Raw genomic sequence first — 72,089 nt, 5'->3', positions numbered from 1 at the left:
CCAGGGTGGGGGAGCTGTCGTGCCCTCGGTGGTCAGTCAGTCCAATGCCTTGCTAAACAAGGGGCTGCGTGAGGTTAGACTAGCTTGCCTAACACATCCTGTGCTGCCTAGTGTCACCTCACGGGAGCCCTGATCCTCTGTTGTGCTGTCCTGAGCATTGTCACCTTTAAATCTCTTCTGTTCTTGGGCTGTCTGGAGGCTCTAACTGATCACCAACATGTGCTAGAGCAGCCCCATGGTCTAGTCCCATTTGGTTCCCCTTCTTAAAACAGTTTAGGGCCAGATCCTGCCACGCTTATTCATATCAAGTAGCACCTTCCTCCCGGAGCAGCTGCACTGATTTAAATGCACAGTGCATGGAGTAAGATGCTATTCTCCTTGAGCAAAGGTGGCACGATCTGGCCCTTAATAAAGGGAAAAGGCAGAAAGGAAGGAGCATTGCCCTTGTTAAACCCCCGCCACCATTTGTGCCCTGCTGTGTGTGGAACAAACCTGCTAATTTATTGTGTCCATGCCTTTTGCCCAAATGCACAGTTATTCCCTACTGCATCTGCAACCAGTGCATTGCATGTTCTAGTCTGGAATATCTCAAGCAGTGGGCTTTCCATCATTGCGCTGCATTGCTAATACATTCAGAACAGGTGAGGCTAAAGACAGCTGTTGGAGTATGTTATAATCTGGTGATATTGTTTAGAAATCAATCTGTTGAAGACATAGTTTATTATTCGCAGACAAAATGTTTTTGGTTAGGAGAAAATTAAGATTGTAAAGACAGAGCAACTGCTCCGGGGCAGAGGGCGGGGGGCATGGAGGACAGGGGAGGGAAACCCTTATTAGAGTATGTAGTTATTTAAAATAAATGTTTGGAAAGTTTGGAGATTTTAAGCACAAAAATAAACTCAAATGTATGAATGTCTGGAAATTTCTGAGAACCTTAGCCCTGCACCGTACCCCATTGCAGTGAGCACTGTCCAGTGACATAGCATCATGTCTATAAGAACGATCGCAATATCTGCTCATGTTCTTGTATTTCCCTTGTATCTGCTGTGTACGATCATAGCTCATGAAGTTTGTGTTGAATACTGGGGGACTCTGTGATCATTATTTGGCCAGAGGACAGGGTCAAGGTGCAAATCTGACTGTTTGTGGATATTTATGTCTGTGACTCCCATGGATAAGACTATGTGGCTGGTCTTTGTATTCTATATATAGAGATGATGGGCAGAGTGGATTTAATGTTGTACTGGCTGTCCTGTCCTGACTTCTGATTTGACCATGCAGCTGCTTGTCATGGAACGAAAGGTAGTGATGGTTGCCTGAAAACTGTATAGAGAAGGGCAGATATGAGCAGACCACAATAGTCTCACTGTAGTGGAAATGTAGAACAGGGTGGGGTCAGGCCTTTGCACTGTATTGAAATGTGAGAGATTGGAACAGTTGGTATTTCTGTCTGGGGTAGCTGGCTGATAAAGGGTGGGTGAAACAGATGAGGGTTTGGGGCTTGTTATGTGTCTCCTCTGTAATATGAGTGTAGTTCAGAGATTTGTGTATTTAGTATGGAATATTAGAGTTGGGGTATGTGGCATGGGAAATGTAGCACATTATATTGTATATCGGACAAGGGTGTTCCAAGGATACGGGCAGAGTTTGGGCAGGAATTCGTGGAAGGGGCAGAGTTAGTCCCTGCCCCCCACCCAATGCTCCGCTCCTGGCCCCACTCTATGGAGGGTTCTCTGGGAGGAGGGTGCTGGGCATAGGGGTTTGTGGGGGGGGGTTAGCTGGGGGGCACTGTGGTTCTCAACCTGTGGCCCAGGTAACATGTTGTGGGCCACATATGCGGTCCACAATGATAAATAGGTTGAGAACCATAGCTGTAATACCTGGTACCTTCTGATCTTGAAGGTATTTATATACTGTAATCAAGTCACATCTCAATCTTCTTTTTGATAAATTTAACTGATCAAGCTGTTTAAATCTCTCACACTAAGGGAATTTCACCAGCCATCAAATTATTTTTGTTCCTTTTCTTTACCCTCTCCATTTTTTTCAACACCCTTTTAAAAATGTGGCTACTAGAACTGTACATAGTATTCCAGTATCAGTCCTCCTAGTGCTGTATACAGAGGTAAAAATCTCCCTGCACCTCATTACTCTCCTGTTTATACATCCACGGATCACATTAGCCATGTTCCCACAGCGTTGCACTGGGAGCTCGTGCTGAGATGCTTGTCCACTGTGATTCTTAAATCTTTTGCAGAATCACTGCTTTGGAAGATACAGGCCCCTATTCTATAGACATGGCCTGCATTCCTTTTCCCTAGATGTACAACTTTGCCTCTGGCTGTATTAAAACACATTTTGTTTGAATGGGCCCGGCTTACCAAGCGATCCAGATCACTCTGTGTCACTGCCCAGTCCTCCTCATTATTTACCACTCAGTCAATCTTTGTGTCATCTGTGTATTTTCCAGCAGTGACTTGATGTTAACTCCCAGATCTTTGATGAAAATGTTGAATAGCACCAGACCTAGTACTGATCCTATGGACCTCCAAGAGAAACACTCCCATTCAGTGGTGATTCTCCATTGACAACAACTTCTGGAGATGTGTCAGTTAGCCAGTTCGTATTCCACCTAACGAGTGCTCTGTTGATATTGAATAGTGCTAATGTTTTAATCAGAATGTCATGTAGACATTCCAAAGGTCACATAGGAAGTGTATGGGGGAGTCGGGAATTTAACCCAAGTCTTGAGTCCCACTCCTTCCTCTCCAGTTGCACATACTATAATTTTGCAGCAGTGGTGTTTAATGATCTCTTTAGGTGTTCCTATGGCTGTTGGATATTCTGTAGGCATCCCTGTGGTATTTATGATCCCAGGGCCGCCCGGGGGGCGGGGGTGAGGGGGGGCAAGTGGGGCAATTTGCCCCAGGCCCCGGGGCCCACAGGGGCCCCCACATGAATATAGTATTCTATAGTTATTGCAACTTTTTTTTATGGAAGGGGCCCCCGAAATTGCTTTGCCCCAGGCCCCCTGAATCCTCTGGGCAGCCCTGTATGACCCCCATGAAGTGCTTACCCCCTGCAGGATTACCTGTGGCATTTGTTCTTCTACAACAGTCTCTGCAGTAGCTATAATTCTCTTCGGAGTCTTTGCTGTATTTCTAATGCCCAGGGGAATGCTGGGGGAGGTTAGAACCCCTATAGTAGTTAGAACAAGAGCCTTTGTGGGGGCTCTTAAATCTTGAAACCTTCGGCATGTCGTAAGCCCTGCATACTGGCCCAAGTCCAGGGCATAACTGAAGAGGTCTGCAGCCCGTGGCTGTGCTTTTGTAAATGAAAAGCCCTTGGTTGTATGTGTGCCTAAGATAGTAACATAATTATATCTACCCAGCTGCTCTCTTCCCCCATTGTGAGCATGTGCTACCAGTGCCATTCACTGGGCTCTTGAACTAATATCACTGTTTTTTTGAATATCAAACTTGAATGCTGCAGACAGAGAGGCTGGGGCTGTGAAGGCGTCTCATGTTAGCACCTAGGGCTTATGTCCCGTCTCTGTTCTACAGAGCAGTCAGGAAAAATACAAGAGGATCCAGCCCCACAGGTCCCTCCTGTACAAGGCAGTGAACTGCAGTGGGGAATTTTCCAGGCTTTTGATTGGGTGGCTGCTGATGCTGCGGAGAGATCCTTGGAGCATCTCCTCGTACCTGATGAGCAGAGCAGGCTGTGGGTTATGAGGGCTGTGCTCATGGGGAAGAGAGAGAGAACACTGCTAAAATGCCTACTCTGAATTCGTGGCCATGCAAGGGAAGCTAAATGGAGACAATCACACTTTGCCCTGAGGGTTAATGGCCTGCTGCTGAAATACTAATTGCTGTGAATTGTGTCCATCAATTATTGCAAAGAGTTGTTGTCTCTCTGTAGATGCAAGAGGTGGAAGGAGTCTGGATTCGTTCAGTGAGGCACAGCACAGAAAAGCCCGCTGCTGACAGCTATGGGGGCTGGATGGCTCATGGCTCAGAAAGCTGGTAATGAATGGGAGACACAGAGGCAGCCTAGGATGGGATTAAGCAAGTTGTTCCCTCCCATTGGGCATCTGTTTGGTGTCTTTGGTATGCTTGGTCCAATTCTTAGTGGACTGATGTCCACATCACAGAAACCAACCTCACAGTTGGTACTGTTTGGCTCCCTGGCTGGCAATCTTTAGACTGACTAGGCAAAAGGAGACTGAAGTACCCTGTCGCCCTACAGGTGGATATTGTAGGTCAGGTTTGAGGCACAGTTGAGGGCAATCAGAGGAAGCTCATGCTGATCTGTGGCTAAATCAGGCACTTCTGTCCCTAGGACTGTGAATCTGACATTTCCCCAGCATCAGGCATCAACTATGAAAAGTTCAACAGCAGCTAGAACTGATTGATTGGATTATTCACTGGGAAAATGTGTTGCAAATTAACCCCTTTATTGGCAAATGGATCTTGATTTTTGAGAAAAGTATCAATTATTTGGTGAATAGTTTTTGTGCAAACACATTTCAGCCTGTGTTCAATTTGACTATTTCCTTTTTATGGTGTGTGAGTGACCACCCAAGTCACATGATAGATTTTCTGCTCCATGATTGGATGACTGAGATTTTTTAAAGCAGGGAAACAGCATGATGTGTAGCAAATAATAGATAATGCTGCCACATATGAATTTTCAGATGAATCAACTGTGCTAAGTTTGTGAAACTTCTGGGACTTGTGAACATTTTCCTGTCTGCCCAATAGCCTTTTAAATATTTTCAAACAATGAATAACCTGACCCCACAAGTAACAGCAAACTGAACTCAGCTCTCGCCTTCACAAACACATTCATAATTCACTTTTGTATTCTTCTGCTTAGTGCCTACACAGAGAGCACTTTTCAGCCTTCATGGCATGATGCAGCCATGAGCTAATCCCTACAGCACCCCTGCAGAGTATGGCTGGTCTACACACAATTTTTGTACTGATTTAACTACATTAAAACAATTGAAACGATGTCAAAATAAGCTGTAACGATGTAAGTACCTTCAGACTGGGATAACTGTGCCTACACTAGGGGGTTGTACCCATTTAATTATATCCATTTCTAAACTAGTATAGTTAAATCAGCACAAAAACTGTCTGTTGACCAGCCCTGAATGTTATCGCTATTTTTATAGATGCGGAATCTTGAGCAGAGAGTTTGAGTGTTTTGCCCAGGGTTACAGGAAGTCCATTTCAGAGCCACCTTTAGAACTCGGAAATTCCTGCATGTCAGTCCTATGCTCAGATGATTAGATGACACCCCTCTGCCTACAAATTACAGCTGAGTGGGAAATGGTTTTCCCATCCTGAGAAAATATTTGAGATTACAACATTTTTTCCTGCCCAAAATTGGGACTAAAGGATGAAATCTTGAAAAATGTTGCAAACCGACAAACTGTTTTTTAAAAAAAATCAGTTCATGTCCATCAAAGCATTTTGGTTTGATCACTTTGAAATGTTTCCTTTGTCTTGGACCACTTAATTTTTTTGAGTATAATTTAGCTCCAATTTTGAAATGAAAATTTGTTTTGAACCAGGAAATTGGCATTTTTTGTTTAGATGTCCAAACAGGATGTTTCAACAATTACAAAACTTTTTTTCCACATTTTTTCAGGTTGAGAAATTTGTCAAAACCAACACTTGCCTGTGAATGGTTTTGGTTTCATGGAATCAACCTTTTTTTCCCGACAGGAAAATGTGTTTGCTGAAAATTTCCCAACCAGCTCTACTAAAAATTAAATGAACAAACCAGAGAAAACTCCATTTATAAAGAATATTTAATTATTCTTAGTATTTGTATTGCAGTACCATTCAGTGCCCCCCCTCCAAATCAGGATTGGGGTTCCATTAAGCTGAACACTGCACAATCATGTAGGAAAAGTTAGTCCCTATCTGCAAAATTTATAATCTAGATTATACTCTAGTACTGAATAGGAACAGCCTCAAATGTCATCATAACACTGAAATAATCTTTGGTATTTAGGGTGATTGCTGTAGAGAAATGTAGCGTTGTTGCCCTTGGGGATGGTAAAATGGTTGTTGTGAGCTGTGGGGCAGCTGGAATTGTCCCACAATACCACCAGACCTTGCCTGCTGTAGCAGCGCTCCCTTGGGTTGTCTATAAATGAAGTCACTGTATTCCAATGAAACCACCTGCCCAGATAACAGAAGAACAGTAGGAACATCCATTGAGCTGGGCAAAAACTTTCCTTCACTACTACTACTTTTTTTTTTTTTAAGGCAACTACTTTTATGACAATATTATGATACTAACAATAAAAAGAGAGACTTAACATTCTTGCTGGCATTGGGAATCTATTGTTCAGTCTGTTTATCTCCCTTTTGTTCTGCAAAATGATTAATCGTCTCCTTGGACAAGGTTGTCCTCTAAATTATACTAAATTGCTGGTAATTTCTGTAATATTTCTCACTTCGCACAGTAATGATTTATTGTTTACAGATTCTCTCGACAGGATTGCCTTTTGGGAACATTCTGTTCGGCTGCTTTGGAGTCCTGCAGGGATAAAAAACAGAGCAGCCCAACTCTCTGAAATGCTCCAGCGGGATCAAGAACCTTAATGGGGATCTAACTTCACCACCACAACCTTGCTTTTACCTCTCCCTTCCCGGGAGAGTTAAGCCACTGCTCCTGTTTTTGATTCTTCTGGAGTAACTGTTCTGCAGCTTTGGAACATGGGGGAAGGATGGGATAGAGCCAGGCTGTGTGAAAATGTTTTATCTGCCCTTTGTGAATGGCCCTGTTCCCTTGTTATTTAGCTTGCACAATGGGAATCTAGCTAGTACATGGGTCAGTGCATTGTTCTGAACCTTTCGTACTTGCCTCTGTAATTGCTCTGTAATTCCAGGTCATAGCTGCCACTGTTTGAAGCTATAAATGTGGATGTTTGGGAGGTAAAACAGACACAAATGCAAGGATTTAACAGCACTAATACAGCATAGGAAAAATAGAGGTTTTGATTCCATAGATATGAATTGAAGAAAGAGAATTGTCCGGAGATGCACAGAGAAGGGGGTCAGGAAATGGTATTTTGGTAAAATATAAAGACTGTCCCACCATATTAGCAATGGTTCCATAGTGTGTATGTCAGGTCCTAGCCAGGCCTGGAAATGAAAGTGCCAAAATGTCATTGGGAAAGTTGTTCTTGTGGTATTTGCAGCTGAGATGAAAGTAGGGAGGAGTTGGTATCTCCGGGAAAAGGCTGACCTCTTTCCCCTGCATCCCTGCCCCCTTTTGCATTCTCCAAATGTGTGGCTAGTTTAGATCAAATTCTGGGTAAGCAATCACACTTTTGCTGCTTTACCTAATCATCCCAATCTGTGAGGTTTGCATGGTACAACTTAGCATATTGTGCAGTTGATTTCTGTGAGCATAGGTGCCTCTTTCCCCTTGTTTCCATGGTCACTCATTTCTAATGTCAGTGAAGTGTCCCTTGGATAAGGGAACAGCTGGCAGGTGATCTGCTGTGCTACAGTGAGGAGGGATCTAGGATTTGTCCTATCTCAATTGTTGGGTATCCAGCTTGAGAGACTTTAGAGAGGCCTGTCTCAAGTCAGGCACCCAACAACTGATGCACCCCAAAGCACAAGTCACTTTGGAAAACATAAGTCTCTGTTTTTCTCATTTCCAGGGGCATTTTTATTACCTAAAGGCACAATCTGTGGAGTGGAAATAACATCATCTTGTCTTCTCATGGCATTACAGCACCTGTGGGAATGTAAAATGATCCAATCTTCTGCTATTTTGGCCCATGAAAAACATAGGGATAAATACAAACACAGCATGTCCATCTGTATTTGGATTTACCTGAATCCCAGGGTTTGGGTTATTGAGATGTTGGCAGACCCTGAATGCACAGTCTTAGCTATTTTTCCTCTCCATGAGTTCAAATCTGGGCTTTTGGTGACAAGTGAAATTGATTTAATCTGTCTAAAGGTTTGTTCTTGTGACCAAACCATGACATGATTGTCAGTCTCTTCTCTAGAGAAGTCCATCCCTGGATTATCAGTGGTTGCTGTGTATTTTGGGATTGAAGTATCTGGGCAGAACTTCTGTTTTATTCTACTTTAAATTGTTCCATTTTCATCAAAAGTGTTCAGGTTTTCATAAAAAAAACTGAAAAACCAATTATTTTCAGCAACCAGAAGACATATCTTTTTTTGTTTGTTTGTTTGTTTGTTTTCAGCACCTGGTTGCCAACAAACAATGTTTTTCGTGTGCTTTTTTGACAAAAACCAAAAATTTTAGATGTTTAATTTTTCTTGAAAATTTTCCAATAGTTTGTTGTTGAACATTTTCAAAGGAAAAAAAATCATTTCCTGACCAGCTCGAGTCATGACTAGGACCATATAGCTTGTGTGGAGGCATTTGCCAGCCCTGATCCCAGGCAGAAGCTCTGGTTTTCCTTGCTTGTTTGTGATGCATTTAGAATCATAGAATATCAGGGTTGGAAGGGACCTCAGGAGGTCATCTAGTCCAACCCCCTGCTCAAAGCAGGACCAATCCCCACCTAAATCATCCCAGCCAGGGTTTTGTCAAGCCTGACCTTAAAAACCTCTAAGGATGGAGATTCCACCATGTCCCTAGGTAACCCATTCCAGTGCTTCACCACCGTCCTAGTGAAAAAGTTTTTCCTAATATCCAACCTAGACCTCCCGCACTGCAACTTGAGACCATTACTCCTTGTGCTGCACTTCTGGAGGGTCATAGGCCTTATGGCTCTGTCACTTCAAAGCATATCCCTCTTAATGGGATAGCTGTCCATGACCTTTCACACAGGACTTTCCCATCCTTCCTCCTGCTTCTCTCCCCCACCCCCAGTTCCCTTAATGGACAAAGGCTTACTTTACCAGAAGATTCCTTTTATCAAAAGAAGCCATATACAGTTCCAGAGACGAGCACATCGCAGCTTGCGTATCAGGTTTCCCAGAATCTGGATATACAAGTAGAGGTGAATTCTGGATTTGATCTAGGTGATCGCTCCTAATGGAGAAACCTGTCCTTGCCTTGAATAACAAACTGTAGCTGTATATGTACAGATGCCATGGGGATCCAAACCTGGAACCTTCAGCATCAAAAAACAACAACCCTTATCTCATGAGAAAGAGGGGGACCGTCTTTATCAGTCAGTACCAGTAGCAGGCTGTTTTCCTGGCTGGGAGCCAGCTGCTTGAGGGAAATATGATTACATCCAACAAGCCAGCATGTGGCACTTGCAAACAGGAAGACATTCCCTCCTTTGCTGCATTTCCTGATAGATTTCTGAGAACATTCTGTCCGAAAGTGGGCCAAAATACCACCTTCTTAAAGCCTCGGACAGTTTTCTCTGTCTGCAAAGAACCTTGAAATAGGGTTGTAGCTTGTGCTTTTTTATTACTCTTTTTTTTCAACTCCTGGGCTGTAGCTTTAGATCATTATTGGAAACATTTTTTCAGGGTTGAGTGTCTTCCTGGTTAAAGGAAGGGAAGCCATTTACCCAGGGTCGGCTCTGGCTTTTTGGCCGCCCCAAGCAAAAAAAAATAAAAATAAAAAAATACGGGGCCGCCAGAATGGCAAAGCAAAAAAAACAAACAAACCTGCGGCGCGGCTGGAGCGCGGGTGCAGGGGGACCGGCTAGGGGGGGGGAGAGGGAGGGAGCAGGCGGGAGAGAGAGAGAAGGGGGGTGGCCAGGGCTACAGCGGGGTTGCTACCACGTGGCCCCTCCTGCCGGGAGGGTTCCGCTCCGGTCGGCGGGCAGGGAAGGACGAGGACTGCCCTGCCGGGCTTGCTGCAGGGCGCTCCAGTCCTCCGCGCCACTGCCCCCTACAGGGCAGCCGGAGCGGAAGAAAAAAAAAAAAAAAGCGGCCGTGCCGCCCTAGGATTGGGCGGAATGCCGCCTCGAACAATCTGCCGCCGCAAGCACCAGCTTGCTCGGCTGGTGCCTGGAGCCAGCCCTGCATTTACCCCAAAGTGCTAGTTCTACTTGAAATTATTAAATGAAAACTAAAATCCAAGAGTTTCATGGTTGATCCCATTCCCAGTGAGGCTGAATACCCCCCCCTTGGTGTTATATGGCCAGCATGTTCTTTCTATCACCAGTTGTTTCTCCTCACTGTTGTTTGAAAAATCCTATATGCTGTAGGACTATAAACCATGCATGTTAGTGCTCTTAAGATTCACATCTGACTCCTTTTGTTCTCTGCCAAGGGGCAGATGTCTCGGCTAATGTTTTATGGATGCAGGAATCTGACTGTTTGGAAAGGATCTGACCATGCATGGTCTCTATTTCAGCTGCTAGGGTGATGATTCATCTTATTCTACAGCCAACTGTGTTACAAACCCCATGTGTTGGCATGTACCCCATTGCCTCTTGCTTTGTTGTCCAAAGTGTGAATGAGGCATACAGACTCAACTGTCCTCTTGCTTCTCCGAGGGCTGAGGCCCATGTGTACAGTGGCATTAGAGGACTTTGTTCTGTTGCTGCAGCCCCCCTTCTGTGGCTAGATAGAGAACTTTGGTCTTCAGAGCTGTCCATATGGCGAAACTCACTGTGTGGTGTCCTTTTCTCGTTCTCTGTTGTTGTACATCTGATCTCACCTCTGTCCTTACCTCTTTTCATTTCTCACCCACATTTAGTTGACCTTTCTGTCTTTGTGGCCACATCCTTCTCCTCTCCAAAACAAAAACATTCAAAATGTCACGCAAAATGAAATTAAAAAAATTGGGATGGGGGTGTGTGTGTCAATTAATACATTTCATTTAAATAAATTCAAAACATTTCATTCTGATTGTGCCCTTTTAAAAGGGTTTTCCTATAGAAAACAATGAATTTCATTTCGAACAGTTGTTTTGAAACAAAATATCAAAACATTATGTTCTGAAATGTCAACAGACAGGTGTTAGCATTATCAAAATGCTCCATTGATGAAATTTTGTTTAAAAAACCTCAAATCGACACACCTTTTGAAAGTTTTGATTTAGCTGTAAATGGCATATTTCACTGAGAAAAGTTTAAATGTCTGACTAGCTCTAATCATTATTATTATTCCCATATAATGGATGGGGAAACTGAGGCACGAAAAAGGAACTTGCTCAGAGCCACACAGGAATCCCGTGTCAAAGCTGGCACCCAGCTCTCCTGACTCACTGTCCAGTGCCTTGTCTACAATCTAGTCCATGATGTTTTTGACAAAAAGAGAAACCACGTGAGAAGGGAGCCCCTGCTTTTGAAGAGGCAGGATAGGAGGGAGTTGCTGTTCTTTCCCTGGAAAGCATTTAGCAGCCCTGGTCCCAGGCAGAAGCTGTGGTTTTCCTTGCTTGTTTGTCAGAGAGGCATTTCAGCAATTCTGGAGTGTCACGGCCGTTCTGGCTCTGTCACTTCAAAGCTAATCCCTCTTAATGGAATTTCACTCCATGCCCTTTCACACGGGACTTTCCCATCCTTCCTCCTGCTTCTCTCTGCCACCCCCCAACTCCCTTCCTCTTTGCATTAATTCTTTATGGACAAAGGATTATTTTACCAGAAGACTCCTCTGATCAAAGGAAACCTTATCCCGTTCCAGAGACGACAAGCGCATCCCAGTGAAATCACAGAAATTAGGTCAAGTCTGTGCTTTTCTAAGTCTCTGGGACCTGGTTGCTGAACAGTGATCAGCTGATAACTTTTGCTTGCTGCCCTGTTTATTATGCAGATGATAGTCCTGGTCACTTGGCCCCCCTCTATACATACATACATACATACATACATACATACATACAAACACCCCCCCCACACACACACACCCTCCTCCCTCCCTCCCTGGGGAAGAAGCTCAGCAGCCAGCGATTTCTCTCACATATGCTGGAAGTATTCCCTGCGAGTAGCAGGGCAGAGCCAATCATTTGCAACAGGCTCTTTCACGGAGGGCAGCTGTGCTTTCTACCCTTGATCAGCTCTTCTTTGCTGCCTTGAAGTGAAAAGTAAAATTCAACCCATGATTCCTTCATGAAGGGAACCCAGCCAAACCAGCTGTCCCTTTTCTTATTCACCATCCTCTACTGCCAGCATGTTTCACATTCAAGTTATCCTCACGGGTCAGCCTGTCCGAGACAGCTCTGTGGGTGGAAGAAGTATGAGCCTACAGTTGAAACCCTGAGGAATCTTTAGGTAGCTAGCTGTGTGGGTGTCATTCATAGAAATGTACAGCTGGAAGGAACCTGTAGAGGTCATCTACTCCACCCCACGCCCCCTCCCTCATGCTGAAGAAGGACCAAGTATACCTAGACCATCCCAATCGGTGTTTGTCCAACTTGTTCTTTAAAACCTCCAGTGATGGGGATTCCATAACCTCTCTTGGAAGCCTGTTCCAGAGCTTATCTATTCTTACAGTTAGAAAGTTTTTCCTAATATCTAACCTACATCTCCCTCACTGCAGTCTAAGCCCATTACTTCTTGTCCTACCTTCAGTGGACATGGAGAACAATTGATCCCTGTCCTCTTTATAACCGCCCCTAGCATATTTGAAGACTGTTATCAGGTCCCCGCTCAGTCTTCTTTATTCAAGACTAAATGCACCCAGTTTTTTTAACTTTTCCTCACAGGTCAGGTTTTTCAAACCTTTTACATTTGTGTTGCTCTCTAGTTTGTCCACATCTTTCTGAAAGTGTGTTGACCCAAACTGGACATGGCACTCCATCTGAAGCCTCACCAGTGCTAAGTACAGTGGGACAATTACCTCCCTTGTGTCATATACAACACTCCTGTTAATACAAGAATATTAGCCTTTTTTTCCCCTTTCTTGCAACTGCATCACATTGGTGGCTCACATTTAATTTATGATCCACTATAACCCCCAGATCCTTCTCTACAATACCGTTGCCTAGCCAGTCAGTCCTCATTTTGTAGTTGTGCATTTGATTTTTCCTTCCAAAGTGCAGTACTTTGCAGTTTACTGAGTTTCATCGTGTCAATTTCAGACCAATTCTCCAATTTATCAAGGTCAGTTTGATAAAAATAGAGCAGTCTGGAACTTCCTGCTCACCCAGGGTGCAATTCACCCCATGCAGCAGGACAGCACAAAGATCTATGCAACATTTTAAATCCCACTAATGCCCTATTTTGAGGACTTAAATGAGGCATTGGGTTGGGCTAGTTCTCTGCACAGGGGTGAATGCCACCCACAGGGAGAGAATCCCAATCAAACACCAAGTATAGGTGCAAGAAACGCTTTTTTGTATGCATTTCTATTTAATTTCCCTTCTCCCTTTCAGGCAGCTGGACAACTGGATCTGGAAATTCAGGTAAAACGGACTCCCTCCTCCCTAGCTGTAGCTCTTGCAGTACTTCCCAGTCCTGACTTGCCAAACATCCCACTTTTCCAATCCTCTGTCCCCACACCTACAACGCTTCCAGTGCAACTCAATTCTGGCTTGCATCACATCACTGACCTTCTGGTCCTGGGCCTTTCCTGAGAAAGAGCCTGCGAGCCTGTTCCAAGATCACATGACAGCTGGCTGCATAGTCTAGGCAACATTCACCGGCTCTAGATGGAGGACTCAGTTGTAGCCACCAAATTCATTTCATGTGTATGTAGCAGGCAGCAAGATTTGAACCTGGCTCTTTGGGGAGGAAGGGTGGTGTGGTGTTAACTCCCCCCTAGCACTGTCTGGAGTGACAATTGGCTTCTCAGATCAAGCCAATGTTAAGAAATATCAATGGAGAATTCAGTCTCCTGGGAATGGATGAACAACTCCTGGCCTTCCTCACGTGGCAATGAAATGCTTTGCTTGGGGAGGGCATGGCCAGTGCTGAAACCCTGAAGGGGAGATGGAATAGCTTTTAAGGTAGCAGTGACCAAGCTCTCTCTCTGGAACATGCATTCTTGCCATGGCCCCAAAGCATCATTAATCTCAGGCAGATGACCTTTCTTCCAGCTCATTAACATCAAATGCTAAAGAGAAGGAGGGCAGAGCCATTATGTAGCAATTTATATGTAAATGCATCAGGGACCAAATAAAAGTGAGTCCATTGGCATTCATTAAGAAAACAGCATTACTGGGGCAAGTTCGGAAAGGTCTGTGTTTTCAGAATTTAGCAGAACAAAACAAAACACATTTGCTAACCGCCCGGTCAGCCTCTGTTCCCAGACTCTGACCTTGCGGGTTTAAAATCCCAAACACGCTTGCAAATGTGTACACATAGGCATGCTAGGAGCTTAACTGATTTAATGCATTGGTCTTCCAGCTCCATCGACCTAGCTTCAAACTGGAATGAGGAAGGTCCAAGGGGCTATGGCTAGGAGTGGTAGGATCAAAGTTAGCTAAAGGAAAACCAGACTGAAACATCCCACCTGGGAGTGTGAAATAGGCTCCAATAGATGTCCCCTTGATGCCGAGTTATTCAACTGGACAAAGTACTAAAGAGCATATGGGGCCAGGCTCTGCTCTCAGTTATGCAGGAGTAACTCCAGTGGCTTGATGAGGGCTGCGTTAGCCCAAAACCTCCTGCTCACCTCTTTTGTCTAGGATTCTTTCATATGATTCTAGACCTGCCCTTAGTAGCCCAGAGCGTGCAGCCCCTGATGGACAGGGAAAGAACAACCCCCTCCCTTCCACTGGGTCTCTTGGCTGGCCCGCATCACATGTTGTGGGGGTGAAGATACTTGTCATTCTTCTCTCTCACCCTTGTTACTTAGAATGGGAACATAATACTTAAACTGAGCCTATCTGTGCTCCCACTTTAGGGCTGATTCTGCCAGCAATACATGGGAATTAGGGAGAGCTTCAGGCTCTGTTCCCAATTTTAATCCACAGCATTCAAGAAGGTATAACACTAGGCAACATGCATTTGTTCATCCCTAATCAAATCAGTAGAGTATTTTACAGCAATGGCCCCAAGTACTACAGCTGCCAAGAATGTTACTGCAGGGAATACTTTAGAATATTTTTATATACACAAGTGAGGAGCCTACACATATCTCTTTGTAGCCCTGGAAAAGTTTGCCTCTGGTGCAAGTCTGGCTTGGATCAAATGGAAATGAGTTGGTAGATCTCAGATTCCAACCCAAAACCTAGAGCTCCTTTGTCTGCACCACAAGACTGGCGCCATTTGGTTTCATTGGCAGTATCTGCTCAGAAGAGACTGAAGACTGGAATCGCAGAGGCAAACTGGCAGAGCTGTCTGTTCAGTATTCATGGCTCTGTCAGGCCTCCATAATCACAACCAAAGGCCTCAGAAACCACTATCCCTATCCCCATAGCCCCCCCAGTAAGTTGCTCATCCTTCACTGCTGACCAAGCGTGACTTTCCTCTGAAAGCTGCCGGCTAAAGCACGCTTCCTGTACTAGCTCCACAAACAATAGCAGTGCTCAGGCTGGTTTTCATGTCCAGAGATGTACAGTGCCAGCAATGGAAGAGGAGCGAGGCTTTGGCTTTCCACTTTCTAATTGATGAGCAGAATGTTTGTGCAGCTGTGTTAATGAAGCTTACAGAAGATTTGCTGCAGAGGGTTTACTACTCCAATGTACTGTTTACAATGCAGTAATTAGGTTAGGGTATATTCCAGTTGGCTTCTTGCAACATCTCGGTGCTCAGCATTGTGGGTAACAGTATGCAAATTACAATAGCTGCAGTGAGATCTTTTTTCTCTTTAAAAACAAACAAAAAAATCCTACTAAGGTTCTCTACTTTTCTCTGTTGTTTGGCGTTAATTCAACAAGGCATGGTTCACTTGGGCCTCTCATACAAAACATCACGATCTATGAACAAAAATGTCCTGGATTTTTCTTGTTTTCCTTATTTGTCTTTCAACAGCTGCATCAGAGAAAAGTATTTAGAGAAGGGGAGATAATGAAAAACAGTAGTGAAGTCATACCCCCAACATCAAATATACAAGAAGATTTGTCCTGTAAGAGATGCACAATATCAAAGTGTCAAGCAAAAAGAGCACATGAACACTGTATAATGTGGTGGAAAGACATAGCAGAAGCATAATAAGTGCCATCAGCCCAGGCTTATCCTCAAAGCACTCTCCCTTCTCTGGTTTCCAAACATGCGTTTTATAGCCCTTCTGCTGGGCACCTGTACAAAGAGAGGGCTAAGCTAGAGTACACGCCTTGATCACTGTGGACCAGGGAGTGCCCTGGCGCCCTGTTAGTCAATAAAACACACCAAAATGGAGGTATTGGCTTTCTTGTTATCTGTTTCCAGCATGATGGGCATGACAAGCCACACACTGTTGCTCTGGGATCCTCAGTGGCGCAGCAGCAGGATCAGCCTTGGTAGAGCTTTCAGCTGCATCTGTTGGCAGGGTGACCATCAAGAGGCGTCTTACAACACACGCTAGAACAGGCGTGGGTTTAAAAAGCACTGTATAGTAGAAGCTCTAATTTAGGAAAGCACAGACTGGTTTTCAGCGAATTGGTTTAGTTCTGGCACATTTGCTTTGAAAAGAGACATAGCTTTGTCTGCAACCCAATAAGGTTCTGTGCTAACATCTGTTTAATTTCTTACTGGAAACGGATGACACAGGGGTATAACTATCAGTCCGAAATGTAGGCCTTTCTACTGCCCCTGCATACAGGGTACTCCCTGTTACGCTACGTTAGACCTGCATAAGAGGCCTGGTTCTCCTCCATTTGAGGTCATCTGTAGAGCTGGCTGGGAATTTTTTGACAAAAAGTTTGATGCCTCAAAACGGAAACTTTGTGTGGGGAAGGGTCCGGTGTGATTCGAAAAAAAGTTTCAGAATTGTCAAAATGTCCGATTCTGACATTTTCCAAGGTGCAATTCATTCAAGTGAACTTACTATTTCAAAATTGAAGCTAATTTGTAATACATTTTTTTTAAACAAGGTCAAAATCTAAACACACAGTTTCAAAATTATACATTTTTTAAATTAATTATCAAATTAATAACCCACTCTTGAATCCGCAAAACTCTCCTGTCTGTGGGTGTGTCTACACTGCAAAGAAAACCCCTGGCACTGGGTCTCAGAGCCCGGGTCAACTGACTTGGGTGCTTGGGGCTTGGGCTGCGGAGCTAAAAATAGCAGTGTAGATGTTCCCGCTCATGCTGGAGGCAGGCTCTGTGACCCTCCCCCATCACTGGGTTTCAGAGCCCTGCCTCCAGCCCGAGCAGAAATGTCTCCATTGCTATTTTTAGCCCTGCAGACTGAGTGTAGACACTGTGTCTGTGCCCTATATCTTACATGTGTGGAGGTCACTAACCACACAGATAAATGTGAACAAAAGCTTGTGCCCCTGAATGTTCACAAACAGCAAATCAAAACAAGGCCAAACTGAACAGCCTTTGGGAGTGAATATTTGCAACCACTAGGCTGCTTTGTGCAAAGGGATCGGAAAGCTCCTTTAAAGGGGCAGCTAGGGATTCCCTTTGTAAGGAAATCCCTTGGCTGCATGAAGCTGGTGTAGTGCTGTACCATGTAGAGGGTGTGTCAGGGCACCAGAAAGAGACAGGGCATGTCAGCAGCAGGGCTGAATTGGACCAGTCCCCAGCTAGTGAACCACACCCTAAGGGCTGCTGCAGCTACTTGCTCTAAGTTTTGGTTGGGGCCAAAGTGTCCTTGGTGGTGGCCCCAGGATCAGAGTGTTGGAAGTTAGCTTAGAGCAGGGGTAGGCAACCTATGGCACACGTGCCAAAGGTGTCACACAAGCTGATTTTCAGTGGCACTCACACTGCCCAGGTCCTGGCCACCAGTTCGGGGGGCTCTGTATTTTAATTTAATTTTAAATGAAGCTTCTTAAACATTTAAAAAACCTTATTTACTTTACATACAACAATAGTTTAGTTATATATTATAGAAAGAGACCTTCTAAAAACGTTCAAATGTATTACTGGCACGCGAAATCTTAAATCAGAGTGAATAAATGAAGACTCAGCACACCATTTCTGAAAGGTTGCTGACCCCTGGGTTAGAGTAACCTTTCCCCCCATCATGTTAGTGGTGCTCACTGTTTTTGCACCATTGAACCAACTCTCCTCTCTTCCATTCCCCACCGATAACGACACAATGGTTCATTATTGCTGTGGCATGTAGCTGCAGACTGGGTAACCTTATGGTGAAGTGGGGCCACAAAAGAGCCTTGCAACAAGGTGACTCAAGAGGGAGTGTCTGAGTTGGTGGAGGTGCTAATACTGTATTGATTTCCCTGCGTTTTTACAATTATAAAAGTCTTTTCAATAAGCAGCATGAGCAAATCCTCAAATCCCCAAAGGCTTAGCTGGCTTCTTGCTTCCTCTTTGAAAAACAAAACAAAAAACTTAAACTCACAAGCAAACCATAAATAATCAGAAGAGCAAGTTAGGATTGCTTTGATATTGGAATATGACTGGGTTATTGCTTTTGTTTTTTTATCCTACACCATATTAACTTTCATAATTGCCACAGAAGAACTATTGTAATTACACCAGTACCCTTGTGCATGAGCAAGTTTGTGTGAGCACTTGTGTTTCTCTGGGCCTGTGTGTTTGCAAATGTGTGTGAGAATCTGGGTTTGAAAGTGTATCTGTGAGCGTGTGATAGTGTTCAGATTGCATCTGTGTTTTTGTGCATTTCTCTGTGTGTCTAGCATTAGGGGCAGTATCTGGGAATGTATTTATTGTATGTTTATCTAAACTTCTGTGTGCCTTTATATCTGTAAGTATCTGTGTGTGTGTGTGTGTGTAGATCGGTGTGTATCTCTGTGTGTGTCAGTGTCTAGAGCTGTATGTTTCTCTGTGAATCTGCATTTGTGTTTTTTCGTATTTCTCTGGGACTATAAATCTATGTTTGTGCATATTGTGTTTGTGCAACATCTGTGTAAGGATGCATCTGTCTCTGAGTGTTTGTATTTGTAGCTGCTGCTTCTTGTGCATCAAGGATGTCTAAGAAGTTTAACATAGGAGGAAAATGGCACATTTTGTCAGAGGGTAGAGTTTACAGTGAAAGCCAATTTAGAAGGATAGCGCTGCATTTCTGCTGTTCAACGTTGCTTATTGGAGCACAGAGCTAAAAAGATTGTGGCATTCAAAGGAAATAATTTATAAACAGCAGATGTTTCATAAACTGTGATAAAAAAACGACGCAGTGTATACATGCGCCTTGACTTGCAAAAAGGTATCTAGACGGAGCAGCTGCTGGAAAAGCCAGGGGAGCTCAGCTGCAGAGTGGCAGTAAAATGCGCACACAATGGCGAGCGCTTAATAAGAAATTTCAAAAGCGATGCAAAGCGGGGATCCAAGGGAAATTAATCTCTTGCATTTTCAAAAGCAATAGGAAAATGATGTGAGGTGGGGGATGGGGTGGGGAGGAAAATGGAAAAAATAATAAATAAAGATGCAGCAAAGTTGGGCTGAGATTTGAAATAATTATATTGCACACTCTGAGCTGACCTGGGGTATTTTGCAACTGGCAAGCTGAAGTCTGACCTGGTCCCTCTTTTCCCCGGGCCTGGGTTCTGTGATAGTGGTGCTGCCCCTGGGGAGATGGGGAGGCAGCTGGGGCTGTCACTCTTTCCCAGAGTGCCTCTTTGATACAGCTGTAAAAATTTCATTTTAGACATCAAAGTGCCTTTTAATTCCAGCCTTCAGTTTGATTGATTTCATTTCATCTGCATCCACCAAATAACGATGCCAGGATTCCAGCAAGTGTCCTTCCAGCACTCTAATTACGCGCTTTCCTTTTTGTAACTGGCCCGCCTCCCTTCTTCCCAGCCCTTTGCTTCTGGAGCAGCCACTTTCTAGTTCCTGTTGCTACCTCGGAAGCTGCATGGCACCAAAGCAGATGCACAGGAGAGAGGACATCGTCCCGCCTTTTCTATCTGTGTGAAGTTTCAGATGGGGCTTCATTTCAGATCAGGATGTGGCGTGCTGTGTGACCCACTGGAGATAGTGTGTTACAGGCCCCATTGGCAGTGGTGGATTAACTATTGGGCCAATGGGGCTCATTCCCAGGAGCCCCGGCCAATTGGGGGAGCCACGTAAAAATGGGCAGCCCTGCGCCCTGACTCGCTCCACCCGCCCACCTGACGCTCCTGCCAGGGAGCGGAGTCGGGGAGCAAGGGCTTGTCCTGCTCCGCCTGCCTGGCGCTCCTGCCAGGGAGTCGGGGCGTGGCGTGGGAGTGGGGCGGGGCAAGCCCCAGCACCCTGATCCCATTTCCCCGGCAGGAGCACCGAGGAGGGGTGCTCGGTGGGGTGGGGTGGGCTGGGGAGGGGCCCCCACTTGCTCTGGTCCAGGCCCCACAAAATTGTAATCTGCCTCTGCCCATTGGTGTCGATCTGCGGAGGATGTGAGTTAGTACAGCCTCTAGCTACAGAAGCTTGGCTCTTGCAGCTCAAGCTGTAGTAGTTTAGGATTCTAGTTCTAGAGGTTCTTGGTTCAGTTCCTGGTGTGTGATCCACAAGGGGGGCTGTCACGCTTGCATCGTGTCATGTGATGCCCTCTGGTTGACATCTACCTGTGGCTTTTAATCTTCATGACAAAGTGTCATTCCCAGAGCCACACCTGATGTATCCTCCATATATTTTCTCCAGTCCATCTCATGGCTGTTATTCCTTTTCCACCCCCTGTGTACACCTAGCACTGGCCACTGTCTCTTCCCACGATCTCACCACCATTGGCACATCAACCTTCTTGTCTCTAAACTGGCCAGCTTCATGGGGACTGGGAACACCCTTCCTGCATCTTTGCACCTCAGCAACTTTATCTATTTTCAAACCTCATCAGAAGGCATGTCCTTTTGCCCTGGCCTCGGTGGCCCTCTGTTGTTATTTTTACCAGCCTCAGTATGGGGTTTACAAACCCCACACCAAAGCTGAGGCAGGGGAAAGGCTGGAGCAATACTGGGCCAGGAAAACTCCACCCCTCAGGCACTGCACTGAGCGTGCTCCGGGGGAAAGCAGCGGTATAAAGTGAGCTCCAGCAGGCAGGGGGGGGCACTGCCCTGACACTGTAGGAGAAGGAACGCTTACCAAGGCGATCTGGCAGTGAGTCTTTCTGCCCTTCTTCGAGACATCACACAAGAGGTAGCGAGAACTGCATGCAGGTGCACCAGAGTCACCTGCATCAGCCTGAAACTTTGGCGTTTGATGCAAAGGACTATAACTAAAAGCAGCCACGTCCCAAACGGAGGCATTGCGTGTGGTAGGAAGTAGCCCAGGGGAAGGTGAGCAGGAGGAGGGCTGAACAGAGGCAATCCCATGCTATCACGCTTTCAGGGTCCCAGGCAGGGAACCCTGAGGAGTGGGAGGGCCTGGGTCCTCCTATCCACCCCAGAGCCTCCTCTGCCTAGCCCTGGGATGGGCAGGACTACTGACAAAGAGGCTGGCCTATCTGAACACCATTCAGGGGTTCAGAATACATTGAACTAAAAGAGAGACTGGAGCAGCAGCCTCTGACCAGTAGGGCTGACAGAACAGCCACCCCACTACAGGCATTTTGGGACAGTCCACCTGCAAGACACAATCATATACTAATATTTCCATGTGCATACATTGGAACCCCACTGCAGAGAGCCATAATCAGTGACACCCAGAAATACTTCTTGTGACACCCAGAACTACTTTCCCAACAGGAGACATAACCAGCTCAAGGCACTCTTGGAAATCTGTCATCCCCATCCCTTCCCTCATAAAGGTGAGACTAGAAGTTTCTTTCTTAAACCCTCCCTGCTTTTTGATGGTCTGACCATCCGTGAACTCTCCACTTTGCACTGATCCTTACAGAAGAGTCTTTGCAAGTGCCACATACCAGATATGGACAGGTTACAGAGCTTCCACCCGAGGGAGACACATGAAGATGTGTTCCCTTCAAGATATCCTTAATCCACTGTCAGCTATGGCTGGTCTCAGTTCAGCTCAGGTATGTTACACACTGTGTCACCTAATATAGTTTAACATTCCATTACATCTTCCCCTTTAAGTTTGACATTCCTACCATTTACACAGTCACACTATCTGTAAGTTCAGTACAGATCAGTCTGTTAAGTGTTTCTGAATCGTACTGGTTTTCTAATTACACAACCTGAACAAGTACCAACATAGTCACTTGGCTGTCCATTAGTTGCAATGACTGGCTGTGGTCGATTTGGTATTTCTGAGTCATTTTCTTCTTGTTCTGTATCCACCATCTGTAGAGCTTGCTTTGTTGATTTTTCTGTCTGAGGAACAAACTGTAGATGTCGACAGTTTCTCTTAAACTCTCCACTCTTGGTCTTGATCACACATGATCTGAGCATGTAATTTTTTTTCTTTATGACAGCTGGAGTGCTCCATCCTTTTTCTCCACCCAGTTTGAAACAAACATGCTCACCAGGTTCTAGAACAGGCAACTCTGAGTGATGTCTGTTGCAAAAGTGTTCCTAAGGTCTTTTTGTCTTTTTATCTGATTTGGCTACTCTCCTCATGTCTGGCTGTTTTGGAAATTGGAAAACAAATCAGAACAGTAGTTCTGAGTTGTCTTCCCATCAGGAGTTGTGCTAGACTACCTACAGTAGCTGCTATTGGTGCTGATCTGTAGCTCAGAAGAGAAAGGAATGGATCTTTCTGCTGTGGGATTTTCTTGGCTGCCTGTACAGCTCTCTGAGCCTCTCCATTCACTTGTTGGCAATGTGGGCTGTTAGTAATATGATCAAAATCATATTTAGTTTAGAATGACTGACTGACTTAAATTCTGTTGAAATGAATTGTGGTCCTTTGTCCATCACTGGTTGTTCCAGAATATGAGCAAAAGTGCACTTCAGTTTCTGGATAACACTGCAACCTGTTATGTCCTTCAAGTACATTATTTCTATATGCCTGGAAAATAAAAAGTTCACTACGACCAAGTAATGATGGCCTCTTAATTTGCATAAGTCTGCAGCTAGTCTCTTCCAAGATCTGTCTGGTAAAGGTGTTATTATTGAAGGTTGTTTGGATTGTGTTGGTTTGCTAGTTCTGCAATATTCACATGCAGATACTTTATTTTTTACATCCCTGCTGATGCCCTGCCATCACACTGACTGATTGGTCTGTTCATGGCATTTAGTTAGTCCTTGATGTCCTTCATGGGTGAGGTTTAGGATTTCTCCTTTCATTTCATTTGGAATTATGATGGAATTGCCTTTAATCATAAATTCATTTGACTCAGTTGTCCACATACCACAAAGTAGTTGCTTGTCACTTGCTTAGTGTCCATTAGATAGTTGGGCCAGCTGGCCCTAATGTAATTTAGAATTTCTTGCAGTTGTGTGTTTGTCAAGGTTGCTTGTGTAACTGGTGTAGTCCCTTTTCTGACACTGGTCCACATGTCCACAGCATCCACATGCACTTTTATATTATCTTTGAGCTCCCAGGTAGTTGGGCTCCATGACAGTGTGTCTGCTGTCACCAGATTTGTCCTAGGAACATATTGAGCAATTGCGTTAAATCACTTTAACCTTATCAATAGACGCTGGCATCTCAGCACTGCTTGATGCAGGTCTGTTTGGTTGATGAGGATTACAAGTGATTTATGGTCTATCAGTATAAAAGAATCTAATCCACACAGATATCTGTAAAAGTTCTCACATGCCGGTATGCTTTCCGGGCACTCCTTTTCAATATGTGCATATCGTTTTTTTCTGCTTCTGAGTGTGTGAGAGCAAAATGCAACTGGCTTTTGCTCAGTTCCATGTTGCAACAATACACCACCTAGGCCTTAGCTGCTTGCATCCACATTGACCACTGTGGGTTTATTCACATCCTAGTACTTGAGAAATGGAGCTGTTGAGATCATTTATTTTACCTTTTAGAAGGCAATTTCTTGATTTGGCACCCCTAGCCACAGTGTGTTGGACTCTAATAGTTCATCTACTTTTGTCACTATAGAAATGTCTTGCGGGTATTGACCAAAGTAATTTACTATCCCCTGCATGCATTTCAGTTCTGGTATAATTGCTGGTGAATTCAATTCTCCATTTGCTTTTACTTTCTCAGGGCTAGGACTGATTCCATCTTTGTTTATTGTATGTCCTAAAAACTCGATTTGGGATAGGTGGAAAAAGCAATTTTCCTTGTTTATCTTCAGCCCAGATTGACAGATTAGGCTTGTAACCTTGAGGGTTTTGTTGTGTTCTTCCATTGAAGAAGTTTATATCAAAATGTTGTCTATGAAAACTACAACTCCATTTGTGTTTGTGAACAGTTCTGCCATCTTTCTTTGGAAAACTTCAAGTGCACTGATAATTCCAAAAGGTGAAAGCAAAATCTCCCACAGGGTGTGATAATGTAGTCAGTTTAGCACTATCTCTGGCTAAAAGAATTTGCCAGAATATGCTTGAGGCATCCATCTTGGAGAATTCTGTAGCTCTTTTCACAGTGGGGAGGAAGTCCTTCAGTGTTGGGAGGATATGTCTTTCTTTCACAACTACTTCATTAAGTCTTTTAAGAACCACAAAGATTCATATATATATATATATATATAGTAATTGGTACCACCGGGGAACACAATGCTGTTGGCTCAGAGATTTCCTCCATTATGACAATCCACTCCATTGTCTTTTAACTCAGTTTCCAATTTATGAAGCAGTGGGATAGGAATCCTGAAAGGTGTATGTACACTACAGGGTTTGGCTTTGTCTCTTAATGTTATTTGTAATGGATCTCTATGAAGTTCATCCACCTTTCCCACTAGGCCCATCATGACTGCCATGCTCAGCTGAGAAGGCTGTTTGGTCTTTGATCACTCACACTCTGAATGCAAACCTTTTGTCTTAAGTTGTTTCTGTGTTGAACTGGCCCAGGGAGTTCAGAATACCTCCAGGAATAGTCAGGGCTGTGTCAGGTGATTTCAGCTCTGCAAGGCGTAAGTCCCTTCTAATATGACTGTCATGTCTGCTCCTGAGTCAATTTTAAAGTCAATAGTCTTTCCATGAATATTCAGTTTCACTCTCAAGGCAGGCTCTGTCTTCACACATAATAGATTCCAGAAACAATGACTCTTGGTTATCTGTAATATTAGTCAGCTCCCTGATTGCTGTTGTAAGGCAAACAGCTGCAAAACATCCATATTTTGTGCATTTATTACATCTTGTACCTTTGGTTGGACATGCGTATCTTGGGCTGTGAATTTTCCCACATTTTGAGCATTTAGTCTGAAAGGCTTTGTAGTTAGCCTGGGAGTTCTCTCCTTGCCTCTGGGGTTTTATGATAATGACTTTCAGCACTCTTGCTGTGTCTTTTTTACTGCTTCTCAACTAATTTCTGGTTTGTCAGGTTTGGCAAATTTTGTTTTGCTGCTTCACAAGTTCAGACTGCTTTGTTATTTTGAGTAGCTGCATGTGGGACTAAGTCTGTGTTTAATTGTGATGAAAGACTATGGTTTGTAAGGTCAATAACCAATGTATCTCAAATATTTTCATGTTTTACAAGCCCCAAAATCATAGCTTTCTGACAATGAATATAAAGCTCTGATAAAAGATTCAACAGAGTCCCCTGGCTGTTGAATTCTCTGGTGAAAACATGCCCTTTCATAAACCACATTTCTCTGAGATATAAAATGTGCATCAAACATAGCCACAATCCTTTTGTAGTCATCTTTGTGACTGACTTCAGTGAAGGTAAAAGATTTAAAGATGTGCTCTGCCAGCCTCCCCATAGAATATATTAAAAAGGATACCTGTATATCTCCAGTTTCCTTGTGGAGTTTGGTTGCAATGCGAAATCTTGCATAATACTGCTTCTAGTCTGTCCATTCTGAAAGTCTGTCAAAGCACTGCGGCATTGAAGAGTGGCATGTTGATGAGAGCGATCCTGCATCCTACCTTTTTTCCTTTTTCTTTTTCTTCTGCTTGCAACCTTTGTTGCTGCTTTTCTCTGGTTTCTGTTCTCTTCTGACACCCGTTAGCGTGCCTTCACTTCTGACACCATGTTGTGTACCAGAGGTGAACTGGTTACAGAGCTTCCACCCCAGAAAGATAAATGAAGATGTCCCCTTTAAGATCTTTTTAATACACAGCCAGCTATGGCTGTTCTCAGCTCAGATAAGATATGTTACACATGGCATCATTTAGTGGCTAAACATTATAATACAGTTTAACGGTCCATTAACTGAGTATGCTCACTGGGTACTTGGCCCTTTAAATCTGGGACAGGCCACCTATTGCAGCCTTAAGTGAGTCATTTTGTCTAATGCTCCCTTCCTCCTATCTTGTAGCTGTTTAGCTCCTTTAATGTTGTTTTCTGCTAGCTTTCTCTCTCTCTCTGTTCGCCTGGAGGAATGTCACAGTTGGTATTCACGCACATTTTGCCACAGTTTCAGAATTAGATGGATGCAATTGTGTCAGTTAAAGTTTCATGGAGGGAGCCCAATTTTCAAGCTTATGGTTTACATCTCCTTTTAAGTGTTCAAATCACCACTTACGGGCCCAAATGCATGCTTTAGGCATCATAGCTGTGATTTCAAAGGAGCCTAGCGAGCTAGGCACCTGGGTGCTTAACTTTCCTAGGACATCTTGATACATGGAGTTATTCAGGAAGAGCTCTTCCAGAACATGTCCATGTGTGGACACTCTTATTCCAGAATAAAGGTGCCTGGTTCCTGTGCAGCTTAACCCACTTTCACAGTGTGTTAAGCTCCTGGAATAAGGGTATGTCTACACTACGAAATTAGATCAAATTAATAGAAGCCAGTTTTATAGAAATCGGTTGTATACAGCCGATTGTGTGTGTCCCCACATAAAATGCTCTAAGCGCATTAGTTCGGCGGACCGCGTCCACAGTACCGAGGCTAGCGTCGACTTCCGGCGCATTGCACTATGGGTAGCTATCCCACAGTTCCCGCAGTCTCCGCCGCCCATTGGAATTATGGGTTGAGATCCCAATGCCCGGATGATGCAAAACAGTGCCGCGGGGGGTTCTGGGTACATGTCGTCAGGTCCCTCCCCCTACGTCACAGCAACGGCAGACAATAGATTCGCGCCTTTTTACCTGGGTTACCTGTGCAGACAACATACCACGGCAAGCATGGAGCCCGCTCAGCTCAGCTCACCGTCACCATATGTCATCTAGGTGCCGGCAGACGTGGAACTGCATTGCTACACAGCAGCAGCAGCTAACTGCCTTTTGGCGGTAGACGGTGCAGCATGACTGGTAGCCTTCATTGGCGATCTGGGTGCGGGCAGCTGTGGGGCTGGCAGCCGTAGGGCTGCATTGCACCAGCCCCTTGCCTTTTGGTAGAAGATGGTTTATTACGACTGGTATCCGTCGTCGTCGTACTGCAGTGGCTGTCGATCATGGGCACCCGGGCAGACAATGATGGTTATCAGTCGTAGTATGCCATTTTCTGCCACGCGCCCTGTTGGATCATTGCATGTTAGCAGAGTCGTAGTATGCTATTTTCTGCCAAGTGCCCAGTATTGTCTGCTAAGCACCCAGAAGAGGCCGATGGCGATCTGGGTGCTGGCAGACATGGGGCTGGCAGACGTGGGGCTAGATTGCTACACAGCAGCAACCCCTTGCCTTTTGGGCAGTAGATAGCATATTACGATTGGTATCCATCATTGTCATACTGCAGTGGGTATCAGATGGTGCAATAGACCTGAAGGCTTACTGCCAAGCGCCCAGTATTTGCTGCCAAGCACCCAGAAAATGCCAAGGGCTATCAGTCATGCTGCACCGTCGTCTTAAGATGTAAAAAATAGATTTATTCTGTATTCATTTGCTTCCCCCCTCCCTCCCTCCTGTTAAACCCTGGCTTTTGAGTTCAATCTTTGGGGGGGGGGGCATTTTGTGTGACAGTTGTTTGTGTTTCTCCCTGATGCAAAGCCACCTTTCTTGATTTTAATTCCCTGTACCTGTACGCCATGTCGTCACTCGCCCCTCCCTCCCTCCCTCCCCTGGTCCGTCAGATACTACTTTCGCGCCTTTTTTCAGACCAGACGCCATAGCTAGCACTGGGATCATGGAGCCCGCTCAGATCACCGCGGCAATTATGAGCACTATGAACACCACGCGCATTGTCCTGGAGTATATGCAGAGCCAGGACATGCCAAAGCAAAACCAGGACCAGGCGAGGAGGAGGAGGAGGCAATTGCAGCGCGTCGACGAGAGTGATGAGGAAATGGACATGGACATAGACCTCTCACAAGGCACAGGCCCCAGCAATGTGGAAATCATGGTGTTCCTGGGGCAGGTTGATGCCGTGGAACGCCGATTCTGGGCCCGGGAAACAAGCACAGACTGGTGGGACCGCATCGTGCTGCAGGTGTGGGACGATTCCCAGTGGCTGCGAAACTTTCGCATGCGTAAGGGCACTTTCATGGAACTTTGTGACTTGCTTTCCCCTGCCCTGAAGCGCCAGAATACCAGGATGAGAGCAGCCCTCACAGTTGAGAAGCGAGTGGCGATAGCCCTGTGGAAGCTTGCAACGCCAGACAGCTACCGGTCAGTCGGGAATCAATTTGGAGTGGGCAAATCTACTGTGGGGGCTGCTGTGATCCAAGTTGCCAGGGCAATGAGAGACCTGGTGATATCAAGGGTAGTGACTCTGGGAAACGTGCAAGCCATAGTGGATGGCTTTGCTGCAATGGGATTCCCAAACTGTGGTGGGGCGATAGACGGAACCCATATCCCTATCTTGGCACCGGAGCACCAAGCCACCGACTACATAAACCGCAAGGGGTACTTTTCAATGCTGCTGCAAGCCCTGGTGGATCACAAGGGACGTTTCACCGACATCAACGTGGGCTGGCCGGGAAGGGTACATGATGCTCGCGTCTTCAGGCAGTCTCTTCTGTTTCGAAAGCTGGAGGAAGGGACTTTCTTCCCAGACCAGAAAATAACCATTGAGGATGTTGAAATGCCTATCGTGATCCTTGGGGACCCAGCCTACCCCTTAATGCCATGGCTCATGAAGCCATACACAGGCAGCCTGGACAGGAGTCAGGACCTGTTCAACTACAGGCTGAGCAAGTGCCGAATGGTGGTGGAATGTGCATTTGGGCGTTTAAAAGCACGCTGGCGCAGCTTACTGACTCGCTCAGACCTTAGCGAAAAGAATATCCCCATTGTTATTGCTGCTTGCTGTGCGCTCCACAATCTCTGTGAGAGTAAGGGGGAGACATTTATGGCTGGGTGGGAGGTAGAGGCAAATCGCCTGGCCGCTGATTACCCACAGCCAGACACCAGGGCGGTTAGAGGAGCACAGCATGGCGCGGTGCGCATCAGAGAAGCTTTGAAAACCAGTTTTGTGACTGGCCAGGCTACGGTTTGAAACTTCTGTTTGTTTCTCCTTGATGAAATCTCCGCCCCCCCACCCGGTTAACTCTACTTCCCTGTAAACCAACAACCCCACCCTCCCCTACTACCCTCCCCCCTTCAAGCACCACTTGCAGAGGCAATAAAGTCATTGTTACTTCACATTCATGCATTCTTTATTACTTCATCACACAACTAGGGGGATAATTGGAAAGGTAGTCCGGGATGGGTGGGGGAGGAGGAAAGGAAAAGGACACACTCCAATTGAAAACTTTAAAACTTATTGCTATGGAAATCATCTAGGGTGGAGTGAGTGGGTGGCCGAAGGCCCCCCCACCGTGTTCTTGGGCGTCTGGGTGAGGAGGCAATGGGACTTGGGGAGGATGGCTGTTGGTTACACAGGGGCTGTAGCGGCGGTCTCTGCTCCTGCTGGCTTTCCTGCAGCTCAACCATACGCTGTAGCATCGGGGAGGAGGGCTGTTGGTTACACAGGGGCTGTAGCGGCGGTCTGTGCTCCTGCTGCCTTTCCTGCAGCTCAACCATACGCTGTAGCATATCAGTTTGATGCTCCAGCAGACGGAGCATGGACTCTTGCTTTCTGTGTGCAAGCTGACGCCACCTCTCATCTTCAGCCCGCAACTTCCTCTGTTCCTCCCGCGATTCAGCCCGCCACCTCTCCTCCTCAGCCCGCGATTCAGCCCGCCACCTCTCCTCTCGCTCATATTGGGCTTTTCGATAATCAGTCATTGACTGCCTCCACGCATTCTGCTGTGCTCTGTCAGCGTGGGAGGCAGTCTGTAGTTCTGTAAACATTTCGTCACGTGTCCTTCGCTTACGTTTTTGAATATTCACTAGCCTCTGCGAAGGAGAGACATGTGCAGCTGGTGGATGAGAAGGGAGAAGTGGTTAAAAAAGATACATTTTAGAGAACAATGGGCACACTCTTTTATGTTACATTTTGCTGTTCACATTACACAGCAGATGTGCTTTCGTTACAAGGTCGCATTTTTCCTCTTATATGGAGGGCCTGCCTGTTTGGTGTGAGAGATCACTCACGCAGTGCCAGGTCACAGATTTCAGCTTGCAGGCAGCCATGGTAAGACACAGTCTTTTGGCTTTTTTAACCTTCTTAACATCTGGGGATGGTTTCAAAGAGTACTGCTATCATTAACCATACCAAGGACCCGTTGGGTTGGCCATTTAAAATGGGTTTGCGATGTAAAAGGAGGGGCTGCGGTTTCAGGGTTAACATGCAGCACAAACCCAACTAATTCCCCTTCCACCCCCCCAATTCTCGGATGATCACTTCACCCCTCCCCCCACCGCGTGGCTAACAGCGGGGAATATTTCTGTTCAGCAGACCAGGAAGGGGCACCTCTGAATGTCCCCTTAATAAAATTGCCCCATTTCAACCAGGTGACCGTGAATGATATCACTCTCCTGAGGATAACAAAGAGCGATAAGGAATGGATGTTGTCTGCATGCCAGCAAACACTGGGACCATACGCTGCCATGCTTTGTTATGCAATGATTCCAGACTACGTGCTACTGGCCTGGCGTGGTAAAGTGTCCTACCATGGCGGACGGGATAAGGCAGCCCTCCCCAGAAACCTTTTGCAAAGGCTTTGGGAGTACATGAAGGAGAGCTTTCTGGAGATGTCCCTGGAGGATTTGCGCTCCATCCCCATACACGTTAACAGACTTTTCCAGTAGCTGTACTGGCCGTGATTGCCAGGGCAAATTAATCATTAATCATTAAACACGCTTGCTTTTAAACCATGTGTAATATTTACAAAGGTACACTCACCAGAGGTCCCCTGTGTGCCCTCAGGGTCTTGGGTGAGTTCGGGGGTTACTGGTTCCAGGTCCAGGGTGATAAACATATCCTGGCTGTTGGGGAAACTGGTTTCTCCGCTTCCTTGCTGCTGTGAGCTATTTACATTATCTTCATGCTCATCTTCCTCATCCCCAGAACCCGCTTCCCTGTGTCTTTCTCCAGTGAGGGACTCATAGCACACGGTTGGGGTAGTGGTGGCTGCACCCCCTAGAATGGCATGCAGCTCCGCGTAGAAGCAGCATGTTTGCGGCTCAGCCCCGGACCTTCCGTTTGCGTCTCTGACTTTGTGGTAGGCTTGCCTTAGCTCCTTAATTTTCACGCGGCACTGCTGTGCGTCCCTGTTATGGCCTCTGTCCTTCATGGCCCTGGAGACCTTTTCTAATATTTTGCCATTTCGTTTACTGCTTCGGAGTTCGGCCAGCACTGATTCATCTCCCCATATGGCGAGCAGATCCCGAACCTCCCGTTCTGTCCATGCTGGAGCTCTTTTGCGATCCTGGGACTCCATCACGGCTACCTGTGCTGATGAGCGACCTGTGCTCTCCACGCTGAGCAAACAGGAAATGAAATTCAAACGTTCGCGGGGCTTTTCCTGTCTACCTGGCCAGTGCATCTGAGTTGAGAGTGCTGTCCAGAGCGGTCACAATGAAGCACTGTGGGATAGCTCCCGGAGGCCAATAACGTCGAATTCCGTCCACACACACCCAATTCCGACCCCCTAAGGCCGATTTTATCGCTAATCCCCTCGTCGGAGGTGGTGTTAAGAAACCGGTTTAAAGGGCCCTTTAAGTCGAAAGAAAGGGCTTCGTCGTGTGAACGTGTCCAGGCTTAATTCGATTTAACGCGGCTAAAGTCGACCTAAACTCGTAGTGTAGACCAGGCCTAAGTGTCTGCACATGGAGTTATTCAAGAATAACTGATCCTGAATAGCTCTATGTGTAGAGGAGCCCTAGTGAGTGGCAAAGACTTACGCTGGGACTTTAACTTTTTCTGATTTTTCTCCCTTCCATCTCTTTCTCTCTCTGTAGCCTACACCCAGTTACCAGACTGATGAGTGCATTACAAAGGCTTAAATTAAGCTGAGAATCATACTGTTAGATTGCTCATTCTCCCCACCCTATTGGTATAGATAGACTCTTCCTGATGTGTGCATTTAGGATTATGATTCTGTTCCATATGCGTCATGGAGGAAGAGCAGATTGTAAATTTGCATGCGTTTTATTTTTGCTTTGTGCTCACATTCTTCAGCCCTCATTTCTAGTGCTGTTTTCCCACAAGGACAGAGACATCCTAAAAACCTGCTGCTGCCTCATCCCGGGAGCTGGATTGAGACATGAGGGAGCTCAGTCATGAGTCTGCGTTTTTAACCCAAAGGGGCGATCTGTTGTAAGGTTCTAATTCGAAAGGTATTTTGTAGAGCTCATTCTAACAGGATTACGACTTATTTGTTTTACAGTTTGTACTGGGAGCCTTACTGGGCGAGGTGCTGTAGATACACACATTTCTAAAGCACTTAGCGTGATGGGACCCCAGTCTCAGCTGGGGCCTCTAGTTGCTCCTGCAGTAAGCTATTTGAATAATAATAAAAAAGACAACTCCTGCCTTACAGAGCTAGTAATAGTTGAAGGCTGAGATTTTCAAAGTTGCTTTGGGGATTTGGACAAGCAATTCCCATTAATTTAGATGGGAATCCAAGCTCTTAAGTGCTGTGAGAGCCTCAAATAAAAAGCATTGCATAGACAGTTTCCCCTGTTCTCCTACCATAATTAGGAGCTGTAGAACGACTACTTCCATGAGCAGTCCACCCAAACCCAAAGATCCTGGGCTCAAGCCCTTGCTCCCAATCACCAACAAAACGAGGAGTAAACATGCTGACTTATTATATACCATTCACATACACGCCAAGGTAATGCATCATTCTGTGTTACCGGCTTAGCTGCCTTTATCGCTTCAGATGGCTAGTCTTTATACTGAGCAGAAGAGGTGGCTTAAGTATCTTTGCATGTTAGTGGAGACCCGGGGCATGGATTTGGTTGCCCTCTGAATAGAAATGAATTGCAGAGTAATTCTCTGTCTCTTTTGCACTAGAATAGATTTCTGCTTCTTTGCGGAGCAGATGGGAGGGGTCAGTGCGTTAATGCTCTCACTCTGTTTCATTTCCACGGAGCCAGACGGGGGGCAGAGAGGGAATGTGCTGCACCTGCAGGTACAGCAAGAGGGCTGCAATCTGTCTAGAGGTGGAGGATGTGTCTCAGGCCGCAGGGTGAGAGTCTCCTTCCCTTCCAGCCAGAGGGAGGCGAGAATGATATTACCCCTAAGAATGACACACTGTGACATGGCTTTGTTGCTTGTTCTTTTAGATCTGGGTGTTATACTGTCAACTGCAAAAACAAAACAAAACAAAAAGCGGGCGGGTTTGCCCTTTTGTAAGGGTTTTGTGTAACAGATAGAAGCTGCAGCTTGGCAGAAAGTGGGTGATGCAAGAAGCTGCAGCTGGCTCATGCCCGGAGGAGCAAAGGGCAAGAGAAGAACACAAAGAAAGAAAACAAGTTTGTCCAAGGGGCTGTTATACTGGTTGGAGAAACTCAGTACGCTCTGGTTGCACCTTCTTCCCAGCATGCCCCTGGCACGCCCCCAAAGCTGGGAGGGTTGGCAGGGTCTGATGCCAAGCCACACTGGAATTCACAGCTCCTGTGTTTTAGCCGTGCAGAAGGGCTAGGATGTGGCAGCCCTAAGTCTGTATCAACAGGCAGCCTGGAAGGGGCTGCAGGCTGCACAACACCCTTGCCATCCTTTCATTTACAGGCCTCCTAGCCCAGCTTGTGCTGGGGCATTTGGCCCGAGTCAGAGGCTGTAGTGAACGCTGTTGCTACTGTTAAGGCTGTTTTGCTGAATGCCAAGAGGTGCTTTTTGGTGGGCTGGGAGTATGGGGGAAGGGTCTGATTGTTTTATTTCTAATATGGAGCCTGAAATAGAACAGCTGCTTATTATGGATGAGTTTCCCAGGGCCAGGAGACTGAAGGAGAGAATAAAACTGGAGGAGTGGAGCTTGTTAAAAGTGAAAATGATTATTGGAAAGAAAACAAACCTACCAATGCAAAGGTGGGTGGAAGATGGGGGCTTTTATACCCATATTTGACTGGGCTAGTGTGGATTTTTTTTCTGTGTGACTTCTGTTCCCCCCACTCCCCTTTAATCTTTTCCAAACAAATCATCTGAAAATGTCAGGTTAATAAAAGGTGTCTGGGCCCAGAGGCTCTGTGCTGCTTTGTCACCTCTCTCCCTTCTGGGTCCCACTCCCCAACCCTGCATGCAGAATCGCTGCTTGAGCTGTTAAAAAGAAAATACGAGAGAGGCTCTTCTCAAGGTCCTTGGAGCACCTGATTTGCCAGCCATCCTCACTTTTGTTGGCTGCCACTGCCAGAGGCTGTAGAGGCCAGGGCCTGATTCTTACTTTGCATCTCACCACCTGTAGTTATTTAGGCTGAGGCCTTGGCTACACTTGTGAGTTACAGCGCTGTAAAGCCGCCCACAGCGCTGTAACTCACTGACCGGCTACACTGGCAAGGCACGTACAGCCCTGTATCTCCCTGGGTACACCGCTGCAGGTACTCCACCTCCCCGAGAAGCATAAGAGATACAGCGGAGTCGCTACGACTCTCCCCTGTGAGTGTGTACCAGGAATCAACCTGCAGCGCTGTACTGATCACCTTGTCAAGTGGCCAATCCTCTCCATTGTTGTGACCGGCTGCAGGAATGCGGAAGTGCCGGTTTCAAAGCTCGTACCACAGAGAAAAAGCAAACAGTTTGCTGTTTGCTTTGAGTGAGTGAATGAATGAGCAGGGGGCCGGGAGTTCGGAACTTGCAAAATCGAGTGCTGACACGCTCCAAAAAGCACTCTCTCTCCCCCCACATTCCCTGTCACACTCCATCCCACCCCGTTTTGAAAAGCACGTTGCAGCCACATGAATGCTGGGATAGCTGCCCATAATGCACCACTCCCAACACAGCCGCAAATGTTGCAAGTGTGGCCACGCCACTGCGCTGGCAGCTGTCAGTGTGGACAGACTGCAACGCTTTCCCTACTCAGCTGTACGAAGACAGGTTTACCTCACAGCGCTGTACAGCTGCAAGTGTAGCCAAGGCCTGAGAGTTTCAAAGGAGCCATAGGGGATTAGGGGATTAAAGCACTAAAATCCCATTGGAATCCAGCTGCTTTGAAAATTCCAGCCTTCGATCTTTGTGAAGTGGGTGTGAAATCCTGTCTCTGGTGCAAGGCAGCAGGGCATTCTGACTCAGGAGCATTTTCTGCCCATGCGCCGATGTAAAGAAAAGCAGGTGGAAGGGAGGAATTGGGTGCTGGGAGTGGTGTAGAGGTCCATAGGGGGGAGCTCTTCCATGCCCTATACCCCCTTTGTACTGACTATGCAAGTGCAAAGGGAGAGTAGAAGAAGCTGTGAGCACCCCCATTCCCCTGCAGGGAATACCCTATCCCCGGTGCAGGAAGCCTCCCGAAAAGGTGAAGAGCTGTCTGCACCCACCCACTGCAAGAGCTGTGAGCATTGCCAGGGATAGATAGGGAGTGTTCTGGAGGCAGATGGGGGTGTGGCTGGAAAGCGCCCTGCACCTCAACTATTCACCACCTACCCTAAGGACTGCAGGGGCCCTGAGCAGCCAGGTGCAAGGAATGGCTGCCTTAAATTATGCCAGGGGTTGAGCTGACTCCCAGCAGTGGCAGGATGGGTGGGGCACATTGCCTCTTCCCTTAGCCCCACAGTGGACTCAGCAACAGCATGGAGAAGAAATTCTGCTTCGGGGACAAGGGAAGGTGAACGGGATCTTGCCCTCACTGATGGGCTTGGAAAGCACGGCTGTTGGCCAGGCCCTTGGGGCCAGTTGTGACTCAGACCTGTCCCACACATGGGAATATTACCCCAGTGGGACCCGAGGGCCTGCAAAAGGGCAGAGCGGGACTGGCACATGCATCCATTAGGCAGGCAGTGGCCCCAGTGATACCGCCATATACCTGTACCCTACTAGGCCTTGCATCCTCGAGCATCCCAAAGCATTGCATGCACTTGGCAAGCCAAAGGCCTGTCTTCCCTCACTGCTCAAATGCCGCACGCCCCTCTGGGGTGAAAAGTGCCGGCTGTTTAACAGCACACTTCAATGCTCTATAACAGGCTCAGGGAGGCAGGGAAGAAGAATATCCTGCAGCTGAGACTGCAAGGCAGGAATTTAGGTGGGTGGTATGTAATCAGTCGCCCAGGACTTTGGCCTGGCCACTGGGGCTCTTCCAGAAACTCCAATTGGATTTTTAATGACCACAAGGACTTTCCTGCTTTGATGGCCCCTCAGCAGCATGCGGTCTAGATAAAAGGTTAACATGGCTCCCCTTGCTGTAGTACCTGAACACCTCACAATCTTTTCCCTCCTATCACCCCTGTGAGGCAGGAGAGTGCTATTATCTCCATTTTATAAATGGGGAACTGAGGCACAGAGAGTCTAAGTGGCTCACCCAAAGTCTCAAGGGAAGTCTGTGGCAGAGCAGGGAAATGAACCCGGGTCTCCTGAGCGATAGGTGGACTAGCCTTCCTCCTCTCACCTGATAACCTCAGGTTGTGGCACTGGGACACATATGACTTGGAAGGTAGAGCCCAATCTGCTGAATCATCAACAGCGCCTCCTGCTGTGCCTGCTTATTCCTCCACTGTCTCCCCCCACCCCTCCGCTCCGCTCCGCCTGATGCTGCTTGGCTCCAATGAGATCACACACCGCACAAGGCGGGATGGCTGGGGGGGAATTTTCTCTCCTTTACTCCCAGTGGAAGGCAGATTAGCTTTTTAAATGGAAGAACTAACATCAAAAACCTTGGCAATTTCCTGCTGAAATGGGCTAATCTGCTACTTAAATAGGTAATAATGCCAGCAAAGCAATCAGCCACCGACTGGTGAAAATTCCAGTACAGTACTTGGGGGCTGGGGGTATTAACGCTGAATACCAATCGCAGGCGAAGGTGCCATGTGTACTAAAGGTGGCAGCTGCTTGGGAGCTCAATAAAGATTTCCGGCAAGAATTATAGCCGAGTACTGTGGTTGTGTATATTCTGATCTCTGGGATATAACAGCAGCCCCAGAGCAATCCAGGCACTTAGACTCAAGCCTTTCCCTGATATTGCCTTCCCTTGCAATTCTCAGCCACTGAAGAGTGAGGGGTCCTCTGGTCAATCCCCGTACGTCTCCGTCACAGCACCATGCCAATACAGATGGCTGCCACAGGATTTAGGAGCTAATTTCAGGGGATCAGCACTGAGATTACACTTTCCTGCTTCCGATTGCTGTACGAATTTTAAACACAGGAGGCCAGCTGTAATATATTCTGTGGCACGGCTATTGACGGGGGCGCAGGGGCTGGACTACAATAAGGGAAAAGAGCTGAGGATGCACAGAGTGTGAAAACAAAGTAAGCTGAAGAGTCAGAGGGGACAGCGGGAGGGAGAGAGGGAAGCAGCCAGCGAAGGAATGTAATAAGGTGGCAAGAAACTAGCACATCAGCAGCAGTTTGCCGCGCCCACCAACCCAACACTTCTAATGAGACGCTGCATACTGCTAACTAGATGTGTTGATTTCTTTAAATAAATATTGTAATAAAATATGCAAGAACATTCAGACCATCGTATGGCTTCATTTCCCCTAGTTGTTCCGTGTCTCTCCTTCTGTTGTCCTGAGGGGGGTTTATTGAACCTGGCTGCGGGGTGTGTTTATGGCTACTTTAGCCGGCTGGCATGGCGCAATCTGGCACCAGAGTAATGGTTCTGCGGGCCCTGTGCAAGGATGAGCTTCCAGGGCATAGAGCTGATGTAGGGGGCTCTTATACCATTTGCCTCACCTGCTGCCAGCATGACAGGGGAAATAGGGTGTGGCCTAATGAAAGGGGGTGTGGCCAGGATGCCCCTATGCTGTGACCCAGGGCTTGTCTATACTTGAAACTGCGCTTCAGTGTAGATGCTACCTACGCCAGCGAGAGGGTTCTCTCATGGAAGAATTCTTCCATCCACCTACAACAGGGGTTAAGTCACTTTAACTGTGTTGCTCAGGGGGCTGGATTTTTCATGTGGTTAACCTAACTTTTTAGGGCAGACAAGCCCTATGTTTTCTGCCCACTGTTGTGGTAGAAATTAGAGCAGTGCTTAGGCTGATGGGGATGGGCTCTGGCCAGAGCTGCAGCAGGGTCAGCGTATGTAGAGATGAACTTTGCCATCTCTGCATCCCCTGCCCTGATGTGCATTCTGTGCAGTTTATTTACATATCAGGCTCTAGCCAGGTAGCTCCACAGTGCACAGACGAGTGCTGGGTGCTTTGCAGAGAGACATGGTGTCTTGAACAGCTTATGGTGTAGTTTTTAGGCCTCATCTATACAGCGGCCCTTTACCCGGCCTCTAACTGGTTTGTGCACCCTTGGCTTAAAAACACGGTTTATGTGCATGTGGTACACAGTCAAGAATGGGTTAATAATGCCAGTGAGTCTTCTCTGAGCTTTAAAGATAAACAGAAGGTGCTTATATTTGACATAGTGAATGAGAGGGAAACAGTGGGGAGGTTAAAAGGGTAGGGGTGGGACATGTCATTTTAGTCTGAAATCCCGTGAGAATTGCTGTTCTTGAGAGATTTGGGCTGCATCCGAACTGGAATTGGCAAATAGCCTTGTCGTGAGGATGGCAGTTTCTAGGGAGCCTGCATAAGAATGGTCTTTCTGAGTCACCCTAAACTCAGGTGCAGGAACTCTGCATAAAGGAGTAATTACTGCTGACTCGTGCGTCTTTGCACCAAGCATGAGAAGAGTTGGAATGGTTTGAAGAAGGAAGTAGTGTCTGGGACAGAGGAGCTCATGCAGGGAAGCCTAAGAAATAGGCAGGCTTGGGGGGAAAAAAGCTTAGGCTGAGGTTTGTGCTATTTATTATCACTCAGCCCTACTTCCTCTGTAACATTAATCTGAAGCAGCTACTCGCAGGCCGGGTGTAGGCTAAAAAGTGAAGTCTACCCAGCTACGTTGCTCAGGTGTGTGAAAAATCGACATCCCTGAGCGATGTACTTAAGCCGACCTAACTCCCAGTATAGACAGCACTAGATTGACGGAGGAATTCTTCCATCCACCTAGCTCCCACCTCTGGGGCAGGGGGATTAATCACAGTGTTGGGAGCACAGGCTCTGGCTTTTATTTTTCTCAGGGGTGCTCCACCCCCATTCTGCCCCAAGGCCTTCTCCCCCCCCCCCGCACTCTCCCTGAGGTCCCACCCTCACTCCGCCTTTTCCCGCCCCTTCCCTTGCCCCGAGAACCCCTCCCATTGCTGTAGTAAGTAGCTACCCTGAAGCTTGAGTGGACAAATTCCTTCCAGCTGGAGTGTAAACAATCGCTTTGCAGATTCTTTCTGCTTGCCTAGGGGGAGTTAGGGCTACGGAGAAAGATGAAGAGCTGGGAATAGAGTGGGCAGGTGCATGAAGCTAAAGAAAAAAGGTTAAAAGTCCCTGCAGTACAGATGTAATCACAGGAATGCTGAGCACTTTGCTGCAGGAGGACAAGTGTAAGACAATTCCAATCTTTATTGCTCCTCCAGGCCTCCTTCTCAGCCTGCAATCCTCCTCCGGCGCGCTGCGTCCAGCTACCCAGCTGCAAAAAAAAAAAAAGACAGAAAAAATAAGGGGCGAGGGGAGCCAGGAGAGCAGTAAAGAACTAGCTGGAGTTTCTCTCCGGAGTGCACCTCTGTGTCTTTACTTCTACTCAGCAGCTGCTGTGCTCAAAGAGCGGAGGATTCAATTGTCTGTAACACTTTGCAACCTGAACTCTTACTTTTAACTTGCTTTTCTGTTGGCATTTTCCTCTATCCTCTGTGGTCAAATTTACTGTGATTTGATTTACTCCTCTGAGCAAGATCAGATGGCGATTTACTCTCCATCTCTCCAGCATCTATTTTTAAAACTTGCTTTCTTCTCGGTAGAAATAACGCAGATTGCTTCTGCCACTGGAAAATAGTTGGGATCCTGAATCGTTCGTGGTTTGTAAATAATGGGGCTTTGGGCTAGCCTCTGGTGCTCGACAAATGGTGCAGAAAAATTCCTGGCATGTCCAAATCAGCCCTATTTAAGTCTGTCAAATGAAGCCAAACAGGGAAGCAAGGCTTCAAACTTTTAAGAGTCTGATCCAAAGCCTGTTGAAGGCAAGAAAAGCCAAAGAGGAGTTTGAAGAACGGCTAGCCAAAAACTCCAAAGGTAATAACAAAATTTAAGTTTTTTAAGTACATCAGAAGCAGGAAGCCTGCTAAACAACCAGTGGGGCCCCCTTGATGATCGAGATACAAAAGGAGCGCTTAAAGACGATAAAGTCATTGCGGAGAAACTAAATGTATTCTTTGCTTCAGTCTTCACGGCTGAGGATGTTAGGGAGATTCCCAAACCTGAGCCGGCTTTTGTAGGTGACAAATCTGAGGAACTGTCACAGATTGAAGTGTCACTAGAGGAGGTTTTGGAATTAATTGATAAACTGAACATTAACAGGTCACTGGGACCAGATGGCATTCACTCAAGAGTTCTGAAAGAACTCAAATGTGAAGTTGCGGAACTATTAACTAAGGTTTGTAACCTGTCCTTTAAATCGGCTTCTGTACCCAATGACTGGAAGTTAGCTAATGTAACACCAATATTTAAAAAGGGCTCTAGAGGTGATCCCGGCAATTACAGACCGCTGAGTCTAACATCGGTACTGGGCAAATTAGTCGAAACAATAGTTAAGAATAAAATTGTCAGACACATAGAAAAACATAAACTGTTGAGCAATAGTCAACATGGTGTCTGTAAAGGGAAATTGAGTCTTACTAATCTATTAGAGTTCTTTGAAGGGGTCAACAAACGTGGACAAGGGGGATCCAGTGGACATAGTGTACTTAGATTTCCAGAAAGTCTTTGACAAGGTCCCTCACCAAAGGCTCTTACATAAATTAAGCTGTCATGGGATAAAAGGGAAGGTCCTTTCATGGATTGAGAACTGGTTAAAAGACAGGGAACAAAGGGTAGGAATTAATGGTAAATTCTCAGAATGGAGAGGGGTAACTAGTGGTGTTCCCCAAGGGTCAGTTCTCGGACCAATCCTATTCAACTTATTCATAAATGATCTGGAGAAAAGGGTAAACAGTGAGGTGGCAAAGTTTGCAGATGATACCAAACTGCTCAAGATAGTTAAGACCAAAGCAGACTGTGAAGAACTTCAAAAAGATCTCACAAAACTAAGTGATTGGGCAACAAAATGGCAAATGAAATTTAATGTGGATAAATGTAAAATAATGCACATTGGAAAAAATAACCCCAATTATACATACAATATGATGGGGGCTAATTTAGCTACAACGAGTCAGGAAAAAGATCTTGGAGTCATCGTGGATAGTTCGCTGAAGATGTCCACGCAGTGTGCAGAGGCAGTTAAAAAAGCAAACAGGATGTTAGGAATCATTAAAAAGGGGATAGAGAATAAGACTGAGAATATATTATTGCCCTTATATAAATCAATGGTACGTCCGCATCTTGAATACTGCGTACAGGTGTGGTCTCCTCATCTCAAAAAAGATATACTGACACTAGAAAAGGTTCAGAAAAGGGCAACTAAAATGATTAGGGGTTTGGAACGGGTCCCATATGAGGAGAGATTAAAAAGGCTAGGACTCTTTAGCTTGGAAAAGAGGAGACTAAGGGGGGATATGATAGAGGTATATAAAATCATGAGGGATGTGGAGAAAGTGGATGAGGAAAAGTTATTTACTTATTCCCATAATACAAGAACTAGGGGTCACCAAATGAAATTAATAGGCAGGAGGTTTAAAACAAATAAAAGGAAGTTCTTCTTCACGCAGTGGAAGTCAACTTATAGAACTCCTTACCTGAGGAGGTTGTGAAGGCTAAGACTATAACAGCGTTTAAAAGAGAACTGGATAAATTCATGGTGGTTAAGTCCATTAATGGCTATTAGCCAGGATGGGTAAGGAATGGTGTCCCTAGACTCTGTTTGTCAGAGGATGGAGATGGATGGCAGGAGAGAGATCACTTGATCTATACCTGTTAGGTTCACTCCCTCTGGGGCACCTGGCATTGGCCACTGTCGGTAGACAGGATACTGGGCTAGATGGACCTTTGGTCTGACCTGGTACGGCCGTTCTTATGTTCTTATGTAAGGCAAAGGAAAGCCCTGGTCTACACTGGGGGCGGGGGGGATCGATCTAAGTTACGCAACATAAATAACGTAGCTGAAGTCAACGTACTTAGATCAACTTACTGTGATGTCTTCACCGTGGTGAGTCGACTGCTGCCGCTCCCCTGTCAACTCTGCCTGCGCCTCTCGCCGAGCTGGAGTACAGGAGTCGACAGGAGAACGCTCGGGGATCGATTCATCACGTCTAGACTAGACGCGATAAATCGATCCCCGCTGGATCGATCACTGCCCGCCGATCCGGCGGGTAATGAAGACATACCCTTAGCTTTAGTGGACTTTAGATCAGGACCCTAAATGCTTGCTTGTCCAAACCTTTGGAGGTTTACACGCCACCAGCATCTGAAAGTGTGCTGTGTGAGTGGACAACTATTTATGCATACAGGAGCCAGACTGAGCTATTACAAATACAGTCCTGGCTGGGAGAGTGGTTTGATGTTGCTTTTCTCCTGGGGCATATGGAGCTCCCCAAGCACTTTGCAAACACTAATTATGGAAGCCTCACAATATCCAGAGAGAGAGAGAGACACACACACACACACACACACACACACACACACACACACACATTCAGGCTAACACACAAACACACTCTGAGGCTAACTGATTTGTCCAGGGTCACATAAGTAAGCAGCATATTTGGGAACACAACCCAGTCATCTTCACACCTTGTCTTTCTTAAAACACTGGATCATCTATAGCAATACAGACTATGCTTGTCATCTTCTGTCACCTCCATGGGTGTCCCAAGGTCCCTTTTTGGAGCACTGAAAGCTCTCATGCTTGACGCACAATGGTGAAAGCTACATCCTCTTCAGATGCAGATTTGCTACATTTTGCACTGTTAAACTTTCCAAAGGTCCTACCAGGTCCTTGGACACCCCCTGCAAGCGATTTCACTCCAGAAAACAACACTGCCTGGGGTTCATCTTCTGCCAGGGAAGCCAGAGAAATTGGTGTCGTGCTACTGCTGGCGTTGAGGTGGAGAGAGAGGGTAGGCTGGGTAATGGAAATACCGACATTGAAGTCCTGTAGGGGCTAGAGAGAATTTCTGAAATAAACTCCTGGCTTTGAGCAACCCCCAGCCATCGAAGAAGTTCAGATCCAAACATCACAGCTTGGACACATCTCCAGGAGAATCAATCCACTTCTCAAGCAGGGCCAGATTGTGATTCTTAGTCATGGTGAGTAATACCTTTCACCCCAAGCAGCATCACAGAAGTCAAGATACGGTATTGTTCAGTGTGGGTAAGAGTATTGCAATCTGGCTCTTATTTATTCATTGTGCCCCATTTTGATGAGATAAGTGCTAGAGCAGGTTGAAAAAATGCAGGAAAAACAATCATAAACATTTAGTCAAAAATTTTCCTGGGATTTTTTCTTTCTGGTTGAAAAAATAGGTGAAAACGTGTGTGAAAATGTTTTCCTTCATCTGTTTGTTTGGGTGGTTTTTTTTTTTTTTTGTGAGATCAAAATTAAAAATGTAGATGAATGTTGGAGAATGCTGGAGCAGCTTTAGTAAGAACTAAGTAGATAAACTGGCAGCAAGGGAACACGAAGAGCGCAGATATACCGAGGGTTACCATCCGTCCGGGTTTCCCCGGACATGTCCGGGTTTTTCAGCCTTAAATGGCCGTCCGGGGGGCATTTCTAATTAAGTAGAAATGTCCGGGATTTCCCTTCCTGTGGAGTGCGGCGCGGCTGATTGGACGCCTGGCCTGATTGAAAGCCGCTCGCAGCCACTAGGGCCTCTAGCAGCCAGAATCCCTCCCCTTCCCCCGCTCCCTCCTCCCCCACAGAGCAGCCGGCAGTGTTGGACTCCACGTGGAGCTCACAGTTCTCCGTCTGCCGGGTGAGGGGGGCAGGCGGGGGTGTGTGTGTAGAGGCTGCAGGGCAGGCGGGGAGAGCAGAGGCTGCAGGGGGTGTGTGTGCAGAGGGGGCGGGGGGTGTGTGTGCAGAGGCTGCAGGGGCAGGCAGGCGGGGGGAGCAGAGGCTGCGGGGGGGGTGCAGAGGGGGCAGGGCAGGCGGGGGGGAGCAGAGGCTGCAGGGGCGGGGGGGTGCAGAGGCTGCAGGGTGAGGAGGAGCAGGGCAGGCAAGGGCATAGGGGCTGCGGGGCGAGTGGGGAGCAGGGAAGCACTTAGCAACCCCCAACCAAGATCAGAGCAGGAGGGAGGAGGGGGAAATGTGGGGTGCTCAGAGGAGGGGGCAGAGTTGGGGCAGGGACTTTGGGGAAGGGGTTGGAATGGGGGCAGAGAAGGGGCGGGGCCGGGGGCGGGGAAGGGGCGGAGTTGGGGCAGGGCCGGGGGCGGGGCCGGGGCCCCGTGGAGTGTCCTCTTTTTTAAATGTTTGAATATGGTAACCCTAGATATACCTAATTCTCTGCATGGAAAACTCTGGTCTGCCCTCTGCTCCCTGCAGAGAGGAGTTTATTTTGATTTCCTTACAGAATGTTTCCTGCTTTGTTGCAAAGGGGAAGAGATTCTGGTACATTTGTCTGTAAGATTATATAAACTGCAGGTTTTCACCTTTTTTCCCCCTATGGGAAAACACCATGGGGTGTTGCATATTGTTGTAAATACAGCATTCTCTGACAGCTAATTTTTGGAGGGGGGGAGTGCATGTGTGAAACCTGAGAGCTATGGTGGTTACCACGCAGCTTAGAGCAATGAGCACTTGTAATTACACCGCCGAGAAGCAGGTTCAACTAGCTTGCAGGATAGGACTGTAATCTGCCAGGGGGAATTGAATTGAGGATTTTGCCTATATCTCATTCAGTTGTGCCTAAGTATTGCAATGCTTATCCAGAAGGTTACTCGCCTTAGTATATAGGAAACTCCTATAATAAAGTACTTGGGACACAATTTTAGGAGGTGCTGAGCACCCTCAATTCCCATTGACTCCAGAACTGGAATGATCAGGGGGATATGGTTGGCCACTGACTTTCGCCTCTAGGGCCCAGTTCAAATCCAGCCCTGGTTGGTAGCTACTGGCTGTCTGGAGCGTCGGATGGAGGCTCATCTGATATTAATTTGCTAATCTTGGCTCAGTTTTCCCACCCAGTCAGAACTGAAGCCCATTTATAGAGAAGTGCATGGAAACTTTGTGTTACTGTGGCCTACGCTGTACCTGCTCTGAGGACAAGGACTTCCATGTCAAATTTTCAAAAGCACCTAAGTGTCCCTTAGATACTTTTGTACTTTCCCCCCTTAGTGTCCAGAGCTGCCAATCTAGCACAGTTATGAGCACTCCATTTACACGGAGGGTTTGTTTAAACTGTTGTAGGCTCCCTTTTATAAATAACATGTTCCGTTGTGATGTCTTCATAAAGATCATTGCCCCTGTGGTAGAAGCAGCCTCCTCTTGCATTGCCATCAGCAGTGATTGAAATGGTCACGTCCGAGGGAAGTAAATTCAACCACTGATTTCAATCTTGCTTGAGCACAGACAGTAGGATTTGGTCCCAGGTGTAACTGGCAGAGCCATGTAACTGGCATGCAGGGTGCCAAACCAGTGCAACTTACACTGAATGGTATTCAGCCCTAGCGTCAGAGGGCACAACGATAATTAGAGATAGTGGAAGTTGTGCTTGATTACGCTAGGGCTGAATTTGGCCCGTGGGAGTTTTGGAAGTGGGTTGGCATTTACGCTGCAGGAAGTAGGGGAATGTGACTACTCTAACTTTCTCCCTCCTATTTTTAGCTTTGCCTTCAGCACCCGCCCTGTTGCGGTGTACATTACTCATTTTGCAAAACCACTAAAATCACCAGGTTTAATTCTTCATAGCACTCTATCTTGTGCAGACACTTCCCCCAGTGCAAACTGGCATAAACCGCTACCTGATTAGAATGGTGGCTTTGCACCCACGTTGCACTGGTGTAACTGATGATGTGATGTGGAGGGCAATGGAAAGCCAGACCCTCCACATCAGGGCAAGTTGTGCTTCTTTGCCATTTGCACCTAGCAAATGTACACCCACCAGGTCAATTACACCAATGTTTACATCCCTATTGAGTTTGGCCCATGCACTTCCATGGGTGTTGCGCATGAGTACTGCTGGCTGAATCTGGGTTTATATGTTAGTACAGGGGTGGGCAAACTTTTTGGCCCGAGGCCCACATCGGGGAATAGAAATTGTATGGCGGGCCATGAATGCTCACAAAATTTGAGTTGGAGTGCGGGCTCTGGGATGAGGCTGGGGATGAGGAGTTTGGGGTGCAGGAGGGTGCTCTGGGATGGGACCGAGGGGTTTGGAGAGTGGGAGGGGGATCAGGGCTGGGGCAGGGGGTTGGGACATGGGGAGAGGCTCAGGGGTGCAGGCTCCGAGCGGCGCGTACCTCAAGCGGCTCCCGGAAGCAGCAGCATGTCCCTTCTCCGGCTCCTATGCGGAGGCGCGACCAGGCAGCTCTGCACGTTGCTCCGTCTGCAGGCACTGCCCCTGCAGCTCACATTGGAGCACCGGAGGGGGCCATTGGAGCTCGTAGGAGCTGGAGCGGGGCCATGCTGCCGCTTCTGGGAGCCGCGTGGTGCGGTCCTCAACCCTGCACCCCGGCTGGAACGCTGGAGCAGGGCCGAGCCACGTGGTGCGGCCCTGACCCTGTGCCCCGGCCAGAGCGGGGCCAAGCTGCATGGTCCAGCCCCCGACCCAGCGCCCCGGCCGGAGCGGGGCCGAGCTGCATGGTCCGACCCCTGACCCAGCACCCCGGCCACAGCACCAGAGCGGGGCCGAGCCACGTGGTGCGGCTCGTGGGCCAGCCGTAGTTTGCCCACCCCTGTGTTAGTATGTGCTATAGTAAAACAAAATAATTGATACTGCAGGAGTTCAGTCTAGTACATCACAGTGCACAACCCAAGAGGGCCAGCTGTGACTTATGGAAGAAGTAAATGAGCGGGAGGTTTTCACAGAGAATAGGTAAGGGCCTGGGCTTCCTTTTCAAATATTCCACAGAGATTTCTTCTCTCTTCCCTGTGAATTCCTTTTTCCTTGCCCGTTTGCTCACCTAAATAACAATGGAACTGGCCCCAGCATTCAAATCCTGGCTTAGCTTGCAAGTGAAAATTCCCGTCTTGGTTTCTCATCCTAGGTACCTACGTATGCAAATGAAAGATCACCACAGGGTGTGGCAGGTTGTGCTCCAAAGTGGCCCGGGACTGGACTAGTAAGAGATTACTGTTGGTCAGGAGAAAGGGCTATTTGCATAAGGGAGTTTGCTTTCAGCAAACTTTAATACTAGTCTCTCATTTGTGCCAGCAATAACTCATCATGCATGTGCAGGCACTAATAATGTGCAATAGTTAGGTGTGCCCATTTTGCATGCAGAATCGCACACCTTACCTATCCAGCCCTTACTCTTGCAATGCACTCAGAGCAAGGCTAGGAATAGTACTGCATGCCAGCTGTAATTCAACAGTTAAGGAAGAACAGCAAATCTGCTAGTATACAGAAGTGCTATGTTCCTTATTATAGCTGTCAGATAAGTTATAATTTAACCTGCATGTAAAAAGAATGCTCTCTGGAATGGAACTAGACTTGATATCTCTCTTTTTTTGACATGTTATTGCTGGAATATATGCCAAGCTTCATCTCAGTTTTCTGCAGACAGCATAAAATACCCAACAGAGCCAAATACAAGGAGAGAAGTATCAAGAAATATATTTTGGTATAGACAAACGGCGGAAGTCTCATTTCAGACACCGTTCAGCAAGGGGGCTATTGGGCTGGAGGCCAATCTTTTAAGCAAACAGCTGAAAAGAATACATTGCTTTCCACCCCCCAAAGAGTAAGTGATGGGCTCAGTGGGCCAGATCCTGCAGGGCTGGCCTTAGGGAAAATGGTGCCCAGGGCGAACTTACATTTTGGCACCTCTGGCCCCAATGGGCATGGTGCCTGTCCCCATAGACTCCCCATCCCCCTCAGGGCCCGCTACCTCCCCCCAGTGATTAATTTCTATTGAAAGAGGTGCCAGGCTCAGCCCTAGCAAGCCCCGGAACAAATTAAGCACTGGCTGGGCGGCTGGAGCGTGGCGGCTGTTGGCTGGGCGCCTCGCTCTGAAGGCAGTGCCGCCGCCAGCAGCAGCGGAGAAGTAAGGGTGACATGGTATATGGTGTATTGCCACCCTTACTTTGTGCTGCACTGTGCCCCCTGTGCCCCTGACCCCTGCACTGCGCCTCCTTCTCCCCTAAGCCCTGCACTCCCCTTCTGTGCCCACTTGGGGAAACTGACCTGGATGCATGGAGCGGCTGGCACTGCTGCTCGCTCCCTCCCTCGAACGCTGCTCCTCCGCACACCCCTAGGGGGCTGTGAGTGGGGGGAGCGAGGAGCAACATCAGGGCTCCCTGCCTCCAGGCTACTTTCCCCACCTGGGGAGGGCAGGGGAGCAGCAGCTCCTGATGCTTACCTCACAGCACAGCCCAGGTGGGGAAAGTGACCTGGATGCAGAGAGTGCTTGGTGTTGCTCCCCCCCCATCCCCTGTCCCCTAGGGAGGCACAGAGGAACGTCGGGGGGAGGGAAAGTATCTGTGCATCACTGCTCGCCTCTCCCATTCCTCCTCTGGGAGGAAGCAGGGAGAAATCTGTGTCCCCCCCCACGTCTCCTCTGTGAGTTTGTGGTGCTTCCCTGCCAGTCGGCAGCACACACCTCTGTGCTGCTGCATGGCACCCCCTGACCACGGCGCCTTGGGCGGTTGCCCGGGTGGCTCCCCCCTGAGGCTGGTCCATTTGCACCAGGTAACAGTATGATATGTTGAGCTCAGAGAGATTCCCAGCTATTAGAAATGGAGAAAGGCTATTAAATCCTCTAGCTGGTTCCCTTGCCGGCGGCGGTGCTGGTCTCTAAGTGTCATCCAGCTTCATTTTGGACAACTCCAGTGACAAAACGTCACCAACTTTCTGTAGGGCCCAATTCCTGCTGGAGGGAGCCGGGCTCCAGGACTCCGGAGATAGCAGTGGTGCATCAGTTCAAGCCCCTTGACACAGGACAAAAGGAAGACTCCTCTTGTGCAAGGACCAGCTGCAATCTCAGTGTTCACAGAGGGTTTGCTAGTGGCACGAGGCTCCCCAAAAGCAGAGGCAATGGGCCGTAGGCTCCTAAACCATCCGGTGCTTTTGCAAATGTTCCCCTTAATCTCCAGAGCTGTCTGCCCACCCCAGCTGGTGGACTGCAGTGTCATGAGGGGGAAGCACATGGTGCATCTGCAAAGAGGAGGCCTAAGTGCATCTCTTCAGCACACTCCCTCTCAGTGCCTCTGGAAGTGTTTGCTCTGCCCATGCCTTCTGCCGGGGGTCTGGTACATTCAGATCCCTACCAGAGCTGTGGCTCAGAGAGCTGCAACAGAGCCTAAGGTCTGTCCCCCTCCAGATTTTCAGATCCAGGGCCTAGTAGCTTGATTTGTGCCATTTAACAGAGCTGTCCCCATTGCTTAACGCCCAGCCCTCCGCAAGGAAGTAAAAATGCTGCTCAGTGACTTAACACCGTTCTCTGGCACAGCCCTGCTGCTGTCAGGGCTCCATCCGGATAGCTGTTCATTCTTCTACTGTCTTTCAGGCATATGCAAATGTAATTAATATCCTCTAAATTAATCTTGAGTACTCAGGGGAAAAAAGGCACAACCTTCCTCCCTCCCCCCACAAACCCAGCCCCCGTTCATCATTACGACTGTGTAAAATAATAGGGCTGCACAAAGGAGCATTTAATATCCAGCCGTGCCATTACAGAGCTCTGCTCGCAGCTCCCTGCATGGAAGGATAATCATTGTACCTGCTGCTGTCAGACTTTTCGGTGTGAGCTGTAATTATTGGCATCTGTGGCTAGGCACAGAGGCTCATTCAGGCTCCATGTAATGTCAAAGGCACCATCGAGGGGGAACCAAAGGGACCCCCCTCTGCACCCTGCCCTGCTGTGTTTTCTCTTTGGTGTTGGAGGGAGCCTGCCCTGATGTGGGGAGCACCAGAGTCACTTTGCACTGCTGTCTGGAGCAGATCTAAGCACTAGGGAATAAAATTAAGACACTGTTGAGAGGGCAACAAGTTGTTTCTTCAGCTCTAATCTCTGACACTTACCCAGAGCCCTGCTGATGCGCCATAGTCCTAGCCCAGAGCATTCCCTGCTATTGTAACCCACACACCTCCTTGGGTGTGGTGTTCTGTCCCATCTAGTGGCACGGAGACCACTTAAAGAGAGAGATTAATGAGTCTGCTCTACAGCCTTAGCTAAGCACCAGTTGGCTTTTAGCTCATGCGGTAGCGCAGGGATCGGCAACCTTTGGCCTGGGGCCCGCCAGGGAAAGCCGCTGGTGGGCCGGGCCGGTTTGTTTACCTGCCGCGTCCACAGGTTTGGCCGATTGCCGCTCCCACTGGCTGCGGTTCGCCGCTCCAGGCCAATGGGGGCTGCGGGAAGTGGCACGGGCCAAGGGATGTGCTGGCTGCCCTTCCCGCTGCCCCCATTGGCCTGGAACAGCGAACTGCGGCCAGTGGGAGCTGCAAACGGCCGAACCTGCGGACACGGCAGGTAAACAAACCGGCCCGGCCCGCCAGCAGATTTCCCTGGCGGGCCGCGGGCCAAAGGTTGCTGATCCCTGCGGTAGAGGCTCATGCACTAAGCTCCAGATGTCCCAGGTTCAATCCCACCCGCCGACAACTGGGGTCTGTTGGCGTTACATTATCGCATTCCTAGACTCGCACACGTAGCTTTGCTTGCTCATCTCACTGCAGCCTCCTGCGTGCCTTTCCAGTCCTGCCCCCACCACCTCAGCACTGCCAACGCACCTCACTCCCAATTTGCAGCGCCTCTGCTGCTTGGAAGCTCTGCAGATGCATTTTAGTCCTGACCAGCAGCTCTCTCTGCTACTTCAACCCTGAGCTCCCCACAAAGCTTCTAGGACACACAACTGCAAGTACACCTCAGTCCCGCTCTGCAGCTTTCCTGCGGTTCATCTCCTGGTTGCCACACGCAGCTCTGCTGATGTAACTGTGCCATAACCTGCCTCGCCTCACCTCCCCTGCCTTTAATAGTTCAGCAGGCCTGCTAAATTGCATGGTGGTTCTGGAATGTGGATAAACCTTCCCTAACCTACCACGATGAAACCATGAATTAACATACATTGCAACCAAAACCACAGATATGACCCAGATCTTCCAAGGTGAAAGGCTCCAAACATGCCTTCCCCCCCAATTATTAATGGTTAAGGTTTTTTTTTTTTTAAATAGCATTTGTCTCACCTGAAAAATATGCGGATGCCATGCAAATTACAAATTTAATAATAATAATACTTGTATAGCGCTTGTTATCTGGCTATCTCAAAGGGCTTTGCAAAGGTATCCTTTTATCCCCATGTTACAGATATGGAAATTGTTATACAGAGAGGCTAAGTGACTCCCCTGAGGTCACACAAGAAAACAGGGTCGGAGCTGGGTCGACACCCCAAGTCTCTTGACTCCTTTCAGTGCTCTAGCCCCTCAATCGCACTGCATCCCTTTATATACACTACTCTGGTGAGCCCGACTCGTTTACATTAAGGCTACATCTACACTACGTGCTGGGGGTGTGATTCCCAGCTTGAGAAAACCTGCGCTAGCGCTCATTGAGCTAGGGCAGTAAAAGTAGAATGTACCTGCGATAGCACAGGCAGTGGTGAGCAGCAGCATAGGCTAGCTACCCCGAGTTCAAACCCACCCAGACCCCATGGCTTTGTGCTCGAGTCGGCTAGCCTATGCCGCTGCTGCTGCTGCTGCCCCTGTTGCAGCAGCTACATTCTGTTTTTAGCATGAGCGCTCGCACGAGCATGTCTGCCCAAGCTGGGAATCACACTGCCAGTTCCAAGTGTAGATGTAGCCTTTGGCCCCTTTACGCTGCCTTGGTGTAAACAAGAATCAGGCCCTTATGATCAACTGCCGGTTTGCATTATACCCATTTTATGCACTCGAATGCATTTTTTAGGCGCAATTACTGGTTTATTTGTACAAGTGGCATCTTATTTAAATGCCCGCATTTGAAAATGTGGCCCCGAATTTGCCCTTCCAGTCTGTTTTCCATAGAGACATTCATATAACATCAGAGGCTCTTCTTTTGCTTCTGGTTGCTATAAGCAGCTCAGGCCTTTGAAGACTGCTTTAGTGTCCACTGACAACTGATACAGTATCTGATTGTACTGTTAACAACTGCCTATGCTTGACTTGAGGCAGAAATAAGTGGCTTGATTTTTCAGGCTCAACTAAAGCAAGATGAATGGAAAATCAATAGGTGTGCTGTAAATTCCATGCAGTTAATACATACAATATTTTAAAAGTACCAAATAATAGAAAAGCAGGTAGGTAAAAAGACAGTAATTGATGGATTGCATTTGATTTTTGCAGAGAGAATAATTGTGTGTGTAACTCTGAGATGAGGCACTTAGTGAGCTGACATCGTGTTCTGTAACTCTCCCATCCATTTAGTTATGAAAATCACTGTTTTCAGAGTACCGAGAAAGCTGCATTAAGACGAGCCATGCATTTCTTGTCAAACTTTGGAGATGTTGAGCTGAACATGAAGAGCAGCTGAGGAAGCAGGGAACTTGACTTGTTCTCTGTTTTGGAAACAAATTGCCATTCTTCTGCCACATGTGGAACTTCTGTCAGTTCTCTTGGGTAGGGTGCGTTCATAGCTACTCATCTATCTGGTAGCTCTACCTCCTAGGCTGGCTTTTTGGGGAGGGAGGGGCTGGAACACAGCTCCTCTACATGTGGGTAGTGATGCCTCTACAGCTTGCTGACCTGCTGGCGCCTCCTAGACAGGTATCTGAGAATGGCACTTACCTGATGAGAGGGAAAGTTTCCAAGCAAAATTAAACACAAACACAAAGAGTGACCTCTAACTACAGGCCCAATCCTGCTAGGCTGCCGTTACATCCAGTGGAAGTGCAGGGCTCTCATTAGAGCTAGGTGAAATTTTTCAGGCAAAACTTTGTGGGGGGGGGGGGGGGGAGGAAAAATGCAGATTCTGTGACACCAAAACGTTTTGCAAATTTGTGCTGATTTTGCCAAATTGTTTGTTTGAAACACCCGCCCCCCCCAAAAAAAAGTTCGGAAAAAATCAAAACGTTTTGTGTCAACATTTTCTAAATGAAATGTTTTGATATTTTGGGTTGAAATGCCTCTTTGTTTCAAAGCTTATTTTAACTGCATTTTAAAATAATAATAAAAAAAAATGTTTAAAAATGATCAAAATAAAAAAAAAATGGTTTGAATTTGTCAGAATGAAATGTTTAGTTTGATTTGAGATGCATTTTTTAATTTTTTTGGTTCACCAAAAATTTTGGAAATTTTCATTTTCGGTCTGGCCTGAAACGATATTTTTTCCTGACTTTTTCTAATGGCCAATGAACTGAAAAATTCCAATCGAGCCTAGAGATTGCAAACAAGATAGATTAGTGCCCCATTGTGCTAGGTGCAGTACAAACTCATGGTGAGAGACGGTCCCTGCCCTGAAGAGCTTACAGGTTATATAGACAAACAAAGAGTGGGAGGGGAAGTAGAGATGAAGTAACTTGCTCAAGGTCCCACACAAGGTCAGTGGCAGAGCTAGGGATAAATGTACAAGCCAAGATTTCTGAATCCCAGTCCAGTGCCCTATTCACTCAGTGTAATGTCAGGCTAGGAGGGATTCCCAGAAAAAACGGAGCTTTGTTCAGATAGGCAAGGAAACTACTCCTGTGGAGGTGTGTTTTGCACTCACTAGAGCTGCTGTCCACAGGCTGTCAAGGTTCCCATTTGAGCCCAGCAGCAGTCACTGGCTGTGTGGGGGCTCCTGTGCCAAATGATGAAGGCCACCTTGGTGTCTAGGTGCCATTTTGTCAGGCATTTCAGGAAGCTCCCAAGCCCAACATGGCTGGGGTTGAGTCAGTCAAACAAAAGCCTCCAATTCAATTTATAGGATGGACATGCTGCAAGTAACAGCGTCACCCAGGGTCCTGGTTTCCGTGGAGATAAGGGGAAAGTGCACGATCCACCTGGACTGCAGAGTGGGGGCTGGAGGCAGGGGATTTATAGCAAGTGGCCCCAGCATTGGGGGACGGTTGGCCATAGCATCCGGAAGGTCAGGCTTTTTGTTCTCTATCTTGTTCAGTTTTACTTTCTTCTCTTGCACTTCAGATGAGCCGGCAAGTCTGACTATTACCGCGCGCTGAGTGAGCGGGGGAAGTGGAGACCCCATGCTGTTCTGGAACCCAATAGCAAGGCATTAATAGCTTATGTCTGGCTGTCGTTCCACCAATCTATCCCACGCCCCACTGAGAAGCATGGGTATAGGTGGAAGTTTGCCATCTAATGAATATTTAAATTAAATTTAAGAATGAAGTGTCCCCTGGAGGCCTAATTTAGTCTCTAAGTGTTAAAGTGAACAAAATATCATATTCCATGATGGAGGGAAAATAAAGAGTTATGCTGGGCCGCTGAGCAAGGGAGTCTATCAAGGGAAGATCTAGTGCTTAATTTTCTTTACTAAATGGGTTGCCGAGCCTTCTGGGGGAACTGGATTCTCATTAGTTCTTTCCCAAGATAAGCAAAGCAGGGTCCTTATGCCATACCACTGCGATGGTGTATGCAGAATACAGCTCCCCTCCCAGGCCGTCCCCTTGTTATACTTATTCTCAATTGGCTGGCTGGTCAGAGGATAGGATTCTGGTTGGTCAGACAGGGAGACCATCATAATACCAGATGGAGAGGAATATGGGCTAGTGGCTAAAGCAAAGGACTTGCAGGAAGGATTATTCTGTTCCTTATTTGCCACTGACTTGCAGTGTGACCTTGGAGAAGTCACTTCCCCTTCCTGTGCTGTAGGTAAAAGGGGAATAAAAGTACTTTTTTAGGAGTGTTATGAATGTTCACTAAGTGTTTTGAGAGCATCACACAAAAGGTGTTACACAGCCGCTGGGCACTATTAAACCTGGGTGATTGGAAAAGGCCATTTCTAGCCAGGGAAGAGGGGGAGGGGACTTTGATCTGTCTGCAACTTTTAGGCCATTTTGGCTTACGCTGGGATACAAAAGAGCAGAAGAGTAATGGTTAACATCTTCTGGGTCCGGATTCATAACCATGCCTCCGCTGGGGTCTGACTTTCAGAACTAGCCTTTGGGCGGGGGCAGTTTTCCATCTGCAAATTATTTCTCCCATTATTAATGGGGGAGGGGCAGTTTTTTTTTTGAGAGCGCTCAGCACATTGGATGCTGGGCTCTATTGAAACTCTAGCCCCACTTATAGGTGCTGAGGACGATTTTTCAAAGACACACATGGCAGTCAGGTGCCTAATTCCTATTGATTTACCTACGGGAAGTAGGGTCCTATTTGTATCTTTGAAAATCTCCCAACTCTGAGCAGTTGGAAATCTGGCCCTAGATGTCTACCTCTGTTTGCACCCACATTCCAGTAAGTACAACTCTAAGTACTATTTGCACTATTATTCCACCGTGGGTACAAAATTGTGGGTGGAATTATTTTCAGATACCAAACTGCACCCATAAAGGCCTGGCTGACAACTGGACCCCAAGGCATAATTTCTGGTGGGAAAACTGCAATAGACTCTTGTTTAATTGGTTAGAGAAAGGGAGAATCAGAGAGAAGTGTAAGTGTTATGTAGCAAATTTTGCTCCAGGACAGGCTGGTCCTTTCACTCAAGATTGATTACTCTGCCTCAGCATGTGTTATTAAACATAAAAAAATATAAGGATGCAAGAGAATAAAATATAATGTAAAATCCCAAAGATTTATGCTTCAGATTCTCCACACAACATCCACATTTGTTTTACTGCTTACTTTAGGGGGTCAATTGTGTCTCTGCAGAGGCAGTGGGGTGGGGGGGGGTGAGGAAGAGGCGCGCCACTAAAATGACAGGGCTTGGAGGCACTATGGCTTAATGAGCCCTGGATGCTGATGGGAGGGAAGCATGGTGGGCAGCAGGACCCATACAAATAAAGGTAGTGCAGCCCTGTCAGCAGGCATGGAAGATGGGCTAGGTACTGAGTGGCGACTCTGGAGAGTCTGGTTCTCTTCCCACCTCTGCCATTAGCCTGATGTGTGAGCTTGTTGGTTTCATCTCTTTCCCCTCCTACCCTTTGTTTGCCTTGCCGGTTTAGATTAAAAGCTTGTTGGGGCATATACTGCCTATTGCTGTGAGTTTGTGTAATGTCAATGTGGCCCTAGGTTCTACAGTGAGATAAATAAATCACTGTTTTACAATTTACAGCCGGGGGGGAGGGGAAGGCTGTTTTTTCCCTTTAAAGCACAAAACAATCTAAACAAAGAAAGCTGAACTGTGAGATGCTATTCCATATGCAGAGCCTCCTGAATTTCTTGTATGATCCGTAGACAAGGGCTATTATTGTAGGTGTTTCCCTGACTCTCATCACCATGTTATCTGAGCCCCTCACAATCTTTAATGCGTTTATTCTCACAACACGCCTGGGAGGCAGGGCAGAGCCACTATCTCCATTGTACAGAGGGGGAAACTGAGGCACAGAGTGGCTAAGTGACTTGCCCATGGTCACACAGAGCAGGGAATTAAACCCAGGTCTTCTACATGTCTGGCTAGTGCCCTGACCATTGGAACATCCTTCCTCTCAGACTCTTTCATACCATGGCCGACAAGAGGAATCCCAAGTGGCCCAACTTTTGCATAGTTTGGATGGCTTTATAAGCCAGTGCTCTCCTGTGAGCAGCTCCTCTCCCTGCCTCCTGATCCCTATCCCTTGTGGCAGGCATAGGTCCAAATTCATCCCTGAACTGGAACTTAGTCTGATTTGTGCTTCCCCTGCAATGGGGCTGTCAGGAGCCAGCTCAGGTTAAAGAAACCAAGGGGGCTGCCCTAACTTGTGACTTAGCTGCCACAGGATCAGCCTATTGGATTGCACACAGGACAAGGCTCCAGGAATTCCTGACTTCTGTTCCTGGCTGTGATACTGCTTTCCTCTGTAGACCTGAGCAAGTCACTTAAGGGTGGGGGTTTCAAAAACTCCCCTTCCAAGTGACTAAGGCGTACAGGGTAAAATTTTCAAAGGTGCCTAAGTCCCCTTGACTTTCAGTGGGAATTAGGCTCCTTCTTCTCATATGCATCCCAAGTCAATGTCTAGATTGTTCACCCGTCTGACTGCTGCACCATGGAGGGTGGCAATGTGTTGCAGTCCACCTCCCAGTCTTCTAATTGTGTGCTCTCCACCACATGTTTGACTGTCTGCATCACTGCTCTGCAGTCCCACTGGGAAGATCGATCTAAGCCAAATTTCTGCATTGTGGCAGCCGCTCTGGCCCTTCCAGTCAGCGTTCCATTAAGCCTGGTCCAGGATCTGCATTCCGGGTTGCAAACAGGTGGGTGTAAGTTAGGACTTTTGCAGTTTGTCAGCATGTCTGTCTCTCTAGCCCAGAGTTGCTGCCTGTCTGTGAGGACATAGCTGTCAGCCTTGCTATGCCACTGTTCATTGGAGATTGTCGCTGGAGCAGCAGCACTGGACATGAATACCTGAATAGCCACCACAAAAGGATGTCAGCCTTGGCAAGTCTGCATGACCTGCAGATGTAGGTGTTTTCTTCTGGAGGTGGGCAGGTTGTCTTGTAGGAGGGTGCAATGCTTATTTTCACAGATTGAAAACATTGTCAGCCTCGTGTGCCGCAGGTTGTTTTCATCCATCCTAGCCCTCCGTCTAGTTTTAGGGGTGATGGCATCTCATGAAAGTTTTTGGGACCAACACATCTAAATTAGAGGTTTATGGGTGGCTAAGGCAACCACTAATGATATGAGTGTACATCTCCGAATCAATGAGATGCGTATGCTGAGAAATGCAGAACGCAGGCTTGTGTTCTAAGTGGAAGTAGGCTCCTAAATCCCTTAGGCATTTCAGAAACGGTTACCCGTACGTCCAATTGACTTTCCATAGCACTTGTGCACCTACATCACTGAAGAATTTTTGAAAATTTCACTCTTGATCTTTTTAGGTCCAATTCACTCTTGCCCTGCACCTTGTATCATCATTTACACTGCTGCAAAGAGTGTGTGAAATGCTACCCATCCCGTGCCTCAGTTTCCCATCTGGAAAAGGAGGATAATGATCCTTACTGGCTCACAGGGGGGCTCTGAGGCTTGATTAGTTAATGTCTTCAAGTAGTTTGAAGAGAAAACATGCGTCTGATGAAGTGGGTATTCACCCACGAAAGCTTATGCTCCAATACATCTGTTAGTCTTAAAGGTGCCACAGGACTCTCTGTTGATCTTTATTATTATTACTATTACTATTATTATTACTATCAGCCCTAACATCAGCAGTGTTGTGTTTCAAAGCTCCCAGCTTTTCCCCGAGGCTCTTTCACTCGCTGGTGATAAACTTTTGTCTTTCAGATGTTCACTTTTAAAAATATATTTAATTAAAAAAATAGACCAAGTAATTTATTGCAGCCGCTTCTGCTCAGAGCCCTGTAACTAGGGAGATGGTGGGAGTGGAACAAGAGCCCAGCCTCTCGGGGAGGATGAAAGACGTATGTGTGGAGTGGGGAGAATCAAATTTGGAGATGGAGAAAAGAATGAGGGAGAGATTTGTACTTAAATAAAAAAATCTCGACAAACAAGCTCAGATGTGGTTGAAATTTTTTTTATTGTGAGAGGGAACCTCTTCCCTCCTTTTGATGCCTGAACAGAAACAAAAAAAATGTATGTCATTGTTTCACGCCATGTTGTACAAGCCACCAGTACACAGGTTAATGGAAAAAATGCATGAATTTGGATAGATATATAAAGGTCCCTTGGGTGCTCAGTCATAAATCTTTGTAGCTGGAAGGCAGAGCAGACATAAATAAGCCTGATATAACCAACTGCTTTACATACAAATGAGTGCTTGCCTTTTATTTAGTTGACAATATTATTATTTCAAATCCAAGAGGAATATTAAATAACCTCTGTAATGCTGTCTCCATTAGGATTGATCTGTGAATTATGACTGGAGCAGTGGCTCTGGACTTTGTGTGCCGGATTGTATAAAGGCTGTGTGTGCGTGTGTGTGTGAGGGAGAGAGAGAGAGTGTGATTCTATATAATGGGGCAAGTGTCATTGAAATACATTCTATTCTTTAGAGGAATGTACCTTCCTCATAAAGCTCCACTGGGAAGAAAGGAAATAAATTGGCTCAGAACAGTCCCACACATGTTATTAAGGGACTGTGTATAATGGACTCCACTGAGCTGGCACCCAGACAGAGTTCTTTTTTTTTTTAGTTCTTTTAATTGAAGGGATTGCAACGCTGGGGTAAGATGCCAAACCGACAGCCCTGGAAAACCAAGTCCTATCTTTCATCTGCAGAACATGATCAGGTGGTACAAGCTGCCCCCTCTATGTATCGACCCTGCCCAAGAAGGTACCACTGCTAGAGAGCAGATTTTAGTTTAGCCTCTCTCGGGCTCAGTCAGCCCCCTCTGCTGAGGCAGCTGACCAACGTGCTAACATAGAGGTGGCTTTTATTTATTTGTTGCTTATCCACTAGGACTTGGCTGAGACTATCAATTTACTGAGACCAATTAATAAGCAGCTGCCTAATGCTGATGGCTTTTTGCCACAGCCTACTTGGTGTCAGATTTGGACCCAAGTCCTTAAGTGAAAGGGCTTCATACTCCATTAAAATCCCCTGCATCATCCAGTCCACCGAATGAAAAAGCCTTAATGAAGGATTTTCTTGAAATATCCTAGTGTACTGGCAATTACTAGAGCATTATTAAAAACAATCAAAGCAAATGGGGTATATTGCACTTTCACGTGCAGTGAAACATGTCTAAAGTGACTACTTAAAGGACTGATAACAATCAGCTGGGGGGGAAGGCTTGGGCTGGATTTTGTGTTATTCCTTTTATGAACAAAACCAAATCTCAGGAAGGGGGTAAGTTTCGATGCATTACAATCTGCATAGACTGTATTTGAAGCCACATCTTCCCAAGTTGATACTGGGCAAGAAAAAAAGTATTGAGGCTTAAATGGTCAAAATTGTATGCACGAAAATGCATGCACAATTCTATAAATAATTTGCATGTGCATTCACTGCAATTGTACCAGCAAATGGACAATTCTGATAATCTGCATACACAGAAAGCTGATACACAATTAAAATTAAAAGTGTGCAAATTAGGCATGCAATTGCACAACCAGTTTTAAAAACATGGCCCTAAGTATGTAACTGCTTATTTGGGATGTCCATTTGAGCAACAGTGTTAGTATTTTTAAATGCTGAGACACAGCATGTGTGTGAAATTGTCTCAGAAGCTCAGGTGCTGAGTGGCAGTCGTATGCTTTCACAGGGGAAGCTCGAACTCCCAGAGGGTTCTCTCCTTTTCACAGTTTGGCATTTTTGGAGGTTCCTTTTCAGTTATGTATCATACATACCTCTATGGCCCGCATTACTGTAGCATCTGAGCACCTTGCAATCTTTCATGTATTTATCCTTACAACACCTCTGGGAGGTAAGCCAGGCTATTTTCCCCATTCTATAGATGGAGAACTGAGTTTCAGAGAGATTCAATGAGTTAGCCGTGGTCCCACAGGGAGTTTGTGGAGAAGCGGGGGATTTAAGTATTAGCATCTCTGTTTATCCATCAGAAACTCTCAGCATAACCAAGGAGAGACTATGAAGGGTTGACTGAGCTAAGTGATGATCTTGCAGCATACTAGTACCGAAACATCTGCACTTGTGCAGCCTTCAAGAAAGCGTTTGAGATCAATACCTGTGGCTGTCACTCAGCAGAAGTTACAATGGTACTTGGGTAAGGAGTGCCAGGGACGGAATTAAAAGACATAACCAAGGCAAAGTGCACCCTTTCCCAACCCTCTCAGAACTCCTACAGCCAAACAAGCCCTTGAGAAAGGCAGAGGGTGGCTTGGAGCAATGGCCTGGGCAGCTGGTCTCAGCATCAAGGAACTGCCACAGACTCACTATGTGACCTTGGACAAGTCTCTCCTTGCCTGAGTTCCCCATCTGTAAAATGCAGATAATAGTACTGCCCTACCTCACAGGGATGTTGTAAGGATAGACATTGAAGGTTGCAAGGTGGTTAGGTACTACAGTCACATGGACCTTAGGAGTAGCAAGAGTTCTTCATGAAGTTGGCACAAACCATGGTCTTCAGATCTGTTTGCCATGTGAATTCCAGTTAACTCATATCTGCTTTGCTTGTGATATGCCGATGTGGCCAACAGGGGGCGATGATGACAGCAGACAGGGGAAAGGACAGTCAAGAAGCCACTAACATATATTCATACCCCTGAAATACAAATGAAATAACAAGGAATAGTGCCTGTCCTTTTATCCCTTTGTTACTGAGACTGCCTAGTCCCTCTGTGCTACAGCAAAATGCAGTAATGTTCCTTGCAAAGCCAACATATCCTTCGAATAACGGTATTTCAAAAGAGACACACCAGTCCTGGTGGTGCATTCACTGGTGCAGTGGCTAGCGCACTAGGCTAAGACTCAGCAGACTTGAGTCTGCTAGTGACCTTGGCAAGTCACACCACATCTGTGTGCCTCAGTTTCTCCAGCTGTAAGATGGGTATGATTTTATTGAGCTGCTTTGTAAAGCACTTTGAGATTGGTAGATGAAAACTGCTTCTAAATTTCCTTGCTCAGGAATACAGGACAGTGTGTGGCATATAAACAGTTCATCTCCAAAATGCTTTCTGAAGCTAAATATAATAGATTGGCAGAGTTAAATAATAATTCAGAGCACACAGAGAGAAAGATTATGAGGTACAAGAAAGGGAAGAAAGATACATTTTCGCCTGAGATTTTAAATGAGATGGAAAGTCGCTGAGGTGGAAATATGTATGAAAGCTGTTCCAGATAGCAGTATAATGAGAAGAGATGAGTGAATGAGTGGTGGTGGGCTCACAAAGAGGATAAAGACCTGCCATTATCATCTGGAGGAGTTCTCCTTTAACTCAAGTGGCAGAGGCCTCTTTAGGAAATGAAAAACTGGACGTTCTAGTCCCAACTCTAGTACTGCCCATCCCACAAATGCAAAACTATAAGCGACGCCCCCGAAAATTATGACATTGGCTTAAAAATAATACAGTTTAGGGTTCTTTTTATTTGCCTTTTGAACCACCAGGGATCACATTTTCAAGCTTTTCTTGCAACCATGAGGGACGGAAACTTTTTTTTTAAATGAAATCTGAGATTCTGGTGTATTCACCTGACTCCAGGAGCTGGGGCTTTAAGAAAAACACCAAATATCATGAAACTCACAGTAAAATTACAAGAGTTGACAACATTGCAACTCCCCATTTGTCATGTAACGTATAGTCAGCGTGACTGTCTGCAACATGGGAGCTGGTAAAGTGGGAGCAGGTGCACCAGTCAATCTGTGAGGAGGGACAGAGAGGGAAGCCAGTTCAGAAGCGGAGAGCAGATTAGATGGAGACAATGGGGGAAATCCATCCTTGTGCAGTTGGCAAACCTGGTGCAAGGACAGAGGGAGTAGGAAATTTGCCTCCCTGATGCTTGGTCTGCCAGAGCCCAGTTTAGCTCAGGTGCTGGTTTAAAAAGCCTCAAGGGTTACTTTAATTTATACCCGGCTGTCAAACCTCAGTGTTGGGGGTCATTATGGTACTAGCCACCACCCAGCCCCCACTCTGGCATGCCCACTGTAGCAGAGGCTCCTGCAAGGGGTGGCATAGAGCCAGCTGGGGGTATTCCCAAGGGTGGAGGTGCTTAAAGCTGTTTTTTTGCCCACTTGCTCCAGTGCAGGGTGGGGGCAGGGAGCAGTGATGAATTATCTTCCCTGCTCTTCCCGGTGTTTAATCATTTACACTTGTGCAAAGTGGGAGTAAAATTCTCCTCGATCTGAATTCACCCACTTTCCCCACGTGTAACTGATTATGCAAGGTCTGAGGCAGTGCAGAATCAGGCTGTGTATCAGAGCTTCTGCAGCTGGTGCACGAAAAGCAAAATAAACCATGTGTTTCCTTAGTGCACTTGACAGTTAATGTGGATTAAGGTAGGGAGTGAATCTGAAGCACAGCAGCTGTTCCTGAATCACTCTATGTGGGGACGCTTTTAATTCTGCAAGAAGAGCGCCTTGTTCTGGTTTAGCGTAATCCACTTCCAAAGTGGGCTAAGCTAAATTAGGAACAAGGACTCTTATTCTGAAATCAGAGTGTCCACAAATGGATTTAATGAGAACCAGTTAATCAGAAACAACCCCTATGTATAAGGCAAGCCCTCAGCAATAAAAGCTGAAGCAAATAGGAGGTGAAGTTGTAGGAAGTGCTTATGAAGGTGTGTGATGACTGCCATTTTGGTCAGCACACTGGGCTTTGAACCCGGGAAGCTCCAGAGTTAAAAGCAGAGCTGAGTGACTCATTTATTTTTTGGTTGGGTGGCCAAACTTGGAAAAAAATTGTTTGTTTTGAACCAAAACTGATTCCCCCTCACCCCCCAGTTTTTCTCACCTACCCAAAAAATTGAAAAAATGTTTGGGTCAAAATTTCAAACATAATTTCAAAATGATATTTTTGAATTGAAATGTCAAAATGGTTTGTTTTGAAAATGCGGAAACATTTCAGAATTTTTTTGTAGGCATTTTTCCGTCAAAAGTATTCACCAAATTCAACCGGAATTCATGAATAGTTTCTTTGCCCTGAAAAATGCCTTTTTGGAGCAAATTTATTATTCACCAAAAAACCATTGCCCAGCTCTGCTTAAAAGCCTGAACTGCTACAGCCTCCTTTCTTCTGTGGATAGACCTGGACCACACATTGACTAGTAGGTTACACATGCCCTCCTCAAATCAGCCACTCTTTCTCCCCTTCCAGCCCTCCTATGAACCTTGGCACCTCTGTCATTATTGGTTAGCCAACATGTACCCTGCTCAAGCCTCGTGTGTTTAGAAAACTCTCCCTTACCGGTGTGGATGAAAAGGCTGCTTTTCTCTGTTTATTGGGAAGGGCCGGTACCTCTGCTAAATCCCTCTGTCTGATATTTATTTAATTTGTCAGCCATAAATAGAAAGCAAACCCCTGGATAGTAGTGAATATGTTGTATGTCTGCAAATGTGCGGGGTAATTGTTCACGGGTTCCAATAAAAATAGTTCTAGGCCTTGGATGCTTTGCTGTTGTAGTCAGAATGTTGCACCAGAGGCTATTGAAGATATCTGGACTACCCCATTTCATGGCTTCTGCCAGTAGAAAAACCTTTTCCTGGGAAATGTCAGTGAAAGCTGCTAATCAGAGCAAACCTCACAATAATGCATTGCTCAGTTAACTGCAACTTACTTGTCCCTCCTTTGTTTGCATCTGATGTGCTCTGGCTGAATGAAGAAGCTCCTGAAATCTTGTCTATGTAATGAACAGAGCTATAATCGGTATATTCCAATACACAGCAATAATAATAATAATGTGCCCAGAGACAGCACCTATTATCCAAGGACCACAAAGCAATTTTCAAGTATGGAGCCTCCAACCCTTTTGTCAGGTAAGTATTTGTGAGCAGGTGAAGTGGTTGTGGCTTGGTCCCGAAAGAGCCAAACTCCAACTCTTCGCCCTCTCTTCTTGCCCTTCTTGTGAATCTTTCTTACTGGCTGATATTTCCAAAGGACTTTGGCATTCAGCTCCCATTGATGTTAGTGGGAACTGGGCACATCACTCAGCGTTGCCAACTTTCACAACCTTAACATGATTTTGGGGCAGGTTACAGACCAGCTTCTGATAATGCAAAAGGCTGCAGCACCTTGCAGGCAATTTTGGGGAGAGAGAGAAACCTTTTCTCTGCATGATAATCTGGAGTTTAGTTGAAGGTGCCCTAAATGACACACTCAGCAACTGTGAGGTCTAGCCCCAGCTCTTCTGCTAATGCCATTTCTGTACCCAGCCCTTTTTAGGAGCCCAGGACTCGTATCTTGGAGGGTAGCTACCATTAACTGATTTTGCAGTAAGATAACTAAGAGCTTGCATAAGGGCTCTTCAGGCAGAGCTTCAAACAGAAGACAGGGCTCCACTAACACAAAGCTGAGTCTCATTTTCTTTGTCACAGTCTGTCAGAAGCATCTCTACTTAGATGCTCCTGGGACCTACTCTAATGCAGTGTAGCTGTGTCACTCTAGCAACTTGACCACACATAAAAGTTGGCTTCTGTGGGTTGCTTAGCTCAAGCCGCTAGATCCACCAGGTTCATGCCTCACTGATGCCCCAAACAGGGGTGGTGGTGTATTTGGTTATGCTAGCTGTAACCAGTAGGCCAAACTTTGCTCTTGGAACCTGGAATAGAAATCACAAATCCCTTTTCCCTGTGTCCCATCATTGTCTTGCAAATTCGTGTGTAACTCAGTGGCAGTGTGGATGTTGTCTGCTCCAGTGTGGACTGCTCCACATAGAGGCTCAGCATAGCCTTTCTTCCTGTGGCAAATGTAGAAAGAAAAGGGTATACTTGATCTTCAGGTTTGGGTTCAAACCCTGCTAATAACCCATGTAGATATGAAATATATACACGCATATATGTCTGTAGAAGTTAGATAGGGCCCTGGAATAATTTGTTGAAGTGATTTTAAAATATTGTATTTGGAAGTGGAGTTTGAAGTTGGGCTAATGTTTGTTTCACTGTTGCATTCTTATTATAGGCGCTTGGTCAATGGGAGCTGTCCCTTTTAAGAATAGGGTGTGGCAGACTGAGAGTATGTTTTGAGGCTGAGCACTAGTAGGGCAGATTGTGTGTGTTTACTCCTTGGACCTCTAGGCACAGAGACCTTGGCTGCACAAGCTCCAAAAAGGTGAGAACTTGATTTAATAAACATATGTGTCCAGAAAGCAGCTTCTCTTTCACAGAGACAGCCTTAGCAGTTATGGGTAAGGCTAAGATTTTGTCATGGATATTTTTAGTAAAAGTCAGGGACAGGTCACGGGCAATAAAGAAAAATTCACGGAAGCCCTTGACCTGTCCCTGACTTTTACTAAAAATATCCATGATAAAATGGGAAGGGGCTGGGCAGCTTGTGGGGTGGCGGGGAGCTGTGGGGGTCCCCCTGCCCCACAGCGGTGGCCAGGGAGCTGCTGGGGCACCCCTGCTGCCCACGATGGCTTTGAGCTTGGGGGCCCGCTGTCTCAGGCGGTGGGCGTACCTCACAGCTCCCTGCTGCCAGGGCTGAAGTCACAGAGGTCTTTGGAAGTCACAGATTCCATGACTTCTGTGACAAAATTGTAGCCTTAGTTATGGAGGACTAGTTGCCACCGTGCATTGCTTGTGAACGTTAGAGCCATTCACCTGTATGTCACCACTTTGAATCCTAATTAGATCAGCAGGGATACAAAACTGCTCCCCTCTAGTGGAAGTTTGGTAGCCCTAGTTCCAGCTTCTATGCCACAAACTCACAAACACTAGATTGGTAGCTCTTCAAGGCAGGGAGTCACTCTTATTTAGGGTGACCAGATGTCCTGATTTTATAGGGACAGTCCTGATTTTTGGGTCTTTTTCTTACATACGCTCCTATTATCCCCCAATCCCATCCCGATTTTTCACATTTGCTTTCTGGTCACCCTCCTCTTATTATGTGTTCATACAGTGCTTAGCACAATGGTACCAGGATCTTAGTTGGGTCCTCAAATGCGACCATCTGCAGCAGGGGATGAAATCACCTGCTTTACTATAAATTTGGGTGAGTTGGCAACACTGCCGCATGCAGATTGAGTGAGTGAGGGTGGGAAGGTGGGTGGGGTGGAAAGGAAGGCAGAGTTTAAAAATCAGAAGCAGACTGAAAAACCACATTTTTAAAAAAAAGTATGAATTTTTGGGTTATAATTATTTGTTTTAACTTTTGGGGTTGGCAGTACTGCTGATTAGGAAATGCTATTGCTGACTTACTGTGTTTTCTTTCTCAGCTGAGCCATTCTATCATTTTACAGTATTGTTATCCCCATTTCACAGAAAGGTAGACTGAGGCACAGAGGAGTTACATTTCTTGCTCATGGTCAAACGATGAGTCAGTGGCATTATACACAACTGCTGAGTCCCATTCCCTTGCGTTGATAACTAGACCAGTGTATTTTCATCTAGCAGTCTCAAAGAACTCAGTAAATAAGCCTATGTGAGCAAATATATATTTTTTTAAAAGGGTATGGTAGCTAAAACACATGAGAAGTCAGCAGCTATAGAAATGTAACTTGATCTAGGGTGCAAACCTCTTCCTACATCTATCTAGCTGGAACAAGCATTTTCCAATAAAAGGTGGAAATGTAATTAGTTGGCTGTCCTGCCTCATTCTATGCAGCCCTTGTCAAAAAAACTTAACTCTGGCTATTTTTCCAAACAGAATAATGCTTTTGTTTCCTCAAGCACATCCCACTCTTTTTATCCTGAGGTTTGCTTCATTCCTTGCAAATTTGTTTGCCGTCTCTATTTTTATTAAGGTTTTTAAAGTGGGAAAACGACACATTCAGAGTACCCAGTTGTTGTGTTGGCTGATAAAAGGCTGGAGAACTCTTGGGGCAGGAGCAGAAGTTTGAGTTCCCTACTCAGGTGATAGAATTAGAGAAATCAGAGATGAAAAACGTCCTCCTGATAAGCTATTCCCCTCCTGCTGTCAGTCACCACCCCATTCCCAACTAATACATTATTATTCCCTGTTGTAGGTTCTTTTGTGCTTCGTCCAGCTAAAAGTGACTCGGGTGATAGAATGCCAGGCCACTTCACTGGGAAGGCACTTCCAGAGTCTAATACAGTGGTCCCCAAACTTTTTACCTCGCAACTTCCCCTTACCCCTGTCCACGCCCCCTCTCCCTCCTCTGGTCTAATAGACCGCCCTCTTAGGAAATCTGAGGATATTCAGTCCATTGCTGCTAATCCTACTCCACCCACCCTAAACTATTCCTCTTTAGTCATGGCTTGGCATGTAATATAGGGGAATGTGAAAACCATCTACAAATATTTGAAGGGTAGAAATATCAAGGAGGGGGAAGGTCATGAAAAATGTATGCTCTCCGTGTGGGGGACGGCCTACATTTTTCAGTTAATGACTCTTTGCCTCCTGGCCAGAACTTTGAAGATGTGCCCTGTTCTTATTATTTTCTATTTGTATGAATTCATTTGGGGAATTTGTCTCCCACTCCCCTCCTGTCTTCATACCTCAGTACTCTGTGCATCTTCTGTGCTGCTCTCGTGCGAAGGCCCTGCCCACATCAGCAAAATCTGCACTGGCATCATGACATCAATGTACTGACCCCAGAGCAGGCCACACTGGGGTAAGCCCTGCTTTACAGCCATGCAGCTCATGTATCATAATGGTTTGCAGTACTGTAACTGTATCAGTGAGGCAGTCTGATTTAGTGGATAGAGCAGTGTGACTCAGAAGACCTGGGTTCTAGTCCCAGCTCTGACAATGACCTGCTGGGTGACTTTGAGCATATTACTTTGTCTCTCTTTGCCTCAGTTTCCCCATCTATAAAATTGGGATAATGATACTGACCTCACTGTAAAGTGTTTTGAGATCTACAGATGAAAAACACTATATACGAGCTATATTTTTATTATTATTTATAGCAGTGCAAATTTTTCTATCATAGACAGTCCCTAACCCCTGAAGGACTAGATTTACGGTTAATAAAAAAAATTCACTTCTGTAAGCAAGAAGGGCCCCCGAGCTATGTGACTTAGCACTGGCATTTCACCTTGGAGGATTTTCAAAGTTGGAAAAAGACAATGGGGTTTTTGTGGAGACATTTTTCTCTGTCTCTTATAAATCACAATTATTGACACTGGCTGTGAAATACCTTCCCCGCTCCCAGTGCCTCTTTCTCGCTCCGTCACACCCACCCACACACTCTGTCTATGACGCACAAAAATACATGTTCATATTCTGCATGTCTCCAGGGTACACCCACACCCACTTACATGTCTGTCTTGTTTCACATACATTCTTTCACATGCACTCTTTGAAACACTTTCTGTCCCAGCACTCATGTAGTTAAGTACTGGATCTTGCTCTTAGGAGAAAGCACCCACAGAGAAGTACACACTCAGTGTATGTCTACACTGCGATTAGACACCCATAGCTGGCCCGTGCTAGCTGACTTGGGCTTGCGGGGCTCAGGCTGCAAGGTGCAGGTGCAGGGTGAGAGGTCGCAAAGCTTGGGCTGCAACCCGAGCCCAGAAGTCTACATGGCAGTTAAACAGCCCCGCAGCATGAGTCACAGGCCAGCTGCGGGTTTTTAATTGCAGTGTAGAGATCCTCAGTCACTCTCACTCGTAGACCATTCCCCTGCCTAGTTTATTGTGTTCTTAGCAAGGCATTAATGAGATCTTAAGTAATGACTGGTGTCTGAATCAATTTGCTCTTCTGTCCAGTTCATCTTCTCTTCAGAGACAATATTAGTATTGATTTCTGAACGGTTACCCTTCACATCACTAAATATTGCAGACATGCACACGTTCACAGTGGGCTGTAAAACAAGAACTGGATACATCCCAGCTGTCTAAGAGAACGTGTCTGAAATCAGAGGGCTCCAAAGCCAGGCCAGTCTGAGAGCAGAGGTGGGTTCGTTCACTCAAGTTTCTTAGATTCATAGATTAGATTCTAGGACTGGAAGGGACCTCGAGAGGTCATCGAGTCCAGTCCCCTGCCCGCATGGCAGGACCAAATACTATCTAGACCATCCCTGATAGACATTTATCTAACCTGCATTTATCTTCACACCATAGTTTTTAATTGGCAGTTGAAGTAACTTCATATATAATATATGCAAAATGGTTTGCAAATTATTCTCTTATGTCCATTCTAAAGGATCTGGAAGGCTGCAGTGGGTGGCAAAAAGACTGCAGTGGTAACCCAAAAAGGGCAAGTAACAGGGTTTACTATCAGAGGTGTAGTCCCTCAGTTTTCACTGGTCAGCGCTGTACTTGAGTGGAAATTTATCCATGATGTTGGAGGAAGCAGCGCTGGTAATTTAGTAGGTGGTGCTGTTCCTCCTGGATCAGTGCGGACCAAATGCCCCATTGTGGGGTCAGGGTGCAGTGGGCAGCTGGAGGCGCTATCTTTTGGATGAAATCAAAGCCCGTACTGTTTGTAGTTACTAGAAGATCTCCTGGCATTTTTTGCTTTGTTTTGCAAGAGCAGGGATGTTACGGCTTGAGCTGCTGTGGCTTTCCTAATGCACTGGTATAATCTCCGTGCCATGGCACGGGCCACCAGGTCGTGCACACAGAAGATAGGCATGGCTGCACTGTGGTCCTTCCTGTGGCACACAGCAGTTTAGCCTTCTAAGGCTTTGGTCTTATTCTGGGTGTTGGGCTTGGTGTGGAGGTAGCTGGGTGGTGTTTAGTGGCCTGTGATATACAGGTCGGACTAGATTGTCACAGTTCAGTGCAACTGCACCTGTATTCCCCCTGTGATTCAGCAAGGGCACCCACTTTAGGGTCCAGGCTCCTCAGCTGTCACCTGTCTTGGCTGGAGATATGCATTTCTCTCCCTTCTGACCGGGATAGTTCCAGGCTGCACAGGCCTTGTGTACACGGTGAACTCCCCGGCAAAGTCAGACTACGGAGGCAGGCTTGGTTTTCTCCCCAGAGATGGTAAACAGCATAACTGCCACAGTTAAGTTACCACACAGCTCCTTCTAAGAAATCATGTTTATTTTGAAGGTAAAAACAGAGAAAACATATTAAAGCAATGTAAGAACCTACACACACGCTAATAAGCTTATCAGAGATCACCCCCCCGCCCAACTCTAACAAGGGCTCTGGCTGGTGAACAATCCCTCAGACCCCCACACAGCGGTTTTCCTGTGGGCTCATGTTCGTAGCAGATTTTGCTCAGAACTAGCACACAGACTGGGCAAGTCCTTCCATCAATTCCCAGAAAGGATTGGGGCCCCACTTGGACACAAAGTTCTGTCCATTTGTAGGCTCAGAAAGTCTCAGGCCTGGTCTACGCTGGAGTGGAGGATTGATCTAAGTTACGCAACTTCAGCTATGTGAATAATGTAGCTGAAGTCGACGTACTTAGATCGACTTACCGTGGTGTCTTCACCGCGGTGAGTCGACTGCTGCTGCTCCCCCGTTGACTCCGCCTGCGCCTCTTGCGGAGTACAGGAAGAGCGCTCGGGAATCGATTTATCGTGTCTAGTCGATCGCTGCCTGCCGATCCGGCGGGTAGTGTAGACATACCCTTAGAATCAGTTTTCATTCAGGCTACTTAACCAAAGGTCCTTTCTGCCTTCATCCCGGGAGAATCCGGATTGAACCAGTTACATGCGAGCCTCTGCAGGTGGTGGTAGCTCTCTGGAGGTGTTACAACCTGAGTCAATTTGCCTAATCATCCCTCACTCTTCTTAGTTCCAGGAGGGCTGTGGTCCCCTCTCCCATGGGATTATATACTATCCCTGGCCCACAATGATACGTAAACCTAATTCAATAAAGTTTGCCCAAGATAGGGCAGGAAATTGCCATGTCTATCACACACATGATCTGGGGGTCCTTTCTGGCCTTAAACACTCTGACTCAACAGAGGGTGAGTAGAATGATAGCTGTGGGGAAAGCATTCTCTCAGGACGTAGAAGGCACCAGAAATGAGCCATTTTTGAACTTTGAAAAGGGCTTTCTTCTTAAGTTGTGTTTTATTATTTTCATGCTCCGCCAGCACTTTTTGGCTCAAGACTGGTTAGGTGCAGGATGGGTTTGCTAGGAAGGCTATTTCCTATGGATTGTAAGGGTATGTCTACACTACCCACTGGATCTAGTCTAGACGCGATAAATTGATCCTCGAGCGCTCTCCCGTCAACTCCTGTACTCCACCGCCGCGA

Source organism: Terrapene carolina, unplaced genomic scaffold, assembly GCF_002925995.2.
Source record: "Terrapene carolina triunguis isolate 2854851 unplaced genomic scaffold, T_m_triunguis-2.0 Scaffold233, whole genome shotgun sequence".
In the NCBI taxonomy this organism is placed as follows: domain Eukaryota; kingdom Metazoa; phylum Chordata; order Testudines; family Emydidae; genus Terrapene; species Terrapene triunguis.
This window is presented reverse-complemented; position numbering follows the sequence as displayed.